Raw genomic sequence first — 71,515 nt, forward strand, 5'->3', positions numbered from 1 at the left:
GGCTTGCTCTCAGGGAGGCAGGCAACCTTGTCTTTTCTGGGCAGAAGACTGTAGGTGGATGATTTGAAGCAGATAGGACTTTAGGCTCGTGGACAGGGCGTGAGAGAAGATGGTAGAAAGTAACAGAAACAGAAAGGATTTCCTCTATCAGGCCTCACATTTGTCCCAGCCAAAAAGTGCACAGTGAGTGATGATGTTATAAAGCATGGACGTCTGACACAGTGGTTGTTAACCCAGGTACAGTAGAGGTTACTGAGGTTATCAACACTACACTTGGCACAATGATTTCTTGAAAGCTAGCTGGCTTTTGAAATGGCTTTCACAGAGGTCATATGTTATTTTCCACAATTTTTCATGTGTATTGTTTGACTTCTGGTGTGTTTGATTCAGAGGAGTGGTATACATTGTCATTGTCTATCTGATGGTGTTTAAGTTTCGCCAAACAAACCCACAATAGATATCGTGCCACTTGTCCATCTGCTGACTCTTTTATGACTGTACATCACCAGTTATATTGAACTTTGCAACATGGATGTTCAAAATTTCTCTGCACTAATGAGTACTTTGGCTCTGAGCGAACACTGTCCTATTGGATTTGTCCAAAAGCAAATGGGAACAGTGACAGATTCATGTGTCTGAGGGCTGAGATCCATGCTGGCCATTTTCAACATTACACTTCTTTCAGGTTCACTGGATTCACACCCGAGTTTAAAACAAGAGAAATACTCTGCTGAATTTCCTATTTCTTAAGTTGAAAGGACAAAATATTCCAGTTTTGATTTTTAGGCTGAATTTTAGATAATGCATGAACTTTACAGCGCATGACAGATTTTCTCTTTTGCAAACATAATTCTTCATATAGAGTACAGTAAATATTATGTCAGTATGACGCACTGCAAGAATGTGTACATTATCAACTGACGTGAAGTTAAGGAGGTACAAGTCTTTTTTTGCCAGAGCAAGTAACAGTTTGACAGTTTCTATTAACAGACATCAGTCATTTCTGAATTCGTGCCCAGAATTAGAATTGAGGGTTACTCACATAATAGAGAACGTGTCTTTGTAATGTGATTGCTGGTGGAGGGATTGAGAGTCACACTGATGTAGATTGATTGTAGCTTTCTTTCTTCAGACTGAGGACAAATGCCGCAGTGGGTGATTAAATCCAGGCCCTTTGCTTGGACGCTTCTGGGGCGGATTTTCCAAGAGCAAGGGACTTGGCGCCGGGGATCCTGTGTATTTTCCACCCTGATCTCTGCTTGGCAGAGGCCTAAATAATAAAGCTCTTTTTACTGAGCAGCCCGGGGATCCCTGTGTACAAACACAAGTCCTGCCCCCCCCCCCCCACCTCTGCTGTTTTAACATGACCCGCCGTGATGGGGGTTTACCTCACACCCCACTAAGCTCCCGTCCTGCAGTTGTCTGAAAGTCAGCCCCCACTCTGACACACTCATTCACTCATATACTGGTGTCAAGTCGATGTGGTCTTGAGGTAAGTGCACAATGCAAGACTTGATCAGTGAACACGGGACCGAGCAACTAACATCTAAACCAAATCTTATGGAGAAAAATCATGGAAAAAGCTGCAGATTTTAAGGAGTGAAGCTCATTTTCACTGTTATACACATGCACATTGTACCCATACCTACACTTCTCTGCCATACCACATATGTTTTTGTGTTTCGACTGTTTTTTTTAATTGCATCATGGAGTGCAGCAGGGTGTGAGTCCAGTACGATCACGGAAATGTGGCAAGCGGTGATGAAACGTCCATTCATGCGGCCACGCATGGATGTGTGTTTATTTAACTACTGTGCAGGTTAATCTGGGTCCTCAAAGCCTGGTGCTGTGTGCTGGTGCCAAGGCTCACAAACCTTCTGCACTCTGATCAGCCTGCCAGCTTTGAAACCTGAAGCGTGCAGAGAAACGTCCCCCAAAAGCTACGGCCCAGGCCTCTCCTGCTCAGAAGAAATATCTAAAGGTAAATCATGTTTTTTTTTCTGCAACCTATTGCATGAATAGGCTGTTTGTCATTAAGTGTGTGCTGTACTGTCCTGTATGTCCTACAGTGCTGTGGTCATTACAATGTGTTACTGACAGGATTTGGTGGCACCTTTACCTCCAAATGCCCATAAACCATTTAATGGAGATCCAGTCTCTGAGTGGCTGTGTAGGCGGAGGAGAGCACTCTAAAAGCCAAAACAGTAGCTCGGCGGTGGGGGAAAAATTAAGTGATTTTTCCATTTTTACCGGCTGAGCCATTTTTCCCATGAACAATAAAATGAAAACAACACATAGGCCTCGGGGGAACACTGGAAGAAATTAGTCCCCAACTGCAGTAGCTAATCAACACAGCCACAACACACACCGTGACGCCCTTTTTGTGTGACAGAATTGAAGGCGAATGCAAGCGTGGCACCCAAAGTTTTGGTGTTGTAATCATGGTAAACCACATGAAGCTCTCCATGACATAAAGTTATTTAAAATGTTAGATAATTAAAGAGGAGGGATGTTTAACGAGACTGAGAAAAAAAAACAGATTTAATGAGTGTCAAAGTAGTTTTGACGAGGGCGGTCTGCATAAAATCTAAATCATCTTTATGAGACTGACATGTAATATGACAATCTTTACAGGTCTGTACGCAAGAAGAAGAGATGTGGTTTCTTCCTGTTCTTTTTTTTTTCGGCCCCACCTGAAATCTTCTGCACGCTACAATCATCAGCAAAACACGACAACATTTGTTATTTGTACGTTCAGAATAGAAAACCAAACCTAATTTTTCTGTTTGGTATTTCAAGCATTCATTCTCTCACGACTAGAAGAAACCACACACACACACACACCCACACCCACACATGTACACACACAGAAAAAAAGAAGTGTGACTGCACTAATAAAATGAGAGAAGGCTTTATCTTCTGTGGAGTGAAGGAAGAAGGAAACGCTGGTACCAAGCACAGCTCCTCTGGCGCCGAGCCAGCGTTGAATATCAAGATTCAGTTTACAGTTTGAGTTCATAGCAGCGCCTCCCTTCTCTGCAGTCCATCTGTGAGTGAGTTATATTCCTCCAGAATGCGCGTGGATGAGGTGCTCGTTCAGCAGCCTCTCCAAAATACACCGAGTGGCCATCTGTGTATGACAAAGTCTTCACCTCACTTACTTGTATTTCACCTTCAGTCCTAGTAATGCTTTCATCTCCCCTCTCTGTTCTTTGCAGTTGTTTTGATACCCTCCTTGTCAGCTAGACCTCCTGTTTCTGTTTTTCTCATCTCTGTAAAAAAAAATAAAAAAGCCTTTATCTTTTTCTCCTTTTCCCGTCCGTGTGTGCACACAGCTCTCACTTTACTACTGTGTGCTGTACGTGGCCAGCACCATCAATCTCTTTGCTGTTTGAACAGTCAACACAAACAGGAGGCGATGCGTCATGCTGTGTTCACGTCAGCCTCCTCCCTCCACATTTCTCCCTCCAGTTCATGCCTTATGAGTCTGATGGCTATCTGCACTCCTGCAATAACTAGTAGTGTTATTGGCAAATTGATGGTTTACTTTGAGCCTCTAACCAGTTGTGAGAAGGCCTACAATCTAGTTGTCCTCCCATCTCTCTAGACAAACTTAATGTTGTAATTTTAGCTGTGTATTTTAGGTTTTGGGTTCGTGGGCGCAGGACGGATCACGGTGTGGATTGATGATAATATCTGTGGAGCGCCAGCGGGCAGATAGGATCAGCCACCCTCAGGGCGATGACGTGTGTGACCATGGTGCAGCAGCATTGCAGGATATATCATCAGACCGTGGATCCTCACAGAGGACTATTCAGTATTTGTGCTCACGGGCAGCGCGCCATGACAGTGAGGCACACCATCACCCATCCATGTGGTAATGCTGGTTGTACTTTTAGTCTGCCACATTACCATTCCTGCAAAGCACTGTGTACCCATGTGTAGGAGAGGGCGATGTGATGATATATAGTGTTAGATGATACACTACAAAATTAGCTATTCTTTAGAAGAATAGTCTGACATTACGGGAAATACTCCCAGTCGAGCCGAAGACTTAAATTAGAGGAATGATACCAGTCTCATGCCTGAGCTTTAACGATGGAGCTTGAGCCAGGAGGCGATTAGCTTAGCTTAGCATAAAGACTGGAAGGGGAGGCGTGTAGACAGGCTCTGAGTAAGGCTCAAAAATGCACCTACCAGTGCCTCTAAAGCTCGTTGCTTAAGACAATTGCTTAATACGCACACAAACAGAAATGTAAAAACGACACTTTGTGGTTTTGACTTCCCAGAGAGCAGAGACGCCGCACACAGCTCTGCAAACAGATAAACTATTGTTCACCAGGAAATAGTTACACTACATTACTCCCTCTAAAACCACTAATTAGTGTTAATTAGTGAGCTTTAGAGGTGTTGGTTGGCAGATTTTTTTTTTCACCTTTGGACACTTTCCCCATTTCCAGCTTTTTTGCTAAGCTAAGTTAGTCGTCTTCTGGGTTTAGCTCCATACTGCAGAAATGTCGAGTTTATTTAAAATGCACATATGCCCATTATATTAGGCCATTTCGGGCAATGCTGCAAATCCATCCGTACGATTTCTTAATAGCAAATGTTTTGCAAGTGTGATAAATTACATAGAAAATTACATTTTCCAGGGATTTCAGTCATTCTTTAATTCCCAACTAGTTATTTAATCTATAAATAGTTGCTCAGTTGGATTTCAAGAGTGTGACACAATATGTACCAGCATCATGATGTGAAATAATACCTGTGACAGCGAGAGACAGTGTATGTTTTCGTCTGTGCAATAACAAGACTAGCATTGAGCAAATGAAGACGTGCTGCCACCTAACAAAATCTATTTAATTAAATGTGAGGAAGTGAGAAAAATGTTTAATCCTCCTTCACACAATCATCTGCCTTTATCTGCATTAGGAGACAGACTTGTTTCAAAGCAGAGAAATCAAGGAGCCAAAGAAGCAAAAACTCTTAGAAAGAACCAAGTGACCTAACCTTTTTTCTTTTTTTTTTTTTTTTTTACATGTACAGTAAGTTCTTCCATGCAGCTCTGAAATGTCATATGTATACAAGGGGCCTTATTCAAACATCCATCTCTACGTGTGGGTGGGCAGGCCGTCAGCGAGCCTGAGGTCACACCCTGCTCGTCCTCATACTTTCGTGACCTTCCTGTCTCCAGTTCATATATTCCACATTAATAAAGGTCATAAAAAGAAGGAAACTCCGCTGTGTGGCATGCAGTATAAATAGTGTTGACACAACAAATGACTAAAAGGGGCAGTGTTGCTGGAGTATGATGTCAGCCTTGTACCTTCTCGATAAAATCAAGCAGAAATCTCTTCCTTCTCTTCAGAGCTAAAGTGTTTAAATAATAAAAGTATCATCTGATGACGGTGTAGTTAGATAAGAGTGAAGAGAGTGATACTTTTATGTCATCCTCTCAGCTGGATTTTGCATTATTGGATTGTATTTCCATGGGTCTATGTGCTAATGAACCTGTAGTAGCAGGAAAATCTCATGACAGAAACTTTAACAACCAATCTATGCCAAGGATCAGTCATTAGAGAACAATGAGATCATCAGGGAATCAGTCAAATGGGAGCTGCTCTCTGAGCACTGGCCTAAAGTCAGGATGATCTCATAACAGAGCTGCTTGGAGGCAACTTTATCTCTATTTATGCCAACAAGATGTTTAATGTGGTCATTTATTCAGACCGACACTTTAGATCAGCAGATATCAGCCTTATTCATTCTACTCTGTGTCCTTAAGTTGATTAAATCACAATATAAAGACTTACTGGGACACTCAGATCACAAACTCTATCAGGTTTTTACTTTAGTTCTGTCTTTTTTCTTTTTTCTTCTTTTTTAACTCCTGCGCTCCTTTCTTGAATCCTTCTGGGCCTTCTGGTTCTTTACAGGACATGTTTGTATGCAGCAATGCTACCACCATGTGGCCGACAGGGGTACATACAATCCTCTATTTAATTATATATTATTGAAATAAAATGGCTCACAGGTGGATTCAGATCCTTTAGTGAAGCAGGTGCCAACACGCCGATGTGAAAGTAATCAATTTCAAGTAAAAGTCCTTTACTTTTTATCCCAGTAATTCTGACTTAGGGGTCTGGCCCCTCCAAAGGGTCACAATAAATTCTAAGTGGACATGAGATTTTTTTTTGTGAAATATGGGATGCTCTTTGAACCTCAGACAATTATTTAAACAAGATCGTCTGAGAGACTCAGAGGGGAAATGAGCTGCCAACAACATCAACAACCCACGACGAGGGGCCCCAAGTAGATACTGCTCTTCTGAGAGTTTTTTTTTTTTTTTCTAAATTCTTTTAGGGTTGTTATATTTTTCAAATGTAAAATCTATATCTGTGAAATCAGCATAATATATAGATAAATATTGTGGGGGGAAAAGGACAGCATTTCTCTGTCAGATGCGATAGAAGTGCAAGTAGCTCAGAATTGTACTTAAATACAGGCCTTGGGTAAATATACTTGGCTACTTTTCACTGTATCTCAGTTTAGCATAATCAACACTATTAAAGGCTGAAATGACTGAAATGTGATCCACACCTGCTGGCCAGTTTATTTGTTCTTTATGGAACACGAGAAACAGACAGCTGAAGCTACAGCTACTCCTACAAAACCTGCATGTACCCTTATCCTGCGATCAGCATGTCTTGTTGTGATTAGTGAAGCGATAACTGCAGCGTGTGCAAAGATCTGACCTGCTGAAACACATTTATCATAAAACATGCCTGATATTGTAATCAGCGGCTATCAGTGTCGTGATAACAGAGTGATAAAAGTTCATATCACATTCAGTGTAGTATGTCAACGCACAATTTGTCTCTGATCCCAACTTGTCTTGGGTGTTGCGTAGCTTTCAGTCAGTCTCACCATGAGATGAATGTAAAGCATGACGCCAAAAGAAGAAAATAAACTTCATACAACCGTTTTATTTCATGTTAAATAAGTAAACATGAACAGTGTGCCATCAGTATTTTATATTTTAGAGTATTTTTTTTATTGTGGACTGCCATGCATTAGAGACCACTAATATGCTGCTGCTGCATAAATTATTTCAGTTTTAAAGATCTTCTATCAAAATCACTCTTAAAAACTTGGATCATGTATTTACATGGTTAGCTGTATGCAATGAGAACATTAGTGTTCATGGCTTTCATACATGATCAACTGTACACTTTTAAAATACTGACCACTAGACTTACTGAGGTACAAACATGTCACAGATTTGTCTCGCAGTTAGTGAGAGCTTTTAATTTAAACACTTCCAGACATAAAAAAATATTTCTCACCAGTGAAATTTTTAGGCTCAGAAGTGTGTATTAAATATCAGATTTAATTCAGCATTTTATCTTTTTACTTTTTTTTTTTTTTTTTTTCCCCCTGTATATATATATATAAATAGTTAACACATCACTGTACATCTAACTCTTCTTTGAAGGGAAGTGGGTCTAAAGACATCCAGGCTTCCTGTGTGGCTCTATCTCAGTTCAGGACGGGGGTCGTGGTCATTTTTATGTTAGTGTGTGTCTAAAACTTGGCTTCTCTGATGATAGAAGGTTCAGCCAGGCTCTCACTGGGGCTGTCAGAAGGTTCCTATTGATAAAAACAGGCATGTTAATTCAACAGTTTTATGAATTCAACACAGAAGTTGTGTTTGTCTCTGTGGAGTTTGGCTTCATCCTAAACAGTCTTCATCAAAAACCAGTGACCTAACACATATAAACCAAACACGTGTTCAGCTTCAGACATCACAGTACACTATTTCCTGTCATGTCTTGTGTAGCTACCGTACATGTATACATACTTTTGTTTCAGCTTAATGATTGACAAGCAAAATACTTTTAATTTGAAGGATGCTCTCTGTGATTGGACCAAAATGAACGACTGGAATACTGAGGCCACTTCTTTAGCTTTAGTAAGGAGATATGACCCAACATATTTACTGACTTCTTCAAACTCATTCAATTCCTCATGAAAAATGGGACATCACCAACTGCAAGCCACATCAACAGGCCTTTTCACTGACTTGTCATAGTATGAAGAGCACAGGTGTTACTAATAATATGAACCCTGGCAGTCATTTAATGACAGCGTGACAGTGAGCCAGCATGCACAGTTGATTGGCTTTCAGTTCACAGTCCATCAAGGATGAGTGTACAGTGTGGCGGGTAGAAAACACCTTATCGCAATGTCATGAGAGCTTAATTATGGACATTTTCTGTAGTTGTGAATCAAACAACTTGCTGGAAACAAGTAAAATGACAGTTTACAGATGAAATTGTCTGTGACTTGGATTTCCAAAACCAGTGGAAAATGGTGTCTAGTAGCAGTGATAATGCTACCAGACCGCAAAAAGTTAGCTCTTCAGGTTTGCAGAAAAGACCTGTAAGTGTCCCAAATCGTACAGCGTAGACAGACGCCACCCTCACATCAGTAACATTAGAATAAAAAAGTTATGTTATTGTGTTGTAGCTGCTCTAGATAAGATAATAGATGCACATGTAACTTCACCAAGTATGAAAATCCTGCTGTTTCCTCAAAATATAAGCCACAGGATACATAATCATCTTTCAAAAGCCTGTGGTGTACACAAGCAAAGCCTCACTCATAATAACACACGTCTAGACGGGATTTAATTTGTATTATTTAGCAGCCATGCAGGATCATTGAAAGAGGCTCTGTACACTTGTTTAAAACGTTTAAAAACAGTTTAACCACGCAACCATTTCCCATCCAAAGCCATCACACACACTAAGAGTGTGAGCTGTCTGACCTTCAAACAGGAATTTGTTACAAAACAACACGTAAACAAGACAAGTTTCAGCAATAAAACTGTAGTTTCCAGTGAGTCACCTATCCACACAGATAGCAGTAATCCAGGCACATCATCATTATATGGTTACTATCAAATACATATGAGGTGTATAATCTGTGATGTGGTTAATTATTACCTGAGCTCATTTAAACTATGTTCGGTAGCTGAGTTCAATTCAGTTGGAATTGCAAAAGATAGAGAAAATCACATTTTTTCATTTTTTGATTGGAAGAAACAGTGAGAGGTGGAAGGATGTGCAGCAGGTGTTGGTGATTATCGACAGTGTGTGATTGCTCTGTGCTCCTACCTTTATGCATCTGTGTGTTGAGCTAAGATTTGAGCAGATTTTTTTTTTTTTGTGGCAGCAAAAAGGTTTATTGATCAGGCTTGAGAGGGAGGATTCTGCGGCTCGGCGGGGATTAGCACCGTGGCTCCGTAGTCCTGTCTGGACATCTGCCTCTCCGCCTAAAACAACAGCTACTGATCACTTTTCATCCAGCGTTTCAGTCTCCAGTCTGGGATGAAGTGGCTGCAACAGAATCTGCTCTGACAGGCAGTTTTCCAATCCACCCAGTGATTTCTTGCTTGAGTTTTAGAAAGTGAATTTTGAACTCTCACTGTATGTTAGCAGTAGATGTGAGATAGTTTCCTGTCAGCATTCATCAGCAACTTCACCACAGAGCTTGGAGACCCACCCAAGCATCAATAAGGAAGATAATTGTCCATGGTCCTGTCAGCATTTGCTAATTTGTCTCTGTGCCTTTGTGGTCTTTTCATTCAAACAACCTGTGAAATGCAATCTGCTACGAAAGGATGGCAAGTTACACAGTGGTTAAATAGAAAAAATAAGACAGTATGGGTTAGGAACAGGGGGGAAATGAGAGCAATAAAGCAGTAAACATTGGTACTATCCAGACATATTTAACAAGTTCTAAGATATTTGGCAGTTAATACATTTCTTAACATGCAAGCATATGCAAGCGGATACAGCAGAGACGGTGAAGCTGTTAAATTCAACAAATTAGTACAGACATGGAGGCCAACTCAAGACAACAGCAAAAATAGACACAAAGGGAGCAGGGACGAAGTTATTTCAGGAGCAGCACAGGACACACATGTGACTTCGACTGCATGCCTTCCATGCAAACAAATAAAACTCAGGCCTTTTTCACAACACACACTTTGACTTGTCATAGTAGGAAAAGCTCCGTTCTATTCAAATGTCTCAGGCTACGTTTACATTTAGGGAAAACGCATATGTTTTCATGCAGTTTGGCCTCTCATTTACATGCAAACGGAGGTTTTTTCACAGAAAACAATCATTTTTAAAAACTCCAGCCAAATTTTTGGGGGATTTTTTTTTGGGAGATTTCTGAAAATGCCGGTTATGTGTTGGCGTGTAAACAGGGTTAAACAGTGTTTTAGCTTCCGAAACGTCATAACATGCGACTGAAAATAAAGTCATGTGAGCGACCCTGTTTACTCTTGCGCCCATATGTTTGGCATAGTTATGATGGCGCTTGATGGCATATTTATCTGGGTTCATGTAAATACATTTTTAAATCGATTTTGTGTGCACGATGTTATTTTTGAAAACGGAGGGGCTAAAATATCCATTTTCCAAAATGCCCTGCTATGTGTAAACGTAGCCTCAGTCAGCTGTGGCAGTGACAGTGCACCAGGACCTGTAAGTGAAGCAGCTGAATGGAAGTCAGCCATCATTAATTTAATTACTGACACCTGTGCCTTTCCTGCTGCGACGTGTCAAAATGTCCTGTGTGGAAAAGGCCTGTACCACATTATACTAGCACCACTACAGTGTATACAGCCTAACTTTATTTTCTGAAGCTTTAACACTTACTTCTGCTTTGGCCAACCGGTTTGCATTCTGTCTCCGCAGATCAGACCTTATTAAGCCTGCGGGGACATAAAGACACAGAACAGCTAAAGCATGCATGAAATGAGGCCACATGACTTGTTTCACAAAGCAACAAAAGAATGAAAATTATTTTAAGTCCATCCTCTGCTTTAAATACATCTTGATGGCATATATGCAGATTAATGTTAGGTTTAGAAGTGCAGGTGAACGACATGATGTAATAAAGGCGACTGTCCACTAGATGGCTCCTCTGTACAGACACTTTACAACCATGACCCTGGCTCTACTAAAGTATCGTTCACTTTGTATTTCACAAGACTGTGTTGCAACAAATGCAAGAAAATACAGTATCAAACTGGAGTCATGAATCCTCACTGACCCTCAAACTCAAATTATAAAAACAGCTTGACAGCGACTTAATCATTAACCCTCGATTTCCACTTAGGGAGAATGTTTCACAACAAGTTTGAACCTTTCTCACTCAATATATCACAGATTATTACATATTATATAATTTTATACAGTGCATTTTGATGGCAGCTTGACAAAAGACTCCAGAATATGACAAATCAAAGAAGTGGGAGCTCAGTTTATGTTTTTTTTTTCTTTTGCAAACTGGCATGATACCCACAACAAGATGTCCACTCATACGTCTTAATGCTGAGTAAGTTAGAAAAGACAGTGAGTCAGTCTGATCTTTATGAGCAGAAAAGTCTTACTAAATAATCTTGCGGTGTTTTCTGGCATGCATGAGTTTTGTGCTTCAGTGGGCAAAACATTCTTTAAAAGTTATTCATTGCTCATAAACCCCTCAATGGACCATGCAAATGGCTCTAAGTGGCTTCTCGCCTTTATCACCTGAAAACAAACTACTGTGTCAGAATGCAATGCATTTCTGACAGTCTGTTGATTACCTTCTGAGTGATGCAAAAGTTTCCATTACTCAGTCAATGAACAACAAAATGTTTACCGCTCCACCCTCCGCCTTGTTTTTCTAGAAACTTAGCGCTTAATGACAAACAGTCACTTTTGAGCGAGGAGGATGGAGCAGACATGCCTTTGTTTACGCGTTGTCTTTTCCCAAACTTGAAAAGAGTTTCCAAGAAGTCTAAACCCTTAGCAGGAAGCAATACCTTCATTTTTTTTAAGTATATGCTACAATAAAAACACATTTCATTGTGATGGATCATAACAACCCCAACAGAGTCCTCAAAGTTATAATGTAGCCATGGTATACATACTTGAAATTCAACATTTTCCCAGAGGAACGCGAATAAACTCATAACAGAAAGAGTGTCAGACAAAACCAATTCCACACTGCTGTATGTGAATTAAAACCAGTAGCTTGCTATGACTCTGTACAGGATGCGTTTCACAGTCACAAAGGTCTTACCTGTCATTATTGTGCCGATGAGAAGAAAGACGCAGAGGAAGATGTTTCCTGCCAGTGTGCCGAAACTGTCGATGATCTTCCCCTGGCAGATGGTGAATATAATGCCAAACACCTGTGCATGCGGAACATGCAATAATTAGGACAACACAACAACAACGACAACAAAAAGCAAACCATATGTGCTTATCCTCACTTTCATCTCAGCCCTGTAAGAAGCTAAGGCCTATCAGGAGTGGCATCAGCATCCCTGCAGCCTAAAATGCTGCATTCAAGGGACTCCTGCAGTATAGTGGTGCCAGTATCTGCATTTAGCTATCCATTCACAAAGCTCTTCTGCAGTCACTGCTTACACAAAGATTGTAAACAGGAGCACTGTCATATGGCTGCTCGGAAACGCAAAAATCAGTGCATTCTACAGGGCTCCTGCTGTAAATTGCAGATTGCATGTTGTAAATTTGGTGTAACAGGGCCCCAAGTGTACAAGGAACAAACAAGTTGGACAGAATGTGCACAACCAGTGTTTGTTGACATTTGTTGTCATGTTATCTCTTTGCTGACCCTACAGGTCACCGAGCTGTACCTGTGCTGAACAGTTGAGGAGTCCTGATGACGTTCCCTCTGACTCTGGGTACGTCAGTTCGACTGCAAACTCAAAGCCCAGCGGCAGGTAGCCTGTCATGAAGAACCTGGACACACACACATTCAACACTTTTAAGTCACGAACTTTCGAATTTGATCTACATTTCAATAATACAGCGTGGATTTAGCATGTGTGGGATTGGCTCTGTACAGCAACGTGTTTTATCACACAGACCTGGCCTCTCCCTCTTCATAATACCTCACAAGTGAATGAAAACTTTGAACCCACTAAACAGGAAAGTCCTCTCAGGGATTTAAGACTGACGCCCTCATCTATGGCTTAATGACTATCGTGATGATATGAAGGAAAAACAGGTTTCCAAAGCCAGACATTGACACCAAATGATTTTCTCACTCAATAGCAACAAGTCAACCTTCCACTGAGGTGACAACAAGTGAAACTCAATTCTTACATGGCAACAACAGCAAAGCACCTCAGCCTGACTCAGTCCACGCTGTATTTCCAGGCACTTTTCTCAGCTGCCAATAAATATGCTTCGATAACAAGAACACAGAGCAGAGCACATGATGCTTTGGTGTTGCTGCTTTCTCTTTGCATGGGATCCATAGCGTGTATCAATAGTTCATTCAGAGATCAGCTAATGATACATAGAAGAATAGAAATTATTATTAATAAGAGATTTTTTTAGATACTACAGTGGAGAGTGGTTGTACACACTGGGGGAAAAAAAGGAACTTTATCAGCTGAATACCAGGAATTCCAGCAGGAATGTGACAAGTGACGCTTTCTGGGAGTTTTCCTGATGGTTCAGCCTGAGTCACGTCAATGATGAACACTGTCCTGCGTGTATGTGCGCCCGTATGGTATATCATGTAGGTGTGCCCTCACAGAACCGGAGAGCACAATCTGGAAGACCAATCTGTGCTACTGAAGAGGTGTAATAATTCCACAACAGCCGCATAAAGGTTAAAACTGAATGTAAGATTTACTGCTGGATCTGGTAAAAGATCTGGTTTTAATTCCAAAGGAGAAGAGAAACATACGATATGTAGCCTTTTAGATCATTTCCACCTATAAAGTCAGCTGTTTTTCCTTTCCAGTCATTGGGATGCATTTATACTGTACTCCATATACCCTGAGTCCAAATGAGTCAGTGCGTACAAAGGTAAGGCCTTACCTTCTGCTGTGTGTAGGGTGTGTTTACAGTGAATGCTTATCAAGCCACTGTCTCAAGCTGAATAAACACGGCAGTAAATTATTATTGTAAATGTCAACAGAAGATTTGCACTTTGAAAAATTACCATAACAGAATTCAGTGGAGGAGATGTTTCAGTATAAGAAATGTGTTAAATAGTTAAAGCTTAAAATGTGATATTACTGAACTCACACCAGCTAATAGTCATACACTCAAGCAAAATGTATTTTATTTAAGATTTCAGTTATCTTGGAACTTTTATTAGCTGGCTGTAGCATTGCCTTTTGCTTGTTAGTGCATCTCTTGGTTGAGATCTTTTGTAATTGACTCGATGTTATTGTAATTGAGAGAAAGCCCTCAATGATCTCTCAAATATTAGTAAAGTTTTGAGTGAATGAATGAAAGAGTACCCAAGAGCTCCAGCGGTGATGAAGACAACCCAGAGGTGTCCCAGACTGAGTGTAGAAGCATAGATTATCATCCCCACCAGAGACATGAAGTAGACAGCCAGGGTCGTCTGCCTGGACGAGGAGAGAAAAATAAAGCACTGAACGTTACAGCGGTCATTATCGTGATATGGCCAGAGTATTGAATGCAAATGTAAAAAAAAAACACACAAAAAACAGCCTTTTCAGATGTTTTATAAGAAATGCATTCGACACATTTTTTAGACCTCAAGGAAACACTCAAAGCGTTTCGATGAGTAACACTGAATGCAAACACAACTTTTGTTTGTTTGCAGAAAAACTCTGCAGGGCGCTTTTAAAACTCACCACATATTTACTGACAGTTTCTTGCTGAACGATTACTGTGAAACAAGTTTGGCGAGAATACACAAAGGCGGAATTTCCTTTTTCCCTTTCGGCACTTTGCTGATTAAAAACAAATAAGAACCAATTAACCTAATGAGCATGTTTTTGGTCTGTGAGAGGAAGCCGGAGTACCCGGAGAGAACCCACGCATGCACGGGAAGAACATGCAAACTTCACACAGAAAGGCCTGACCCGGGAATCGAACCGGCGACCTTCTTGCTGTGAGGCACGCGCACTCAATTTAAATGTTATGGAATAGGATTTGTGACAATGAGAGTAATTCAAATGTGTGGATTCAGCAACAACAACAACAAAGCCAGGTGGGGCTGCATGTATGCCACAAACACACTCCCCCATTTGCAAAACAATGAGACGGCAAGGGGGGTTGAGCGAAGCCCCCCACAGGGGGGACACTGCTGTCACTACACAGCCAGAAGACCCCCGAAGCAGGAGCGAGAGGTCAGAAAGCTCACTGTTAGAGCAGCATGCTGCACCTGGATAAACAGACACAGAGCCCCAACAGCTAACACATAAACACCAAACAAGAGAAACAGAACAGAAATACAGATCAAACGAAAGCCAATCGCTCATATGATTCCATCTCTGCGCAGCTTTTTCACTTACTTGTAGGTTTTCGTTTTGTCCAGCCAGATGCCGCAGATCAGGGAGCCGACCATCCCCGCGATAACAATGGTGAGGCCGATCCTCCCGGCGTTCACCTCTTCTCCCTGAAGGGTCAAGCGAGACAGGACTTAGCTTAGTGACCTTAGTGACCTTGCATACCACAAAAGGCAGGGCAGATTCAGAGAAAGCAGGCATCAATCCAAACATCGATGCTTTCTGCACACCTGCGAGGGATGGACAGTAAAATGAAAAGCTTCAAAAAGCAACTCGCTCCTCCATAGCTTCAGTCTACTTGCATATGAGATTGTATTAGTTGTCCTACAGCAAACTGAAACTCAAGAGTAAAAAAAACCCCCAAACTAATGAATGAATGAATGAATGAATGCTGTGTTCAGTGAAAACTGGATTTACTGGTGTTAAATCTGTTACCATAGAGCAGTTTATTGATATGTTCTGGGTATTAAACCTGTGCTGAGTGTAGCTGCAATGAAAATACAACACCTGAAGCCGCTTTTAAGTCCTGTAATCTCAAGCTGTGGGAAGTGTAATAAAGGTTTATGGGTAACAGGTATAATTGGAGGTCAACACAGAGGAAGCAGTAAGCAAAACACTCTTTCATACAGCATGTGCATATATCCATATAGAGACACTGCAGGCAGAACTTACAGGGTAATGCTCGATGATCATGCGGTTCAGCAGGGTGCCAACAGCATAGAAACAACCCACGTTCAAACCTGTGAGGTGGGAAATATTGTCAAACAAAGTCTGCACACCGCAAAGGACAAAAATATCTTTCAGGAAACTTTTCACAATGTCAAGGAAGCACTGAGCAAACTTCCTTTAGCAAAACATGAAATATTGCAACGCGAGCCGTCAAAGGGTTTTAGTCTTCAGTTGTGTCAAATGAACCTAATCGGGCTGGTTTCCTAAACAGAGCTGTCCCAAACCAAGGATTTCTATAAAAGGATAAAAGATCTGCAATGACCAGACAAAGATTTTAGGTAAAGTCATAACTCAGACATAAACGCACTCCTTAAAACATTCCTGCGACTGTTAACAAATTGTGAAGAGAATAAATCTGAGGGTGCAAAATGTAAAAACGACAATTAATATATTGTTTTATTTTATACTATTTGCAAACATTGGTTTGCAAATAGTATAAAATAAAACTGAACAACTGGACATTCAGGACCAGCAGCTACGGCTAAACAGGCAGGAACAGGTGGAGGACGATCGCAGGTAAATCTGAAACCAAGTGGACTCTGCATAGTTATCTGACAAACCAAAGATCACCCGCAGGAAGACAGAAGGACCGAGGGACACGCGCTAATAATAGTTGCGTGAATTGTGCCACATAAAGTGAAATGGGGAGGTCAAGCGAGGTGAATGTGTTTCTTAAAATTGCTCACAGCTGTTTGACATAGTTGCTTTCTTTGAAAAATTGAGCAGATGCCATGGAAACTAACTCGATGTCCATGACTGCCCGCTCTCGAAACGCCACATCAATGACCTGTTAAACATTGTCAGAGCATAAATAAACTTTGAACTTCCCCAAGCCAAGCTGTCCCACATCTCTCTGAGCTTTTGAATAACTGATGACTTGTGTGCATTCAATGATAAGATGAACCTCTAAAGCTCATCTTATCATTGAATCTCAGACATTTTCCTCATAATAACATAACTATCATCCCGGAGAACATGCGCTGGACATTTTGATCTTAACTGTAACTGCGAGGATTCAAACATGACAATACAAATCAACCAAAGTAATTTCTTCACTTTCTCTAGCTGCTTTTATTAAAACAACCCCCCAAATCTGTTTTTTTGCATCCTTTCCCTGCTTTAAATGAATTTTAAAGCACTGTTTGACATAACCTGCAAAAGAGTTTAATACATAGTACTTTGTAGAATAGTGATGACCAACCATAAGTGATGATGAGGAGGATGAAGGGCCTGTTGCGGAGCAGCCTGAGGATGGAGGCGGTGTAGGAGTACTGCTCTGATGGAATGCTACGAGCCGTGGCCTGGGCCTGAGTTGGAGGAAGTTCAGGACGCTCCTGGAAGACTAACATACAGAGACCAAAAAAGAGTTTGACACAGTCTGGGATGTCTGCTCTTTGTTCCTTTCACTAAAGGGGAAATTTAAGGAGGGTCTATTTGGGTTTAATTGGCAAAAGCAACAGAAGCTACCAATTGAACATTATGTTTCTCCTCTTTACACTTTCCAAATGTCCACTGCATGCATGTCTGAGAGGTGCATTTCATGTAGTATTATCCTGAACAGCTGCAAGGTTTCATGTGGAATGGCGCATTCAGACAGGTCCGCACACGAACAGCATGCTTAACACACGTCCACACAGTGTAAGATGTAGATATCCTTAAATTCCCTGTTCTGGAGGACAGACAGCCAGACTCTGAGCCAGAGGACCTTCGGTTATCCTTTGGGGTGATAACTGTGATGTGACCTGTTTCAGTCGGTCTTTCTCCTGGGTGAGAGCGTGTGCCCTCAGGCCTCATGGGGAAACACAGATGTCTGTCTTTGTGGTTCTTGGAGAAGAGCCAGCCTTTGCTCCCACAAGCAAAGCTGACTTGAGGGTTTGTGTTCAGTAACCAGTTCTCACTAATCCTGTGAAACGAGCCCGAGATGGCTGCTCTGACAATGTATGAAGAAATGGAAATGGCCTCACTGCATTTTACACCGTTCATTGTGGCACAAAGGAAACGGCCAGTTGTATTTAAATCGTCTTTGAGGTGCTCATACAGGTAAAACAATTTGTGCATGCTAATTTTCCCTCAACACCCCCAGGGATTCCCCTTATTCATTCACTCAGATTCACTCACGTTGGGTCTTAATGCAGACTTTCTTTGTGGTAAACTTGGTTGTGGTTAACCGGCTGACGATTTGTTTAGAGGAAAGCTGCAGCCAAACTTTTTGCACACTTTATGCAAATCCTGGGACTTTGTCTGCCCTGCTGACTCACAGGCCTGTAGCAGGGCTACAGATGGCCCAGCCAGCAGGACAACCCTCACACATGGCATCTTGCATGTATGTGTGAGGGAGTGCTCTGTGTGTGAGTATATGTGTCATATCATGAAACTACTGTGGCCAACTGGTGTGAATTATCTTGCTCGAGTAACCGAGAGCAGCTACAGTGACATCCCTTTCCCACCATCCATCGCCTGACCGAAGGCGGGGGAGAGTCTGCATGCCCTCAGCAGGATAAGAGCCCTGATCAAATCTTAAGATTGCAAAACCTTTGAGTTATATGACATGGGCGCATTCAGATTCTTCCTTTATCTCTAGTATATCTACCTTTTAAGTACACGATATCGCTCAGAACAGGATGAAGAGTAATGAGTAGTTCAAAGGGTAAGAAATAAGAATTACTGTATAGTTTCACCTTTTCATGCATTTTAAATTATTAAAATGAAAAGGTCTGTGTGGGAAAATCCCCCTATGATTAAGGCCACAACTCATAGTCATGTACAATGGGATTAGCTTTGAGCTGAATAGTTTGACACTAAAAATATAATTATTAATTGGTTTCTTGACAAAAATTAGATGGGAAGATACTATAGATACCTCTCTCATGTCTGTAAAATGTAGCTACAGCCAGGAAGAACTTTGATTACCTCAGCATAAAGACTGGAAATTGGGGGGAGGGGGACAGCTCGCTTGGCTCTGTTAAAAGCTAAAAACAAGTCTGCCTCTTAGCATCTCTAAAGCTCACCAATTAACATGTTCGTTAGTACGAACAAAAACTGACATGAAGTCACTGCGTCTGGCCGATTGTAGTCGATCACATGATTCCTGAGTGAAACACAGGAGTAACTGTTTTGGAATTTCCCCTCGCGGGATCAGTAAGTAAGTGAGCTTGGAGGAGCTGGCAGGTTTGTTTTGTGACCTTTGGATAGCGTGAGGCTCGCTGCTACCTGTGTTCTCCAGTTTTTATGCTAAGCTAAGATAACCATCTCACAGCTGTAGCTTCAAAAAAAAAAAGGCAAAACCACTGAAATAAATTCGGAACTGGGCTCATTAACAAATGCACAAGGCATTCAACTAGTGGAACGAGCAGAATGAGCTGGAGTCTGCATTTAAAGGTGCTTTATTAACAGCAGGAGACTACAGTGAAACACTGACAGCTTGGTCAGTCTGAATGTTGTACTTGCTGCTACTATGGAATGCCTTCACAAGCATCCTTTTGTGTTTCTGAATGCAGAGCGCTTACGAGCGCCCCCGCCTTCCCCTGGCCTGCCGGACAAGAGCTTTTTCATCCAACTTGTTCCTCCTCTCTGACAACTGCCCTGCCTAGTGTTCTCTGCAGAGGTAGCACATACTTACCACATTGCTTGCTTTTGTATTCTGACTGACCATGTCTATTGCTGATGTTACCTCCCCTGTGTATGACATAGAGTATTTTTCTAGTTTCTCAATAAAAATAGAACAACTGATGTGATTTGCTACACAGGAGGTGCTAAATGTGCTATTCATGATGTCAACTCTGAGACCATATACATGGGAAAAGTAAGAAAAAGACAAAGACGGTCAAAATGTGTGAGTAGCAGATTTAAAGTAGCGACTAAGCATTTTTCCTGACCACTCATATCCTGTTTGTCATGTGAGGTAACGCCACTTCCTTCTACCAGACGGCTCATTTGAGATCACAGCTCTTCTATTCCTAATGAATCTAGATCTAACATTTGTGTTACAAAGCAGTATGCTGAAGCACCTTTGTGTCCATTCCCGTGACATTTCTCCTGACCTTACTTGTACCACAATAGTATCTTTTTGCCAATCTCCCATCCAGGGAAGGTTTTGTGTTGGTGCGAACATGCAGCTCAGCACTTTTCTTCTCCACTGAATGGTGCTTCTTGTCAGAGAGTAAGTCTGTGGTAAATTAAAACCATCGTCAACTGAAAAAGGAAATCCCATTGGCCTGAGTGAAAAAGGCTGCGACATGAAGAAGCCTGAGTGTTTCTGCGGGAAGGGAGTTTTAGTGACTGAGGTGATGACACACTTTGAAATCATCCATTTCTCTCACTTGACTGCATCACTGAACACTTGACCTCTTCATCCATTCACAAAAAAAGTCATTGGTTGCACGGTACAGTAAAATCAATTTTAAACTTGCATTTAAATGCACTTAATCTGCATTTTATGTAAATTCAAAAACTGCTGAAAATGCAAAACACATATTAGCCTCCATGGTGTGTGGTCATGCAGAAAGTTTCAGTTTTATCTGCAGAGGTTTTAAAACTTATTTTGAGCTGCACAAAGTATCAAGAAATTACATTTAAAAAAACTGCACAACAGCACCACATTACCCCAGAAACAACATCCCTTTTCATCGGCCACCATCATCGCTACGTGACAAATCTTACCAAAGACAACGAGGATGAAGAGTAAAGTAGCCACTCCTGCTGTGATGTAGAACATGACGCTGATGTGGTGAGCCAGCTCGTCCATGTCGTCCACGTTAGGCACCAGGATCGGAGGCACGAGGAACCCGATGGCGATGCCCAGCTGCAAGACAGTGAAGACATACAACACAAGTTAATGTAGAGATAAAGCTCAGATGTGAATACACTGAGCGCCACATTACTGCTTTCCGAGTCAAATCAAGGTGACTGAAAAACCAAAAAGTTTTGCTTTTAATGCTACTGTTTCTGGCTTTTTTCCTAAATCTCATTAATACTGACTAACTGGTACCACAACATGTGTATTTAGAAGCTGTCATTGCTTGTTTTAACACAATTTAGAGTATATATTATATTAATTTAATATTATCTATTGGTTAAAATGTAAATGTAATCACGTGTAAGACTCCTTAAAGGTAGATGGGAGCAGTGTTATCGATAGCACGTGATATGAAGTTGGCTCACATCTTGCTTGTTGAATCTAGACTATTAAATTAAATGATTTTAAACATCAACTGATTTTAATTTTCAACCAAACTCTACTACAACAACACTGAAATTTGAAAATGTAATTATTGTCAAATTGGGCTGCTATATGATGATGTTTTAAGAGCATCTGTGTCATCTGAATAACACAGAACTTTATTCCTGGGAAAGAGCATTTTTACGTTTAAACAGCTAAAACGGACAAAGTGTAACAAGGAGGTTTCAGCGAGCAGTTGCCATAGCTTTCTCAGGACTCGCACCAGGACACTAGAAGTCTTATGTGTCTCTGGCATCCAGTGCAGCCCTGCATAATATACAGACTGCTGTCAGACAGCCCGGCTATGCGGACCCTGCTGCAGGAGAAGAAATTAAATGCTGACCAATAAGACATTCAGACAAACCTGGTTCCCAAGAACTCCTATGGAACACGCAGTGGAAACCTCTTTATCTCCAAACCACACCGAGGCAAGGTAAGAAGGGATACCAAGGACAAACACGGTGGCCACTGAGCACACAAACTGGCCGAAAAAGGTGACTGGGAACATATTGGGACTGGCGCTACCAATTTTTATCCATGCACCAATGCAGTTAAAGGCTGACCCAACGAGGACAACGTCCCGGATTCCCCTGTTGTCCAGGAGCCACAGGACGGGCAGAATAAGTGGGATGTAAGTGAGCAGGTAGATCATGGACAACCAGTCAATGGCCAGAGAGTCAATGTTGTAGAAGCGCATGAATATGTTGCTAATAATGCTGTACTGAAGCCACATGAAGGAATTGCTGGCTGAGATGGCGCTGAAGAGAAACAGCATGAGCCAGCGACGGTGGTAAAGTTTGGTCCCAGCCTTGGGGGCCCGCTCTGCCTGGTCACCGTGTAAAGCCTCAGCGTCTAACCGTGAACCAATGGAGATGGCTCTGCCTAAAGGTCCTGGACTCCACTGAAGCGAAGCGAGGCCCGGAGCGCGATTCTTTGCAGCCTTGGACCACGGCCACTCCTCAGCACTGAGTTCAGAATTTTCATGGTTGCCTTTCAAGGTGTTGTTTTGTGGCATTATAACCGTCCCCCGGTGGGCCCCTGGAACGTGAGAGGTGAGAGGTCTTCAAATTTCAGAGCTTGTGTCCTGAACAGCTCGCTGTCCTGGGTACAAACTGCCTGTTGGAGAAAGATGCTTTTCTCAGAGACGCCAGAGAGCGAGCACAGCTGGAGTTGTCCATGCACAACTCGCTGCACATATCCTCAGCCCTGTCATGTGATGTTAATATAGGAAATCTTCCAATTCCACGTAAACCACTCCTACCAACTCAGACCTTGTATTACCTCTTTACTTAACTGTACAAATAAACCCAATAAACCCAGAAAACAATTAACAGACATATTTCCCTGTTGAACTTTAATTAAGTCTCTTGTGAAGGCTGACTCATTTGAATGTGGAGGGGCTTTTGGTACAACAGGTTAATATTTCCAAGTCTGTTATTGATCACCTACAGATGCCTGTACTCTTAAAGATAACACCTAGAACAGTACATTCCTGAAAAGAATGTGATTATATAATTTAGGCTTAAAATTTAGATTTTGCCACAGATTTTTTTTTTTTTTGCTTTATGTTTGAAAAATAGAACTTTTTTGTGCTGACCGTGCTTGAAATAGCTGCTATTCATGTCTTTGACAATAAGAGATAATAAAAGAACATCGACGTGGCAGTAACGTGCAATGTGATGTCATTGAAACATGACTTGTATTCCATTGAAAGCTGTGATATGATAAAACACGCTGATAAGAAGGCAGATTGGATGCAATAAAACAAACTATTACAACCAAATTGAGGCCTAATTTGCACAGACGAAGGAAGTCAAGACAAGTCATTTATCAGACGACAGAGAAAGGCTGCTGATGTGAAGAAAACTAACTTTTATACCTCCACTGGCTCCTGCAGGAGTCAGCAGGAATAGTGTAATGGAAGGTTTGAAGAGCAAAGCATCAAATACACAAAGATTGCAAGTTGAAATCAGGCGATTTGTCAGAAAGCTGACAAATGTTTGCTCTTACTTACTACAGCTCATTTTCCACTCAAGTGATGACTTTTCACTGACATTTACTTGGAGTTGATGCACTGAAAGTTGACTCAAGTGTTGTTTGTTCAGAATCTGAAAGTGTTAAATCGAAGTTGACCTGTACACTCTTGTGTGCTTATTTGGCTGCTTGTGGATTTTAAAGTGCCCTTCTGCTCCTAATTCAGATAAACAGAATGCAATAAGAGCACATTAACAGTGTTTTTTTTTATGTGTGTGTGCACTAAGGCTGTCAAAAGTCTTGTTTGAAACAACCCTGTTTAATCAAGGGTATCAAAGGTAACAGAGCTTAAAAAAAAGGTGGGATACTATTTATGTTATTACAAATGTGTTGGTATGTGTTCAGTGGCTTTCTCCAGACCAGCAATGTGTGCAGGTTTTTAATTAAAAAAAAAAAATAAAATAAATAAAAAAATCCTGTTTTGTCTGATGAGAACTTTTTTCTTCTTGTGGTATCAAGTATCGACTTCTTTATAATTATCTTGTATAAAAGATCAAAATAATGGTACCATGACATCATTACCGTGGACATGTGACCATCACTAGTCACAGACAGAGATAGAGAAAACAGTTTCATGGGAAATGTTCTCTAACTTCTCTAAAAGCTTTGCCAGAAGACCTGAGAGCATCCATACTCACATCTTATAGACTTACTTTAATCACTGAAGCACTGACATTATGGTAGAAGTTGATCAATTTTTGCTACTTTTATTATTTCCTATTTGTTTAGAACAGGCTCAAGTGCATTCAATTTAAATTCTTCCTTTGTTGATTTACACAGTTTTGGATCCTTCATTCGTTTGTGCCTTTTCATACAACTTATTAATACAGTTGTTTTCTTTTGTTACCCATTCTGTGGTTACTATTGTGACCATGGCTGAGGGCAAGCAGAGAAAGGCATGTTTGAAAGAGAGGATGTTTTCTGTAAATATGAGCCTTTTAGGGACACGGAGACTCATCCACGTGTTTCATGCTGATTAATAATAAGAAGCTTTGAGCTGACAACGTTTCGTCTGTGTATGGGATACAATACCTCCAAAAAAGGCCTTATATAAATCAGGCCACATTGAGGTTGTTATTATAGCTGTAGATGTAAATGTCTCTTCTTGCATGCCTTTTCACTGTATATTTGCTGCCATTCATTCTGACACATTCTCACCAGACAGTGTTGTGGCTTTAACGCACAGTAGGTGCACAGAACGCGCGTAATTACGCACACGTGCCAAAGAGATCAAGGGTGTTTTCTTTGTATTAACCAATTTAATTTAGGTTAAATAAGTAATCCAGTAGGTAAAGATCCACCATGACCTAATTACTGACTAGAGGAAAGTCGGCGCGTCACGGTCTACCTGATTCCCAAAGACTCCGATGGAGCAGGCGGTGGACACTTCCTCTGAACCGAACCACACAGACGCGATCCTCGACGGCATTCCGAGGATGAACACCTGCGCGCACGAGCAGGAGAACTGTCCCAGGAAGGTGACTCCGAACAGGTCGGGTCTGGCGCTGGCCACCTTGATCCATGTCCCTGCACAGTTGAGCGCAGTGGCCACCAGCGCGATGATCCGGAGTCCCTTCTTATCCAGCAACCAAGTCACCGGGAAGATGAAGGGAATGTATGTCAGCATGTAGATCATGGACATCCAGTCTATGGTGAAGGCGTCCACATTGTAGAACTTCATGAAAATGTTGCTGATGATGCCGTACTGTATCCATTGGTAGGAGTTACACAGTGAATACGAGCTGAACAGGAGGACAATCATCCAGCGCCGCTTGTACAGACGGGTGGGTCGCGGTGCTCCTTGACCGTCCAGCCGACACTGATCGTCGGCGCACTGCGCCACGTCAGCCGCGTCCAGCTTGACATGGTTCTCCAAGTCCGCCTTGGTCTGATCCTCGTTTAGTGACGCCTCTCCTAACGCTTGTTTCTCGCCCATATTAAACGAGTCTCCTCGGTATACTCATGGAGTTCAAAGTGTTCACTCTTCTGAGGCTTAAGATACTGCAAACTAAACTTAAAGTGGCAGAAAGTCTTGTTTCATGGGTGAACACTAAACATCCAGCGCGTCACGGTAACGACAGATAGGCCTATAACTTCATGTTTTCAGCTAAAAGGAGAAGTTCAGTCTAAACACATGTTTCAGTCTGATTAGTTCATAAGCAACAGTGGCGGCTCTGCAACTCTCGGGTCCATGAATTCATTTCCTTCCCCGGTTCAGCAGCCGAAATCACGCTCAAAGCTTGTTCGACTTCACTGAGCGACAGATAACTTCATGAATGAATATGATCCTTTCTTTCAGCTCGAGCTTCCCGACTGTTAACACGTGTGGGTGCGCCGGCGGTGACCCTCCACCCGGACCTAAAAACCGCTTTGGGATATTGAAACAAGTCGGTCAACGCAGGACACAGGGCGGAGTTTCATGCGCCGTTCTTTGTGTTCTTAGAACAGCCTGCAACGCTGAAATATCCCCATGTGAGAGTTCTTTATGTTCGGAATTATCTGAGATTTCTTGTCTGATAAGTCTGTTGTGGGATTTGCAGAATATTCTCTTTATAAATACGTTACTACAACTTTAATTCTTAGTCTAAAAACATTATATACAATAGATCATGTGTTTTGTCCTCTAGCATAAAAATAATTACATGGTTCCAAGAAGGTTTAATGACGTGGAAGCCTTTGTTGTGTTCAAGGACGACAGTCAAGCCATACCCAAACAGCACAGGCTAGGAATGATTATTTTTGTGCTTCATAGTGTAGTAATTTCATCTCTCATAGTGGTGAACAGTGCCATCTAGGGACTCTCTCATTGAAGAAATAAGACACGAAGGCGGTTTGTCTCGTGTGCCCTGTTAAAAGCACAAGGTCAGTCTTTACACTCTGCATGGAGGCATGAATAAGAACCCTCTGGAGGTCAGAAACGATCACCTAAAAGGCATCACATTTAATAAATATCTTTGCTGGGTCTTCTCACACACCAGCAGTATAACCCGTACACAAGTCAAGACCCCATTGAATGCCCACTCTTCACTGCCAGCCGATTCTTTTTGGTACATCGAGGCCTTTTTTGAGGATCTCGACTTTACATTCTTGTTTGTCCACAATCAAATCTGTCAAAAGCTCCTGAGCATTATCGATCCACATTTACACACTGAAACACACTGAAAAACACGAGAAACTCAAACATGACAGGATGACAGAGGTGCTCCACGTGACACTTAAAATAAGCAATTTACAAAAATACTGTATCGTCTGAGCCACCTGAACATACAGTAGTTGGGATTTTTTTCTGTTCTTCCAATGTAAACATAGACTGGTTGATAATTTTACTCATTGAGCCGTACATACAGATCACTGATATTGATCAGGTAAAAGCAAAGAGATGCAGCAGAAGCAAAATAAATAGTTTTGAACACTGCATGTTACAGTTTGGGTGTCGATGCTGGTCAGACATGTTGGCCTGTCATGTTACTCCTTGATCGGTTTGGAACGATGGTTAACATTTATAGACACATCTGCAGTCAGTCTTTCTCTCCTGTGAGGTCAGTCATCTGTTCTCAGCACGTCCTCTCAGTAGTCATACAGGTCAGTGCTGGTAGTGTGGTACAGCGATGTGCTGGTGGTGGTAGCTGCTGTGATGAGAAGGGTAGAGGAGGTCGGGGGTCTGAGGAGTCAGGCCGGTGCACAGAGGTTCATGGCTGCTCAGCACGGACGACAGGTACTTGGCCTCCTCGGTCAGCTGCTTCACCTCCTTCCTCAGGGCAGCGTTCTCCTTCTCCAGGTTCTCGCTCTCCTGGGAGGCACACAGACGGGAAGTGTGAGCAAACATGTCTCTTACTCGTAATGAAAGTGGTTTTAATGCCAAATTGGAAAGTGGTACTCTTCAAATGTTACTAATGAAAAGTCAAATCTGCAGCATTATATCCTGTTTCCACACAGGTAGGCCCATTTTTATGTATGTTTTAGTACCACAAACCAAAGTTTACAATATTTTGACACTGACAATTTTGCAAAGCATGATTGGTTTTTTTAATGTATTTGCGCAATGGGTGGCAAATGCTGTCTACTGGCCCACCTGTTTGGTCCGGGCTTATTTATTTTGCCATGAAATGTGGTATACGTCCCTGTTTGCACAATTTGTAATAACTATGGTGGCCCTCTGACTTTTCTTCTAGCACCTTCAAGAGGTCAAATCTGTCCAACATTACGGTTTATGACCACATACATGCAAAACAGTGCCATCAGCCTCAGCAGCACTATGTGTTTAGTGCTAATTAGCACATGTTAGCATGCTGCTAAACAAAGAGCGTGAATTTAATAATCTTACGCTTGATGAGCATTAGCATGTTAGCACTGCCACTGTAGGTATGTTAGCATGCTGGCATTAATATGGCTCAAAGCACCACTCTCCTGTGCAGCCCCACAGAGCTGCTGGCATGGCCGCAGACTCTCTAAACTCATAGCAGCCGTAGTTTCCAGTTCAGTAGGTGTGAGTGTCAACACGCAGACAGGCCATTACTTGAGTCTTCCTTCAGATAGGCTGGTGGCATCACGTCATGTCTGCTTTCGACTGCATTATCATTCAACAACTGCAAATCAGTTTTTATATTGTACACAAGCCAAATGAAGACCAGCCATGCTAGGAAAAAATTCTATATTTAAAAAATTAAAGTGTGGTATTCTGTGGAAAATTGTTGGCAGTAATGAAGGCTAAAATGTACTTTTGTTAAAACAGTGGCATACCAGATGAAATCATCAATTGCTGTTCACCAGAGAATAATATCATAACCTAAGTGTTAAAACTAGATTATTTTATTGTCTGATGTACATTTGGTTAGTTTATTCAACTTGTTTTTCATTCCATACTGACATGAATGAAGACCAAAGGTTGATTGCGAGTAAGTTAAAACATGAAAAAATGAAAAATCCACATATGTCTCAGCTTGCCTTAGCTGCTTTACTGTAACATAGATTTTAAAAAATGTTGTAAAAGCAGTACGCTGTCCTTTAACCTCGGCTGATTCACAATATATGAACTTAATAACATTTTGGATGATTAAAGTAGATTTTCCAAAACAAGCTCTTGTGTCTCGTGTCTGTCTTTCAGATCATCCACTTTTAGATAACCCAAGTAGAGCAAACTATACGTCATAATGTTTTTCTCTTTGGTGTGGTAATAGCAGGGGAGAAATATTCCACTTTAACAAAAAGGTCATCGCACCATGGCCGAAAGATCATAATACTGAGCTGTGGGTCCTTACTGTCACAGAACCTTTGGGCAAACCCCTTCACTTGCGTCACTTAGCCAAATACAGCCCACTGCTATCAGTGCTTTACAAGAAGTGACTGCCTTTTTCTCCCCTCCTGCCCACGACGTACAATTTCAAGCTCATTTACACAGAAGAAAAAAAAAATACTACTGAAGAAACAGGAAATCAGGCACTGTGTCACAGAGAGGGAAAATTCGCCTTCCTGTTTATCTAGTGACACGATGAAAGCAAAACCACAGAACAAACTGTGGTCCCCTGGTGTTCTCTGTGACTGTGGCGGGGTTTAAAGAGCTTGATAATATACACCAGAATTCATAGGAATGGCTCTCACGTAGCCTAGAGTGTGGCTTTTCTGAAGGTCAAAATCTCATCAGTTCATCTGATAAAGTTTAGAGAAGCAGCTGCTCTGGAAACATCACGGTGACAGAATACAGCATAAATCTTGGTCTGAATGAGGAAGTCACACAGAGAGTGGATACTGGGTCAGTATCTTGAAACGTGTGTTGGCGGAAGAGGTGACAGCATGTTGAATTATCGCAGCTTATAAAGGATTCATAAGATTATTACGCAATTACTGGAGAACCCATGTGTATATAGCCCCTGCTATATATACGTTTCAGCTAAATGAAGATTTGGAAACACGTTTAAAACGTGCAGCCTCTCACTGACAAATCCCTCAACCTGCAAATCCAGATGTTCAGAGGCAGAACGCAGGAAAAGCTCTTTGTGACATTTTAGCTAATTCATAGAATTTAGTGCCAAGTCAAACAAGTAAAAGCTGAAACAACAGAGTGACACTATCACATGAAATGAGCTGCATAAAAAGACACGGGGCCACTGAACAAAGCGAGTGGCCTGCATTGTGTTCAGCGCTGCTGTCTCTGGTGCTGGATTCAGCTGCAAAAGGGAGTGATTGCCCACACGTGCTAATTTATTCCTTAAGCCTCTGCAAACACACAGAGCAGTGTCCAAGTGTGCGGCCCAGCAGAAGCCATGACACATTCGCCACATGGTCAGGTAGCATTTTTGTAAATATAGTACGAGCAGGCTTGAAAGTGCTGCATGGGCACTCCACTGGAAATTGATCAGATGGCACAAACATCATTGCTCTTTTATCTCTATCCACAGCAAAATATTGGGATGACAAATCCTCTTTTTGAATGAAAATGTAAATTTCACTCCATTGCTCTATACAATATTTTGCAAAGGTACCCTAGCTAATACCTGCTAAACATGCTTCATATGATCTGATTTGCAAGCAGCATTGCAGTACAATAAAAACATTGGCTAGAAATTTGGCTTCTGTAAAGAGTAATCCTTCAACTGTCCCGCAAACTGCAGCACATCTACATTTAATACCATGTAATAGCTCCACATAACGTGTCTCAAGAAGCAGCAGTCAGTGTTAAGCTGCGTCGCTGCTGATGTATGCGTGTGAGTACAGTGTGTGCCACACAGAAAAGTCTCCTCACCAAGTGTAGGCTGTCAGCTTTCTGAGTTTGCCTCATCCTGCTCTTCTGAGCAGCGATCCGGTTCTTCTCCCGCCGCATCACCTTCTTTGCATCATCTGAGGAGCTCTGAGGAAAACACAGATGTCAACAGTTAACGTGTGACACGAAGATCATCTGGTAGACGGAGCACAGAGAGTATACTGTACCTGAAAAAGTGAAAAGATCAGACTGTGGTAGTTTGTGTTATCTGCTCCGGCTGGTGGCTTTATGTGTGAAATGGAGGTGCTGTCTGTTTTAATGACAGTTTGAAAGAAGACGGGCCAAACTTAACACCTAATGTGGAGGGCAGGGTCGGGGAGTGGCTGAGTCATCATTTAGGTACAACGCACACCCTGTTTCATGTCCTGAACACTCGATTTTCTTGGTATCGTAATAACTAATCTCATTTCAAAATGCTGAGTCAATTGTACATCAAAGAGATAGCAAATAAAATTTTCTAACGTCCGTTAACGCCTTGCTGAAAAACCCAAAACAACAGATGCTGCTGGAAACCGTCTCATGTGCTGATGAGAGGGTAAATGATCCACTTTACCAGCTTGTAACATGCATTCAAAAAGCAGCATCTGAATGTTTCATTTCCACGATGCTTCTGAGCAAGAGAAGGAGCAACAATGTGCTAGAGGACTGGCACACGTGAAAGTAGTCAGCACTGAGGATGATGAGTCTCACATGCACAGACTCAGTACAGTACGTACTGTATTCGCCACACTGTTTGTTCCTGACAGCTCTCCAATCATTCACAGTTCAAGGACTTGCAAAAACAAAGGATTCCCACTGCTTGGATAAGTGATACATTTTGCAATTCACAAAAGCCTACACTTGAAGCGAGTCATGCCTGCAGCCCATGTGTGCAAGTGAAACACTCTGAGAAACTGTGAAAAGAGCCAGCAAAGACAGAAGTAGTGAGCCTTTGATAGGCTGTGCTGCTGCCCACCCAACATGCATCAAGCACTGCATCCAATCAAAGATTTAGGAGAAATATGGAGCATTTAATTCAAAGGGTTCGTGTTTAAAATGTACGTCTGAATACATCTACAGACCCCCAGTGAAGATAGGAAGTAACCATGAAAACTATCAGAAGTATACATGGAAGTGCACACTTACCGGTCTGCTTCCAGGAGATGGGGACTTGTAACTTGTGTCATTGCTGTCAGAGCCCTGAGCCATAGCCAACCGCGGCGTCTGAAACCGTGTGTCTTTGTCCACTTCTGCTTTGTGTTTTTGACTGTGTGTGTGTGTGCGGTGTGTGTGAGAGAGAGAAAGAGAGAGAGAGAGAGAGAAAGAGAGAGTCTGTGTAGCAGAACGAGTGCTGAGAAGAATTTGGCTTAATGAGTCTCTTTCTTCCCTCTTTTCTTTCCCTTTCTGTCACTCCTCCTTCTCTTTGACTCTCTCGCTCGTGCTCTCTTCCTCTCTCTCTCTCTCTCTCTCTCTCTCTCTCTCTCTCTCTCTCTCTCTCTCTCTCTCTTTGACACACATACACTGTGAGACTAGCTGTCTGCCTAATTAGCTGTATCTGATGTGGCTTCTGGTAAGAATCTGGGTAAGTTGCATTAGACTGGAAGTCACATGTCTGATGGAAAGTTGAAACACCTAAAGCAATCGTGTAAACTCCAGAAAAATAACATATTGCGGGTTGAAGTTAAAATTTGAATGAATTTGGGAGGATACTGGCAGCCTCAGAAAACAAAGTTCCTACCAGAATACATGAGGAAAAATAAGAATGTTATGTCGAAACCAATGTTTGGTAGCCGCACAACTAAAATTAAAGACAAACATTCTGCTAAAAGACAAGATATTAACCTTGCTGCAACCTTTTTTTCTCACGTGTGAATGTGTGTCTGCGTGTGTGTGTGTGTGTGTGTGCGTGTGGGCGTATGTGGGTGTTAGTGTGTTAGAAGGGCATCACGGGCATTCCCTCTTCCTCTTTTTTTAGCTGCACCTATACTACGATGTTTCGACTCAGTCCTCAAGAGACGGCGCATCCTAAAAGTCCACATGGATGACTGGCTGTTGAAGATTTACACACGCTTCATGGTAATTTCCAGAAATGTACCACGCTCTCTTGCTTTGCGACACGCCAGCTGCAAGAAGGTGAAGAAATGTCAAAGGCTTTGAGCATTGAGAAATGTTCATGGGGCTCCCCAAAAACCCACCTAGAATTCCCTCATTGTCTTTCACTGTAAATGACTCTGTGACGATGTGGGGAATCTTCAAGAAAATGTACATTTTGAGGGGGTTAAATTCATTCAATGTACGCAGCGGTTTGGGGGCATCATGCTGGAAATTAATAAAAATTTTGTGCTTTCACACTATGACTTCAGAAAGTGCCGAAAAAAGAAGTATGAGCATGTGCCTGGCACTCATCACAGCATCAACGTCCAGTAAAAATCTGCGTTAATGTCAGGGGTGAAGCCGCATAATGTGAGCTCTTGTGTTATTTTCTTGTTTGCCCCCATCACGAGGTAGCATTTGGTGATGCAAGAACAAGATTTTCTTGTGAGAAAAAAAAAAAAAATCAGGACCAAAACAGCTTTGCTTGGCAGAACAGCCCTCCCACACAAAAACATGTTCTACCATCGCAGGAATTTTGAAGAGCTTGGGCAAGGGCAGACATTTCTAATGCGTGGCATTTAACGCTGTCCAAGAGTTGAGACTGTAAAGAGAAAAGAGAGAACGCAGAGGAAAGCTGATTAGTCAAATTCTGCTTTAACCAGGACACAGACACAATACAGTACAAATATAGAAAAACAAAATAAGTCCACAGCTTTGACTTAGTGTGGCCCAGCTTCTGGAATCACTTTATCTCTAATCCTTAAATGACCTAAAGGTGCTAAAGATACGACACGTCTTTTAAATGTTAAATGGACTGTGATCGTTTCAGCTATTTAATTTGGACTTTTTTCAGTGAACTGTGGGTGCGTTTGTGCTCAGTTCCAGCTTGTGATTATTACAACAAAGGCAATTTTTTTTGCCCTGTTCAGCGCTTTTTTAGCTCCGGTGCTCACTTGAGCCGAGGAACAGGCTTGATAGCAGTTTATCAAAGGAAATGGAGTTCAAGCTTGACACACTTGGTCACACAACACAAATCCTGAGCAACATTTAGCAGAAGTGACAGCTGTAGTACAGTTTAAATGAATTTTAAATGCTGCTGTCAACAGCCGTCCCTCCTCTTCTTCAGGCCTAGCTTTTACTTGGAAAAACCCCTAAAGGGCCATTGCTTTAGATAGCAAAGTGAGATGCCCTCATTTGTGGTCTCTCTTCCTTGGAAATGACTGTGGGAGGTTTCTAATAAGCACCGAATAATGGAGGGAAAGTGAAGAATCGTGTAGACGCTGATGACCGTAAACATAACACTGACACGCGTATTGTGGGTTTAATTACACCGAACTCAATAATATTCACTTCAAAACAAAGATCATTAATTAGTCATTGTTGAAAGGTGTGAAGTCCAGCGTATTATGCTCACATGAAGTTATTTTAACCCCTCAGACGCTGTTTGGTGTTTTATTATACACTCATCTTTAACCAATAATCAGACATTTGAACAGTAACTGTCCCTGAAATAATGTTTTTCTCACCGGTTTGTCATGAAAAAAAAAAGAAAAAAAAGAGCATGCCCGTCTGTTCATCTGGGAAACAACATGGTGGTAAATTCCCACCTTCACGCAGTTTCACATTAGGTTTAAAAATACACTATAGGTCGCTCTGAGTTTTCTATTTCTTTAAGACAGGCACATTTCTTCAAGTTATTCCAAAATGTTGTACTGTTTGCACGTTACATCAATGTGGATATAAGTCAACGCTTCCTCATCCACTGAGAACATCCCTGAGTTGGATCCACAGTAATCCATTTTGTGATCTGTAATTTTGTCACATCCGGATCGCCATGTTATGATCTGGTTTTATTTTGAAGTCTTCCCTCTTGTCAGATTTTACTTTACTTCCGGTGTTTTCCCACCCTTGTGATTGATTCATGTCTGCTGTCTCTGATTAATTCTCCTCCCCTGTCTATTTAAGTGAGTGTTTCCCTTGTCGGTTCATCCCTTGCATGTGGCCCATCAGTTCCCTGCCAGTTTGCTGAGTATTTCCTGTTAGTATGTTTCCTAGAGTACCTGTTTGTGGATCTGCAATTTGTTGCTCCCCAGGAAGTTGTTTTTTTTGTACAGAATATTTCAAGTTAAATTTACAGACCCTAACAGTCTCCACCTGCAGGATGCCATGAGAAGTGTTCAGAGAGGATGACGTAGTTGCAGGTGTCCTCCAGGTGGAGGTGCTGTAGATCAAGCAGGGCAGCGGGTTTGTGAAATTTTTTACGAGAATAAGAGGATGAAGATGCGATGATGAAGCTGCTGTGTGATGTAAAGCTCTCATGTTCAGGTGTGTGTGCTGTGCTATGGCTTCTATTCACAGGCGCCTCCCACTGCTGAGCAGCACGGGGGCTTTGATCTGCTTCAATACTGAATTTAGGCTTTGACCACATGTATGCAAATATTTTTTCAAGCGGATATTATTAAAACAAAAATCTGGCTGTCCGACCTTCGTTGTCCATAGACATCGGAACACAAATACGATTCCAAACGCTCATCAAGCATGCCGGGCCGGTAGGTGGCAATACAGGCTCCATCGGTGATAACATCAAACGCTGAAGAAGAACATTCTGCGCCTGTAGTGATCTTATTTTCCTTTAGTGGCGATGCCTTTAAAACAAAAACAACAGTAGCTAATTATTTATTTGTAGTTATTTAACACCTTTCTGGCATTTGTCTAGTTTTGAAAAATCTGTACTTTAGAAGGCATTTTGAAAAAATCTCCTTCTAATCACCTAAAACTCAAGGCCTGCAGACACCTGAGCTTGAACTAAGGTGATGTCATCATGGAGCACGCTGCAGCGGCTTCTAGAGGGGGGAAACAAAACTGCAGCTGCAGTGATGAAGGCTGATCCTGGATGAATTCTTCCTGCTAAAACTGTGTAATATCTGACCTGGTCTGGTAATAAATTTGCACTTCTTTCTGTTCGTGCTGAAGCTCTTCAGTGATGTAACTTTACATCAATCCTCTCTCACCAGAGCCAGTCAGCCAAGGTCACAAAGAGCCACAAATGAAGCTCTCGGTAAAGTTCAGTCAGGTGAACGATTCCTTTGCATGCCACCGGCCTTCACTGCCGGCCTATCGTCCTGCTGCTGTCTCTCTGAATATGATTCTCTCTCTGCCTCATGCTGATGTTATGCAGGCTCCTCCACCCCCCCATCACCGCCCAGTCTTTGCAGTGTCACCCGCCTCATCATCCTCATCAGAGTAGCAGTCAACAGCCACCAACGCCGCCACCACCGCTGCCTGGACTCCATGGGGGAATTCATCTAGCTGCTGCTCAGGGTGATGGCCGTCCACAACAGACTCTCCCTGTGGGGTCTAAACACCAAAGACTTCCTGATAAGACTTAATTATCACATACCATCCGTCATAATAAACAATTATCTTCATCCCTGTTTGAACAACAGGGGCAAATCAAGGTCATGTCCACTTCATTCATCAGATACTTGAGACTATTTTGTGACTGTGGACGTTATACAATATAAACCTTGATCATTACCACCCCTCACGTCCTCAGACCTCAGAGAGAGGAACATTTCACCTTGATAAAAAAATTCAGTTACACTTACTTAAAGTGTGAGAAGAAGCAACAATCAATGTGTGGGATTGTTCACACTGTGGTAGCAGGATGGGCCTCTGTGGGGTTTTTTTTTTTTTTTTTTTTTGCCAACAGACAAAAAGAGGAAAGTCTGCACAAGAAGGCAAGAAGGTTGAAGCACCTCTCTGTCACACACTTGATGGAAGCCCCCGTAAAGCCAGTTTAGCCACATTTTACATATTTTTCTCTCAGTCATTTTAAAGCGGTGTTTACTTGTCATGTCACATAACTCCAGAATACTCCACACGAGTGTGACCGAAATGTGACTGAACCTGAGTGAAAAATGTTTTACCCTTTTAAAAAGATCAGGCAGTCCCTGTGCTCAGTGTGGGAAGACGCGACAATCATCCTGTGTTTTGGCATTTTGGCGCCGCTGTGAACGTACAAGTCAAGTTAGCAGGCTGGGTCTTTGTGGTTTGTTGCCCTTTTGCAGTGAAAACTGACTGAAAGGAAACTCTGAAGGAAAGTAAAGACACAGAAGTTCCTTTTCTGCCATGCTCCAGGTCGTGCTTTTTTACACCTGAGACACTTTAAAGTTATAGTTGATGTGTTCATCTCTAAGCTAAATGAATAAAACAATGGATTTTTATGCAAACATGTACATCAGATAAACTGTTTTCACACCATAATCACACAGAGAAGAAATGTTCAACTCTGATTCAGCAGCATTAAAACTTGTAAAGATTGTAATTTGTGGAGGCCCTCTATGTTTCTGTGTTCACTTCATTCAAACAGTCGCTTCACTTTCACTAGAACGAAACTATGGCCACAAAAACACTGATAAAGCTGAATGGAAAGTGTGTTTATGAGTAACTCACCAGGAAGCCGTTTAATGTTTGTAGTTTTAGTTTGCCTCCACCTGCAGGACGCCATGAGAAGCGTTCAGAGAGGCTGGTGTGGTTGCAGGTGTCCTCCAGGTGGAGGCGCTGTAGATCAAGCTGTATAGCAGGTTTGTGAAGGGTTTTCACAGGAATAAGAGGATGAAGAAGCGGTGATGAAGCAGCTGCGTGATGTAAAGATGAAATGTATCGAGCTGTGTGTTATAACAGTAGTTTGTTGACGGTAGAAAAAGACTGGGTCCCGCTGTATTACTCAGGCTGCACTACAGCGTCTATTCACAGGCGCGATCCCACTACTGAGCGGCACGGGGGCTTTGACCTGCTCCGTTTCCGACCTGGGCCGGTGCACCCCTCCTTAGACGACCTGGTGGTCCCGAGCTCCCCCAGGAGCACCATATCGATACCGAACTTAGTGCGGACACCCGATCGGCATAGTCCACTGCAGCTCAGAGCTCCTGAGCTCAAACGATCCGCCAGCCTCAGCCTCCCGGTAGCTTGGATTACAGGCGCGCGCCACCGCACCCGGCGGTAGCTATCCACGCTCATAGTGCTTTTAGCTTGGTCAAACATGACGTCATCAAGGAGCGCGCTGCAGTGGCTTCTAGCGGCGGGAAATAAGACTGCAGCTGCGGTGATGAAGGCTGATAAAGCTTCAAAGTTACACCGCTTACTTGACGAAAATGTGCTTTCTTGTTCATAACTGTATGAATCACATTTCAACGATAGTCTCAGAACATTCTAGCTCAATTCACTGTATCTACTGCATGTACTCTGTTAATCTGCCTGTTTGAGCTGTTTACCTGTCTGTTCAGCGCCCTCGGTGCACAGAGCATGTCTATTAATTTACCACAATACACATACAGATGTTTTCATTTTAACATAAGTGTATGAAACAAAATTATATAAGAATGTCTTTTGCTTCTTCCGCTTTTCTTAAAAACACAAACTAGGCCTGGCTGACCTCTTCTTGTGCCCGGGAGTTTGTGAAAAATATATAGGAGTTTGAGTTTATTTTGGAAAACATTAAACTGTGTTAACATAGTTGTAATTCTGATTTTGGACAGATACATTTCAGATATTTTCTGCTTTAGAGAGCACATTATTATTCTTATTTTTGTCCATGTGAAGATTAGAAAAGTCATGGTGTCCATCTGCAGCGTTGAAGGCTTCTCTCCATCTCAAACAGCCAAAAACCTCACTGGATGGCATATATTCATACAAATGTTTCATCAGTGTGTGTCAGCATCTCATGGTTTATTAGTAGGATATAAACTGTGTTCTTTTTAATGTAACTGCAAATTTTATCGTTTGGTTCTACATTCTTGATCGTCTGCCTGATCTTACCCTCAAAATTTAAAAATGACCATCTTTCAGCGGCAAACATCTCCACGAACCAACATTGTTAAAGAACAAGAGACAAATGATGGGATCAAAGTAACGTGTGGAGTATTTTAATGGTCTGAGAGCATCAGCAAACGCCTGACTGTTCATCTTACAAAACACGTCTCTTAAAAATCAGTCCAAACTATACATTAAAATTAAATTAGAAAAACAGTCAATTGAGAAAATGAAAGTCCATGAACATCGATCGTGAACATCTTCCACAGCCTCATGTGTTAACCATCAGCAGACTTCTGTCAGAATCCCTGGACTTCATTAGCTGTGAGAGAGAAGGACAGACAGCATTCAGTAGATGCAAAGAAACAGGACGAGATTTCTTTATTAGGTGCATTTCAACCTTAATATATCTTTATAGTGCACTATAAGTGGGATTACAAATAAACAAATGACATCATTTAAATCAAGTCTTTTATTTAACATCAAACATGAGTTGGTGGAGACTCTATTATGACACTATTACGCAAGGAGACACTTTTATTGACAGCATAAAAATTTGAACCATACTGAGTTTCACATTATGGGACATTCACTTTGTGTGACCCCCTCTGTTCACCTGCTCTGTGTTTTTGTCCATCTCAGGGCGTGTCTTGGAGGCACAGATGTGGTCGGGTGGTAGAAGGTACATCCAGCTCGCTTACACTGCCCCGCAAAGCGACAAGGCTGCAGACAAGAGGGACCACGTTTAGAAAGTCAGGCTGCAGCTTTCTGACTGCAAGCATTAACGTAAATAACAGAGTGACTTCCAAATAACGAAGTTCCCATTTAACTTAAAGGGGAACATACATAGGCTGCAACTAACAACTACTTCAATTCTTAATTGGATCTGAATTCTATTATTTCCAGCATTTTATTCAAAAGAAACAAAATGTATTCCTCTTCTTGTCAATACTCTTTCAAACAAGTTGGCAAGGCAAGTACAGCATCTGTTACCTTGGGATGATAAAACGGACAGTCCATCTTCTTGCAGTCTGGGAAGAAGCGACAGACACTCGTGGTGGTTTGCACTGGCTGCACTGCTGCGAACACAAAGAGTCGAGTTGGAGACGCGTTTCTCAAAGCTGTGTTTTGGCAGAGCGAGGCTGAACAGAGTGTGCTCGTGAGAGAGTACCTGGCCTTTTCGGAGGAGCAGCTGTGCTTCTGCGGCTGACGTGAGTGAAGGGACAGTCTGGCTTGCTACACCGGGCGTCATACTTACAATTAGGATGGACAAAAAGGCATTTATCCCCAAACTTGCAGCTGGGAAAAGTCCTTCAGAAAACAAACAAACAAAAAAACTCATTTAGTGCATTCTGTGCGGTAAGAATCCCATTGATCTCCAATTTCTGAACAAGAATACTGACTTGCACTGTGTTGTCGGATGATGGTACAAACACTCATCTCCACTTTTACAGACGGGCCAGAACTTGCATCTCTCCATCACTCTCTGTTTCTTTAAAGGGCCAGCGTCCTCCTCCGCCATCTCAACGTCCATCACACCATCTGTCAGTAGAGTAAAAGGAATATGACCAAAAGCCTTAACTCAATAAAAACACAACCCTTCACTCAAATACTGTGTATATGTGTGCTGACAAGACCCCACACCTTCTAATGCTGTGACTGGTCCCTGTAGTCTGTGAAGGACGCTGACTTTGGGCTCCCTATTGACATGGATGCTGGCCTCTGTGACTTTTGCGGGTGCTCTCACACCATCCAGCTCCATCTCATAGTCTGCGAGGTTTCCCAGTGGGCTTGGTACCCCATCTAAAGTCACTATGAACTTGGGGCTGGCAGAGTCGCCCCTCTCCTTACTAGCATGAGAGAGAAAATCATGACAAATCAACACACTTAGACCATGCAGAAGGACAGATTTGAGTGCACCTCTTGTGTGTGTGTGTGTGTGTGTGTGTGTGTGTGTGTGTGTGTGTGTGTGTGTGTGTGTGTACCTGGCCTGGACAGTGCGTAGTAAGGCAGACTGGACGTCCTCTCTGACCTGAAGACGCTGCTGGTTTCTGGCTGAGGGTTCTTGAAGTTGCGGTGGACTCACTATGAAGGAGCGGGTGTCAAACGTCTTTGTCTCGCTGCCTGCAGCGATCTCAATGCCTAGATCACAAACGCAGACATGTCAGTGTAATGCATCGCTGAAGGCAATGAATTAAACATCCTCTGGGGAGTTTATTATCAGTTACTACTTTTAAATGATCTAAGTTGAGTAAATGTTTGTGAGGAAACACTTTTATTGCAGCACTTTGTTAAAGTAGCCACATGAAAGCATAACAAGCAAATAAAGTCTCACCATAGTCACTTTGCTCTCCCCCATCGCTGTTCTCTGTGAAGTCCAACTGCAGGCGTGAAGCTAAAGATCTCGCTGAAGCTGGGGAGGAAAATCATAACATCAAAAAAGAAACAAAACAACACAAAAAAGACTAAAATCTAAAAATCATATCCAGCACTCTTTGCAATGGGCATTAATTTAGTTGATTACTTACATTAAGACAATTACTTTTTTGTATTACAAGTTTTCTGAAATTGCATATATGCAAATGAGGTATCATCTATTAAACATGATCTAGTTTGCATAATTGTCCAGAAGAAGGATCGCAAATAAAATAAACAAATAAATGTGTATTTTGGAAGTTTTCTGTCATAATTCTACTCTGCACGCACCAGGTGTTCTGGAGGGAGGTAGTTCTGTGGAGGTGTAGGCCTGAACCCTGGGGGCCAGGCTGTGGAGGTGCTCCTGGACCAGCTGGATGGCCGCAGTCATCTCTTGACTGCTGGCCAAGCGAGTACGAGGTGCCACAGGAACAGTCTGCCTCTGTGGTACTGGGGGGGGGGGGGAGCTTGTGTAAGAAAGTGGACAACGACATGTGACACATTTATGATAACACCCTAAAACGTACTTGTTGGGTAGGCTGTGGTTTTGGTGATTGAGTCCTGAGCCTCAGATATGGCCTTCAGTATCAGATTCCTGTTGGCCTGCTTGGCTGGAGGGAGAGTAGGTCTGAAACAACAGAAACCAAAGTAATGTAAAGCCCGGCTACCGATGTCTGCTGTCTGATTTCAGAGAGAATATAGGATGAAGTCAGTGGCAGATTGTCTTTTGTAGCTTCTTTTTAGTGACAATGAAAGGTTCATGATTACTACTGCAGTGCAAAATAAGACAAATCACAAATGCTGCAAAATTTAACAGTGAATTTGATCTGGGTTTGTCCTCTAATTCAACAATGTATACCGCGTAATGTTCCCAAATATCATATGAGGTGCCATCACTGACTTGCGTTCTGGTTTGGAGGGTAGGGACACTCTACTGGACAGGCCTCTTCCTCCATAGCCCACATCCTCCTCTTCCACATCATCGCTGTCCTCGTCTGCCGTTCGGCTCACTCGCACCACCGAACTCGCCACTGGTGCCTTGCGTTTCCGTGAAAACTCCTCCTGCTGCACAAAGACGGCAGATCATTATTAGGGATGCTTACCTACACTTGCCTGACACTCTGCCAACAGAGAGACAGCATGTGAGCAAAAGACAGCTTGTGTATTTATGCACCTGTCTCCTCAAATCCTACCTTGCTGGATCCAGTTCTGGAGGTTCTGCTGCCTCTGCTGTGTGAGGATCCCTCTGTGGGTCGACACATGTCTGCAGAGCCCATTGATGTAAACTTGCTCTGACCTGGTCTATAGATTTCAGCTGTGGGCCGGCCAGCATTGCCGTGTGTTCGACCATGGTTGGTGCCTATTTCTACAGGGTCCTCAGCAATGAAGTCATCGTCCATTTCTGGTTTGATGTCAATAACAGCCTCTGAGGGGAGGGGTTCCATGAGGGGCTTAACAGTGGAGGTAAGTCGAGAGGAACTCTTCTCTATGGTGGCTCTCCTGATAACAAAGGTAAGAGTGGTTTTTACATTTGCAGGCTCTGGAATGTGTGCCGTTCAAGACAATGACATATAAAGAGTGAATGTCAGCACATGAGGACAATAAATGAATAAATGTTTGCACTTGGTACCTGCTCTCATGAGCGGAACTGGATACGCGTGCTTCAGTCCTGTCAGAGCGTGAGCTGGACACAGTCAGCACCTTTGACTCCTCTGCTTTGCCGTCTTCACTTACAGATGATCGGCTCCTCCCAGCCGGGGCACCGCCGTCAGCCTGGAGTGGATTTCTGAGGGATGCAGGCTCTGAAACAACCACGTAGACAAGGGAAGAGGAAAACATGAGTGATCCACAAGGAGCAGGAAGGAAGGGCCTGAAATTACAGCAGCAGCTGGTTAAAAAGTGGAGAAAATCTTTCATGCATTCAACATAGTCTGACTTACCAACTGCAACAGATCTTAACTTCTCCAGGACACCCTGTAGCCTGAAATCAATCAAGGAAACCAAAGTTATAGGATATAGAGAAGTGCAGAGAACATTTAATGGAACAGGAAATACATATTTCTGGGATGGTTTCGATCGTACCAAGCTGTGAATTTAATAGTGTTGTTTCCAAGGAAAAGGGAGAGATCATCAGCCATCTGCTGGGAGGTTTTCTTGTTTGCTACCATCACCATAATATAGTCAGGAAGCTCCTCGTCTGAATCAACAAAGAGAGGAAAAACATTCATATAAATATATAATATCTGACTGACACGCAAGCCGCAACAAAATGAGCACTGTATTCACTTACCAATGTATGCACCGAGCTCTTGAAGCTTGCCCTTGATAGCAGCCTAAAACAAACCGAAAACACAGTTCAGGTGATATTATCGCGCTAACAACAAATAACAGACGGCATGCTGGCTCGACTGATACCATTCATTTCAACAAAACTGGAGCTAGCAAAGAACAGCGTAGCACTAATGTACCGTGGGGCTAACTAAGTTACCTCAAAAGTCGAACAAAATGCTCCTAACAATTTTGTAAACATGCCTGTTGGATTCCTCGGCCTTGTAAATAAAAACCTGAATACCTCACTGTTCGACTGACAAATATAGCTAGGAAGCTAACGCTGGCTAGCAACATCAATGCTACACTACCCTTAAGTCCGCAGTAAATGACTAATATTCCGCCCATAATGTGACTTACTCTTATTTTCTTGCTGATCTCTGCCCCAATCTCCATGTTTGCCATTTAATTTAAATATAAAAGTTGTAAAAGAAGCAACCGTTTTTTCAGCTACACCGCTAACCACCGGGGACAAATATGACGTGAGACCATGTGATCCCGAACGTAGCACCGTAAGGACATCTTCTTCTGCGTTTCCGGCAAGCAAGAAGCAAAGTGCTGCCCCTCACAGGTCAGGATTAGATTGCAGTTTGAGGTGATTGAGCCTGTTTAGACTTGGAGTGTTCCAAACAGGTGTTTTGGAGCATTTCACAACTTTCCCAGTCTTTTGTCGCCTCTGTCCCAGCATGTTGCTGCATCAAATTCAGACTAAGCATATATTTTCAAAATGAAGTTCATGAGGTTCATCATTATGCATATTGTCTCTGTACTGTTTTTAACTGAGCATATATCAAAAAAGGATTAGCAAAGCATCACATGCAGTTTAATTAAGGATGTTTTACACAGCATCCCAACTTTTTTGGAATCGGGATTGATACATCTTTCTTCCTTTACACTGTCTTGTATAGGAAAGTAGCCCTGTGTACTGCACTGTGCAATGATAATATATTGAATCAGAATCTGGAGAGCCATGTTTCTTCATTAGCTGAAACAGAAGTTTTATATTTAATTTCAAATGTGCAGAAAGGAAAACAACCATGTCAGTATTACTAGGCCATTTCAGAAATGACTGCTGTATCCACCAGATGGTGCAAGAGACCATTAAGAACACACCAGCGCGAAAAAACAAATCCCACCACAGGACATGTCATAGTCCAGTAATGGATGACTCACTCAAATAAACAATGACCCAAACTGATTCAGAAACCCAAATCTGGAATCACTGACAGACCATTCAAACAATGAATTCAACCATTCAGTATTTTGACAAAGAGATACAGACCTGGTGTAATATTACAGCCTTAATTCTGTTAAACTTATATAATCATACTTGCTGTACCACTTCAGTTTTTAATGGGTCACAGAAGAGGCATTCAGGGGATGCAGGAAAAACACAGTAGTGAGCCAAGTTATAATGAAGAAAAGAAAAAGTGTTGGAACCAGCCCCGCTCATACTTTAAATCTAATGTTGCATTTTAAAGTATGCGTCTCTGGCTTTCTAATGTCCATCTCTGCATGTTTTCCCTCAGAGATTGTTTCCTGTTTTGCAGCCCCTCAATGCCAACCAACAATGACGGGAAGGATCTTGCTCGCCGTCTAGACAAGCGTCACACACACACACACACACACACACACACACACACACACACACACACTCCCTCTCTCTCTCTCTCTCTCTCTCAGCTGCCACCGTCTGCTCCGTTTCTCTGTCTGCTTTGTTCACACTATCAGTGTTGATGCGCAAATCGTTTCATTTTTAGTAACAACTTTGTCTTTTGTCACAAATGTTACGACACTTCTGAAGCTCCACAGTCCTTTCTTAATATTCCTCCTGTATACTGTGTCTATAAATTATCATTATTACCAGTAATACTATCACTGTTGTCACACCTTTTCTACCGAAACATGTATTTTTTTCAAATGTATGCGCTTATGGGCACTTGGTTCAACAAAGTGAGCTGCTGGGCAACTTTGCACCCATACCTGAGCCTAATGTTCACTTCAGTGAATTGTCATCCACTTACTGTAGTTTCCACTTATCTTCAAGGGAGAGCCAGAGTGGATTAGAGGGTGTGAAGAGGGCAGAATTTTCTACGTGTTTTCAATGCGAATGAAAGAGAATCTTGAACGACCCCAACAGAAACTCTGGGGAACGGCAGAATCAAAGTCAACTCAGGTCAGAAAGAAAGGTATTGTTTAATTGGCTCAAGGGGGAGGAAGGACCCCATTAACAATAGTACTGCAACAACATCCATTGGCAGAGTCAGAACACCCCTTGTATTGTACCATCACACATTCTGAGGCACGGTGGTGGTGCATGTTTCTCATGTAGAGTCTTGAATGTCACTTTTTTGTTCTGCCGAACTGTGCGATCTTAGTCTGGTGTGAACCAGGTGCATACTGTGTGTATGTGGAGCATCATACAGGCCACTTACATGTTATCATCCCACCTTATTTTCCTGCTGAAAAATTAGCAAGGTGCAGTGACTGCTGGCAGCCTCTCACGGTTATTCTTGCCATCACCATGATGTTGCTTTGTTTCCTACTGTCTTGCCTGAAGAGACCTCTACTTTACGGTCTACACAGGAAGTGTTTCAGTTGCATTTTTCACTCAACCTGTATTTTTACCCTCTAAGTCTATTTTCTTATGTTTTACACATGTAACTACAGTGATTATGTATTGGAAGCCTGAGCACTGCCAAACGTGGGTGACCTACACTCAGCACTGCGCCTGAACACATCCTGTGTAGACACTGACGTAGCACTGCAGCTGCTACTGCTCTGCTAACGTTCTGATTTCACGAGGTGGGCTGTGTAGACATTGTGTAAGCCTCAGCTCACCAATGGTATTTTGCAACCCACACTGGAGCTGAAGATGCTGCACAGAGCCTGGGCCTGGATAATCTGCAATTTGTCAAGAGATGGTTTGAGCACATCACTCCCAGTAAAACCACAAACTGTCATTTTCACATCACTTTGAGTACAGATTAAACCAACAAGATACAGCATGTTAATAAGTGTGCTTTAGAGGTGTTGGTAGGTGGATCTGAACTTTGGACACAGGCTAGCTGTTGCCTCCTGCTTGCAATCTTTATGCTAAGCAAGGCTAACCTCATCTGACATCTAGCTCTGCACGTAATGCAGAGACATGAAAGTGGTGTCAGTTTCCTCATCACATTTGAAAGATTAAACGTTTTGCAAAAATATTGAACTATTCCTTCAATAAGTGCCGGATCACTGAGGAGTGCTGTTTGTCTTTTCTACGTAACATCATATATGTGATGCTGCTACATCATAGTGGATGGGAAATGACAAATGTCTCATGACAACAAAATTAAAGGTGTGATGTGGAGTTTTTGACCACTGGTGGTGCTTTCGGGACACATATTGTGTGCATCTGTGCTTGTTATATGTGCAGCAAAGCAAGACAGAATGATGATGACAGTAAATTTAACCTGTATGCTCTGATATGTGACCACAGCAGACAAAATAAGACCATTTCTTCTTTTGCATGCTGCTTTGTCTGACTTCTCTCTGTACTTAAGGAGTTTTTGCTGTCACACTATGTGAAATATTCCAAGTAACAAGCATTTGCATGGACATTTTGCCAACATACCAGTAGTCTAACACCAGATAAGAGTGCGGCATAGAAAAACACTTCTGAGAAATTTGATGTAAAGCCAAACTGCAACTGCAGTTGCCATCTGCACTGTGTGTATGTGACCACAAATCCGCTATCCTGCGGCAGGCGTCGGTCTCCCCCACACCTACACAGAGGGCTGTGGTAATTCTACTTCCCTTTTCTGTGAAATTTTGTCATAAACTAAGAGACTTCAGTTGTGAATCAGCTGATAAACTTCCGTGAATTCTTCAACCGCATGTGCCGCGATGACGATAGTGCTGCCCGAGTCCCCTGACACAGAGACAGGGTGAAGCGCTGCTGTCTCCTGTCTCTGAAACCAGTCCACCATTAAGGAAAGTAATCGTCCTTTAGAGTCACATTACACTTTGGATAAGTCAAGATCCTGCCTTGAGGCTGGAAGCAGGGAAAAGAAAGGATGCAAAGGTAGAAGATTACAGAAAAAAAGGGTTTAACAAAGACGTGCACAGGAAGATAATTCACTGCACCTGCTCTGACAATGACCAGAAACCCAATACAGGCTTTCTTGGACGACAGGACACCTGTATGCATGAAGCCGCTGCAGCTGGGTGTCGACACACAATCACATTTTCACATAGCATAGAGAGAAAGACTGAAATGCATACGGAGTCACACATGGCTGCTCAGATTTTGTGCACAAACACTTAAATAGTAAGACAGAGGTGATGTCAGAAAAACTCCAGTGGAATTATTAGTTTGCTGCAAAGACAAATGCATGTCACCAGCTACAAGAGCAATTAAAGCTTGTGTGCATCAGCCGAGTGTGCAACAATATCTGCTTTCCCTTGAAGTGTCTTGTTTTGTGCAGTAAGTCAGGAAATCCTGAAATATTGACCGAGGACAAGATTTGACTAGAACCAGGTGCTGAAGGGTTAACCAAGTTGTGATTCACAGTTTTGAGAGGTGAAGCTTTCACTTATTAGTCTGGCAAGGAAGTGAAAGCCCACTAAGATTTACAGCTGCTCTAATCACTGATGCTGAACCCGCTGGAGGTTCAGTGGAGGGACTCGGTGGGTCACTGCAGGCTCTCCAGCACCAGGTCTCGATGAATCCGGGTTACACAGCTGGAAATGTGTTCAAATATCAGCCTCTGTGCTGTGTAGGAGTGCAGGTCAGGGTGCGATGTTGTATTTAACAGCACATTCATATAATTATACAACCGACTAAGTGTTAACTTTATGAACTCTGAATTGCAGTCTGTAATATGTGAACTTTGTGACATGTGAAATGTGTTATTAATTGGATCTCAGGAGAGCAGCATTGTTTGTGAGGCCTGAATGTTTTTGTTTCTGTCTGTATGAACCTTCTTCCTTTTTTTTCTTTTTCTTTTTACACACCACCCACCCACACAGATTGGGTATGTTTTAGTAGCTTCTTCAAGAGATATAGCAGCTGGTTCTTTAGAACAAATCCTCATAGTCTCTTTTTTAATATGATTATGGTGTGAGTGCAGAGAAGAAGGGGATTTACTGAGAGCATCAGTGTAATGCAGCAATGGGTTTTCACTTATTTAAAGGAATAGTTTGACATTTGGGGAAATACATGTGTTTGCTTCATTGCTGAGAAATGATGAGTGGCTACCACTCTCATGTCTGGATGCTAAATATGAAGCTTAAGTGTGCAGCTGATTAGCTTAGCTTAGCATAAAAGCTGGAAACAAGGGGAAACAGCTAGCCTGGCTCTGCCCAAAGGTAACAAAATGTCTATAAAACACACATATTGTTGGCTTTAATGCGGAACAAGAAAGTGATTTGACACATTTCCCTGAAAGTTGAACCATTCCTTTAACATTAAAGCAAACTAGATGTTTACAGAGCAAGCAAACGTAGCCTTCTGATTTTCAGATTTTTCCTTCCACACAAAAGATCTGTGGTTTTCTTTTTATTGCTTGGTTTGTGTTGACGCTGCAGGCCCAGTAAAATGTGTTACACCACCACTTCTGGAGAGATTATATGTAATGGATCAACACTTATTTGCAGAGAAAGATGCAAGTGCATATCCCTACCCAATGCAACGTCCATCTGACAGACGGCTGTTAGAAAACATAGCTAACCATGCAACAGCACTTGCATGGTCAGCATGCAACGTCAGGCAGCACAAAACTACAGAGAGTGAAAATGATTTGCACTGACAAATAGAAATCTCGTGGTTACAGACACAACCCACATCAAGTCTCGTGAAAGGAAACATCAGGTGCATCTGTTATGTTTATGTGGAAAAGCTTTGTGTGAAAATTCTGGTAATTTTAAGAACAGATGTTAATGAGACCTGACGGGAAACTAGACACTGACTATACCACATATTTACATATCATACACATCTTGTACACACTCAGTTGTTTTTTCTTTCCACTAGCTGCTCCCGCTAAAAGAAGATAATTAGGTTGCGATCAGACGTGAACCTTGGTGGTGCGATCAAAGCAGTTGGTCAAAAGTATTGAAATGTAGCCAAAGTAGGCTACAAGATCCTTTCTGACCTACATGTGTGGGAATGGAGAAGGAGCCCTGCAGGTCAAAGCTCAGCATGTGGCTTTCTCAGTTTTTATTGCTTCTCTAAACATATAAAACAGTTGTTGAAATTTCCTTGGAGTGAAGGCCCTTCTCTCAGTTAATGCTTCAAGTTGTATTTGTCAAGAACTTTGTGACCTTGTTATTTTATGTTTGAGGTCCAGAAAAGACATTGCAAACGATATACTGCAGCATTTAAAGTGTATTAATTTTCCACATCTCTTTAGGACATGCAGTGAACCCGGTCTCTACACAACAAGCCTGACTTATGCACAGTTACTTGAGCATTATGTTATAGTCTGAATCAATGGGAAAGACAGGTTTAGTTTGCAGCTACTCAAGACACTTTTCAGCTGAAGCCTGTTAAAAATCTTGGCATGCCTCACCAAGTCGTGTAACAACCTCCGCTGATTGCATTTGCAGCTGGTTGGCTTCAACAAGTGCATTTTCCCATTTGAATAGACAACATATGTGGAGTCTCTTTGTTTGCAAAGAGGTTCAACCACTCATTTTTCTCTATACTGTAGCTTTCAAAAACACTCTTATTCATCTCAGGGCCTGACATTTGGTCCCACAGTTCCTAATATTTTATAAAATTACACAAAATAAGAGTCTGAAATTACACATCAGAAATAATTCCAATAATATCATCATCTAGTGTAGCAACAAGATTGTTTTTAAAGAACTACTTTTTTTCAGCAAATGTGAAGCCAAAGGTTTTCTTTGACCTTCTTGAACAAAGCCCCCCCCCCCCCCCCCCCCCCCCCCCCCACACACACACACACATTACAAAGCACATCACGCTCAGGCTATTTTAACTAATCTTCTTATAAAGACAGAATAAGGGAGATAATGCATGCCATTGTGAAAATGAATCTTGGAGAAGGAGCTGACTGATTATGTGGTGGAGCAAGCTGTGTGGCTGTTTGGCTTTAATTAGATTATTAGCAGGATGCCGAGCCGTGCTTTTGATCAGAGGACCAAAGGAAGGAGAAGTTTGACAATGAGATACCCTGCAGAGCTAGTTTATCACCGATGTTGATAAGACTAATCTCCTCCATGAATGTTGAGATATGATATTCAATGAAAATCTAATAATTAACATGTTACTTTGGAATATATTAGGAGACATTATTAAGCTCTAAGATAATTATATTTCAGTTCTTGGTTAAAGGTATGGGGTCTGATTATTCTTGGCTGCTGTCAAAGTTCAACATGACCCTTGTTTCCGGTGTGGTAAAAGATTCACTATTATTATTATTGCAGTTTTTCAGTTGATGGGCTTAGCATCTTCTGACAGGTTTATTATGTCCTGTAATGTGTGTTTTCTTTGCAGCTGATCTTGATCGTGCTGACCTGTAACACTTTGAATACTAACTCACATGGAGATGCACTTACACCCACATGAAGGACTTTTCCCTGCAACAGGAAATATTCATTTAGACAAGTCGTGGGCGTGAAGTTTCTCACTGTGAGTGACTCACTGTGAAACACACACAGACATTTCTGCAAACTTCCAGAACCACTGAGCAAGAAGCCGTCCTTACGAGCATTCAGGCGTTACATGCACACTGAGCAGCACATGGCACAATTTTTGGAGAAAAGGCTGCAAACAACCGGATATTGAGCTATCTTTCTCTCTTCATAAACGTCTCAAAATCCAAAGGTTTGGCTGATAACCGCCTTTTCTACCTGTTTTATGTCAAGTACATTATATTTTAACAACTACTGAAGGTTATAACCCATCCATCCATAAAGCCTAATGAACTATTCTGCTCTCCAGTAAAACAGTTATAGTCATGTTTGTATTTCAGAATGCAGCAATCATGTTTTCACATGTCTTCTGGGGCTGGGTGGATCTGAACCTGACACATCAGGCTCCATCTCATCTTAGATTATGTTTTTAGGCACTTAAACACACTTCTTAATGCATGCACTCTCTGCTGCTCTGAAGCAGCTATTTATACTCTCCATGTTAGTTCCAATAAAAAATATACAGCATAAGCATGATTATTTACGATTATAAACAGGGTTTTTAAAGACCTACTCCAATGAAAATCAAGTTCTTAACCTTGTTAACGTGTCTGTATGGTGTTTTTATATGCTACAAGATATATCAGCTAAAAAAGCAACGGCATGCATGAGCATTTCCACCTTGTTTACAGGCTCACAAACACAGATTCAGACAGCCAGGATTTCATATAGCACACTCCTAAGGAACCAATCCTGTCTACTTGAGGGGTAGGGCTGCAGTGAAATGAGGGGTTTCGAAGCCCGACGCTTGTCTGTCCATTTATCCCAGCGACACAGCGAGTATGAGCCAACATGTTGGTCAACCTGTAAGTGAATTTTTCCTTTGCCTTATCCACTCACTGTGTTCAAACAGTTCTGCAATGCGCTAGATAATGTTAGCCAGTGTTAGCCTGCCATTATGTCATGTCAAACACTGACATTTTCTATGGCTTCTATGGAGGTGTCTACGAAGAAAGTCAAGGCAAGCGTAACTCAAAGCAGGTCGTCAGATAAACCCCTGAATTCGATGATCTGACAGAAAACTTCACACAACTTTGGGGTTGTTCCTCACATATGGTTTCCAGTTCCAGCATGTGTGGCTGAATTACTCCTGTATTGTTATATTACCATTGTGCGGGGTACAGTAGCTAGAAAACCTGAAAAGAAGCAGAGGTTTGTGTGTTTGTGCCACACATACTAAATGAAGGCAATTGTGTGGAGCTACATCTAAGCCATTTTAAGAGAGGAAGGGATTTTTTTTTTTTCATGGAAAAACTTCTAAATATGTCATTTGGATGAACACAGATGAGTTTTTAGTGGTTTAATCAGTGCCAGGAGAGGAACCTTAAACACGCATGTGATCAAGTCATTAAAAGAGAATGTGAAAAGAAAAGTTGAATGGAACAAATGGATTTAGAAGTAGCCTATAAATTATGCATTGACATAAATTAAGACACGTTATTCTCCCCTACATTACAGCACATTAGCCACTTGTAATAATAGAAAGCTTTTACCATACTGGTCACAAGACTGTGGAGGGAAAACCCACATGATGCAGTTAAATCAATATTTTCTCACCTTCTTGTGAAACTCAGACAAGCGTTTGATGAGCTTTAAGTATTCATGTATTCGTTCATAGCTAATAGAGCCTTACAGTAGTAGTTTAAGCATGACTGTCTCTGTCAGGCCTCATCATAAGTCTGTGGGCATTCCACACAGGCTGACACTGATGGAAGATGCTGTGAAGGCTGCGATGGCTGGATGTCAATAATACAAACCTCGCTTCTATATTCTGTTGGAGAAACGGTTGTGATGACAGGAGAGTCATTTCAGTAATTACCTGAACAGCCATTAGAGGAGGTCTGGACTTTTCAGATGGATTTGAACTGATCTGGAATCACACAGACGTCATGGACGGCCCAAACAACACATTCGCTGAAATGGTCGTTTTGCCGTCATGGCCTCCAGGTTTGAACTATGACCTTGTCCTCTCAGCCCATCTGTCCGCACCATGACTCACACAGCTCCCCACCTGAACCACCACAAACCTCCTGCCATGCCTCCCTCTTGGTAAAGAGAGGAGGGGGGACATGGTGATTAGCTTCTTTGTAATGATTTTCGAGTTCATGTTGTGTTTTGAAAAAAGTACATTTTGTGCTTTTGCGCTTGTTGCATTCTGTTCTCACAGTATGATTACCCCCCTCCCCAAAAAAAAAGAAAAGAAAGAAAGAAAAGAAAAAAAAAACTTTGAATCTAACTTTTCACTCTCTCATTTAAGCCTGTCTTTCAGCACTTCCATTGCCCTTGTACCCCCAAAGGCCTGTAGCTATAATTATCTAGCGAGTGCGCTGTGAATGGGGAGCAGCCTTAGGTTTCCAGATTAATTACCTTTGCGTGAACTTCACTGCTGGTGTTGCTGCATGAATAAAGCTGTTGGACACACTACACCTGACGGCTGGGAGAAGGGAGGCTAACACCGAGGAGCTGGACTTATCTCAGAGGGTTAAACAAGCCGTGGGAGATTACGGGTGCTAAATGATGAGGAACAGAGTCTGATGACATAGAAGGTTTTTTTCTTTTCCCCACATGGTGCATCAACACAAAGAAAACACAGGGATGGGCGAATTAATAAGTCGCTGTTGTGCTGGATTTCTAATCAAATTTGAAGTTGACTCCCAAAATGAAGGTCATGCTTTTAAAAAGTGAGTGAAATGATCACTACAAATAGCGGAAATGACAGTTTGACAGGAAAGACGTATTTCTATTTATGCAGCCAAATTAACAGACACAACCTCAATTCTGTCCGGAATTTGGATGTTAATCACAGAATAACTCTGAAACTGTGCTGTGGCGCTCTTCTATTCCTCATGACATATTTTAAAAATAGTTCATTAGCTTGCAGCATGACATCCTCAAACTACACACACCCTTTGCAGATGCAACTTTGGTGATTTTTCCTGTCCTGTTTTCCATATGCTCTGATATTCTCTATAATCTTGTTACAAAAGACCACATACACATAAACAACACATAAAGCCACGAGTACGGTCTCCAATGTCCCCCTTACTCCTTTTTCCTGTTCTCATGTTCTGAAAGAAATTCCCCCAGGGACAGTCCCAGAAGCCTTCTTTAGCTTAATCAGTTTGAAGGGACTTGAGTGGGGAATTCCTTCATTAACTTATCACAAGAAGCCCATGAGTCTTAAAGACTGTCTGCAATAAAAAGCATGTTTTTAATCTTGTTAACATGTCCATATGGTGTTGTGAGAAATACCATGAGCGAAATAAGTAGTCAACGGTCAAGCATCTCTGCTTTGGAACTGCAGTGGACCTATGGCAACAGATTCAGAAAGCCATACATCACACACCTAAGGAACTAATCCATTTGTGGGATGGGGCTACGGTGAAATGAGGAGAAGGCAGGTTGGTAGGTATCAGTATCTTGCAAGTCAAGATTCGTTATAAGATTCATTCATAAGTCTCCTCTTTTTGGTTGCATAGTTGCAAAAGGAGAAGACATCAATTAATCAATCAATCAATCCTTTGTGTGTCACCAAAGGATCTAAAAGTCTGAGAGCCAACCTGAAGCCTGCAGCAGCCTTTTCTAAAGCACTTTGTTCGCCACAAAAGCCTGATGATGCTCTATGCATTTATGCTGGGGACACAGCAAGTGCAAGCCAACATGGTGAACAGGTCAGCAAACACATCCGCATCCACATCAAATGTGGACATTTTATATGGCTCGGGGTTATTGACGAGGAATGCTACAGCACATGTTTGTCAGATAGCTGAGCTGCTGATGAGGTTTGTGTGTTTGACAAGCAGAGTCGAAGCTACAGGCGAGTGGTGGAAGGTTGGGTGGAGATAGAAATATGAACTACTATCTATGTAATTCTGATGAACAGAGATGAGTTTTAGAGGCTTAATCAAAGCCTGGAGAGGAACTTCAAAATGGGAAATCTTCCAGCCGGCAGGTCTGAAAAGAAAAAGGAGTAAACAAACACATTAAGCACCGTGAAATCCTTTTTGTCTGTGATTCGCGTGTTCACATGCTGCATGATGTTGATATTCAAGGTGTCTCACAAATAGGCTAAGCTAATTCTGCCGTCGACTGCACATTTTGTCCAACACTGAAAGGGACTTTCAGACGTTCTCACTCCCAGAGCATTAAATACCAACGTTTTGTCACGCCCGGCATCTCATAGAGATGCTCAAGGTACCCTTCAGTGTTTGTATGAGATGCACCAGACTTTCAACTAAAGTAAACCCCCTTCATGGCAATTTTAGATGCTCAGAATAAGGTGAAATCAGCAGGAGGAGGTTGGGGTAGTTGATGGATGAAAGACAAGACAGGTTCATGTCCTGTTTGGAACCAAAAGTTGGCTTATTTTTAACTTAAGTACATAAGTGAACTTACATAACGTACCTAACTTATGCTAGATACATAACAAAATGTCTGTGACTACGTATGTAGATGTGCAACTCTTAAACCTTAAGACACACTCTTACATTACATTCACCAGGTCACCAGGTGACCACAAACATGACATGGTGTTGCTCTGTAACTGATGAATAAATAAACAACTGTTTGCCATGTCAATGTTGCTGCCACCTCCCAAAGGCAAGTTACTGCCAGTTATTGTCAATAACAGTTATTATTATTATTGTCATTGTTTTTGTGTGCATGTAATTGTGAGTCTTTGTCAATGCTGTTACATGCAGAGTACCAATGTGTATATGTGTGTGTGTGTGTGTGTGTGTGTTGGGGGGGGGGTATGCTTGTGTGTGTGGCCATTATCCTTTGTGTCACGATGTGAGTTGAAGGTTCAACATGAATGCAGTGTGAGAACGCCTCGGGCTGTTCTCTGGGGAATCTAACAACCATCAGGGGTCACCGCTCTGTCGAATCCTGTGACACATTAGCAGGTAATTACAGGCCTCATACTCTGCAGCTGTATGAAACATGCCTGTGCATGTAGGCAAAAACACACAATTAAAAGTGAATTTATCATACTGGCCATGAATAGTGTTGGTAGTCACGTGTGTTGCCTGTGCACAATCTGATCCACAAATTGCACTATATCGCTCAAAATGGACATGTCCCTTGTTTAACTGACATAGATCCTTGAGTGGTGTACATGTAATTTGTGTTCTTTGGTAAGAGAGTTAAGAGGAGAAGTGTTGTTTGATAATGCCTTCAAGTTGCACATTCAGTTCTTGTCATGTTTGGCTTTGTTTGCCAAGCCAGCGTGGGATTACTCACTTCACCATATGACCATATTTTGTGTGTTGTGTTGGTTTTCTCTGCCTTTGTCTTCAGTCTATTTTGAAAGCGGCCTCGACTTAAGGGGAAAAATGAATTCATTTTTCAATTCATATAGTCTTTGAATTTATATTAAACATTTGCAATAAAGACAGCAGTTGCCTCTTTTCACATCAAGCATTCCTGCAGTGTTGAAAATACAAAACAGGGTGAGAACTCTTCTTCTCACCTCATCCACCCTCTGTTATTTGTGACAGACACATGGGATCTGGATCAACATACTGGGGGGATCCACGATGCAGACAAAAGTGAGTCAGAGGAGTCATAGGAAGTCATCACCTCAATCTGGACTCAGTCTGAGAACAACACCATCAGAGAAGTCATTGTACGTCTTCTTCCTATGGAGGAAACAACTGTCAGAAGTTATTCACTGTATTCTAACCTCATCTATCAACACCTGGCCACAGGGCAATAACAAACGAGGGTAGGATGACTAACAATGCCAATGAAAGCAGATTCACATCTGCACCGCTTCCTACCTGAACTTTAGTGGAAGAATCAAAGACAGCATTGTGATGGACTGATGGTGCAGTGCATGCTGGGATTGACACCGACACTCTCCGTGACCCTGAGCAGGTTCCACAGATATGAAAAATGGATGGATGGGAACTAAAGACTCATGCTGTTATTTTTTTTTATACTGGAACATAAAACTGTAGAGGCTCCTGCAGCATTGGACACCATTTATCACAATGTTATTCCATCAATCACTCCAGACTGCTATTGCTGTCAGCACTGTGAGTTACATGAAAAGGTCAGACATCGCTGACATCTAGAAGGTACCAGCATACCCGTGTCTTCATTCATGAGGTCTTGTTATCTCAGAGATACTTAACATCCTCAGCCGAGTCCAAAGTTACCAAGACACCATGACATAGCAAAGGTTGGCTAAAAAAAAAGTTCAACTGATAACCAGCCTCAGAATGGTTGTGGTGTCTCTTTGTAGTCTGCTTGCAGTGCAAATATCAACCAATCACCTTTCAATGCACTGTGGAGAGCAAAAGAGGTGGAACACACTGGTTGAAACGCCCCCCCCTCCCCCAGAGGGTAAATCATCATCAGATAATAGCCGATGGGCTCTGAGATTACTTGTAGGTGTGTAAATAAGCACCTGTTTGCTAACATGTTCAATGTATCAACTTTATAACAGGATAATATGTCAGTGTTGTGTTTACAGCTTGTTCCATGACTGAATACTGTTTAAAGTTTTTCACATCAGTTGATTAAATATATCATAATTTAAAAGCTGTTCTTCTAGAAGCTGACTTACAGCAACATGACAGCATAGAGATTTTCATGGCAACTGGGTTTTCTTCCTGGAAATGGCACAGAAAGACGCCCCCATTTATAATCCCACCTAAGAAGCTCAGATGGGGTCGACTGTATTTCCAAATGGCGAAACAGCCATCAAATAGCACAACACCAAAAATCTGAGATATGAAGCAGCTAAAAAGGACTTAAAAGCTTGCGTTCAATGCTAATGTTGAGACAACATGTGTGATTATTTAATTGTGTCTGTGTGTGTGTGTGATGACTGCTTAATGCGACTGACTCTTGTGTTATCTTGTGTATCTGTGATGTGGCGTCTCAAAAGTTACATTTCATTAAGTGCATTAAGGTGCAGGAGTGCGTGAACTGCATGTGCAAGGCTGACTATTTCACTTGTGTCACAACACATCACTTTTTAGGGATGTCTAATTTGTCCCTAGAAAAAGATTTCTGTCAATAAGCAGTCAATAAGTCAGCAGATCTTTTGTCCCTGTGACTGAAATCAATATGAACTGTTGTACTGAGGTTTCCTCTTATCCAGCCACAAAATGTGTCACAGGAGTGAAAGAATCAGCTTTGAGCCCGCCGTGTAAATCCGCCCTGACAGGACTGCTGAGATGGCTCTGCGTCCACAGCAACGCTCAGAGAACTGCCTGCCTCGCCGTCCACACAGCAACAAAGCTCACACAGCAGGCCTCGACCAATCAGGACGCTCCAAAGGTGACAGGCCCAGGCCAGGTCTTCCTTTGCTCTCTGTCGCTATGGCTGCCGCATTTTTTTTTTTTTTGTTTTCCTGAGAGCAAAACCTGGGGATAGAGGGAGTGAAGAGTGACAGAGAGATGGAGAGAGAGAGAGAGAGAGAGAGAGAGAGAGAGAGAGAGAGAGAGAGAGAAAGTCCAGTACAGCTTGCATAGGCTAAATATTCACTATGATACACGCACACCCAAAATATACACATGCACAGCTAAATCTGAATTATAGCAGGTCCTGTGTTTGCTTGCATGAATGTGAAAGTTCCATTTGATGATGACGTGTGGATCAATGTGTGATTTTCTGTGGGTGGAGTTTGCACCTCTCTTATTTTGCGGTTTGCAGATGCGTATTCTTTCATATATTTGCATGTATATGTCTGTTTGCCTGTCTGCGTTTGTCTAGACATTAGTACCACAAGTAGATATTGTGGGATATGATAATTTGACTGTGTTATTATCACGTTAGTCTGTTAATGTGTTGACATACACATGTCATCTGAGTAAACAGCAACCATGTTAAGAGTTTGCACGCTGTCCTAATTGCATAGATACACATCAGAGGCAGCAAAGTTTCCAGTTACCACCCATTGTTGACTTTATACCTGCAGCAATTACAAAGTAATTAACTAATACTAATATTACAGTTTGCAGTAGTGACAGTCAGATCTGCATTAAACTGGCTCACATCATTGAACTCAGACAAATATGGGTGGCTATACATGGATTTTCAGTCCTGTTTTTACTAAGTCTTTAATGCACAAGTTCCTTTAATAGTGCATAGAAATATCTTTCAAGTTCAAAAACTGTAGTGCTGCTGTACTTACATAATGAATTTTAGTGAGAGGCACTAAAGTGGATGTATAACAAGAGCCTAGCAATGACTGTATCTCAATAATGCTTCCACAAAGTAAAAGAAGGCTGTAGATTTCCTAAATGCAGAGCTTACTGTGGGCTTGTACTGCATGTTTAAGAGAGTTCAGACCAGTCAGAGCTCTGCACATTGATGCATCCAGCACACGATACACTTCAAAACCTCCACTTGTGCTGTTTTCGAGTGCCTGGCTGCTGTTTAGACCTAAAACTAATTGTTCTCCAAGTAGTTCTCCTCGGTGTGCTGAGGTAGATAAGGTCTGAGAGTAGTGAAATACCTTTGAAAAGAGACAGCCAGTCACAATGGATTTATTGTGTGTGTATCCTGAGGTGACCTCTATTCTCTCTCGGTGTGTGTATTATTGCTGGAGCCTGTTAGAGTCCATCTGGGTGCTTGGATTTGGTCGCTCCGATCCATGCCAAGAACAATACTCCTTCCTCCTGTGGCCTGGCTATTCTGCTGGCATTGCTTCACTTCTTCACTCTCACATTGAGATTTGGCAGCACGCCCTGACCAATTAAGAGACACTGTCAAAAAAAATAAATCTTAAGCCACGTCAGAGTGATAACCTTTGGCTCTGATGATTAAACTTCTTCAGTCGGATCCGTGGAGAGAACTGGTGTTAATGAAGCCATTTAGATACTTACTCACATTGTCACCTTTTTCCTGCCAGAACTGACTTGTTGATGCGTTGTGATTTGTGAATAGACCTGACGTAATAGAAGGTGAGAGAAATACATTTTCCCGCTACGAAAAAGTGATCAAAGGTGTCAGGATTGAAAACAGGAAGGAGTGTGACACTTGAAGCACACGTCAGGTGGTGGATGAAAGCACGCATCTCAAAGGCTGCAAGACCTGCCTTAACCTCAACCTTCACCTTCCTACGTCTTAGTTCACATTTTCATTTTACAAACCCACAACTGGATGTCCAATTCACTGTTTGCTTAGGGGGTGGTGTACCTTTTTCGCCTTGCAAAGGTAAAAACACAAGAGTCTTAGTGTAAGGGATGGATTAGAAGGTGTGTTTATTTATTTTAACATTATCTGCACACATCCGTCTAGTTTACTACCTACAGCAGTAACAGAGCGTTACTTCAAGGACCAAGGACCACAGCTTTGACTACTTTAGCTTGTGAGGTTACAGATGAATGTAAAGCACATCCATTGTGTGTCATTTCCTCAGTCAGTCCTGGATGCTCAAGTCTTCGTCCTCGAAGTACAGTATGTTTCTTTATGTCCTGTGCATTTATCATCAACTTGTGCGGACGCAACTTGACTTGGGACATGCAGCTTTGGCCTTAGCCTTTTAGCATATGTTGTCATCAAGTCATGTTTAAGAGCTCTATCACAGGATTCTTTTAAAACGAGCCAGCTGGAAAAACTAAAAACCCAGAAGGACACAGTGTTTTCAACCACTTTATGGAGCTAAGTTAACTTAATTAGCTCGTTAGCTGCAGCTGATAAAATCTGCCAGCAGTTGTCATTTCAGCAGACAAAATCAATGGTCGCTGGTTAAAACTGAGAGGCTGCTTTTGTCAGCCTCTAAGTCACAAATTAAGGAGCCACTGTCTAAAAAATGTTTTGAATTTCAATGGTATCTCTGCCACCGTTAAGCCACATATGCAAGACTGAAAGCTTGGGGTCTGGGTCTGGTCTTTGAGGATGGTCAGTTCACACTTTAGTACCATAATCATTCATGGTGGAGGAATGTATAGAAAGTAATTTTCTCTGTAATGTGAGAGTGAGAATGCAGAGCCCAGTAAGTTAAAACAACCATGCGTGACCACACAACCACACAATAGACTACTTCCCTTCAAAAACACACAATATTGCACATCATCATGTGCACGCGAGTGTTGCTTAATATTAAAGCCTTAAAATTTTCTAGAGTTCCTCAAACCATGTCACTGCTGAGATGTAAGCAGTTCACTTGAAAAGTGTGGTGGATCACATGCAGCCAAACTCAGTCTGGTCTTGAGAACGACACTTTTCCTGTGCTGCCCAAGTTCAGACAGTGTGGGTGACGTGTGAGACATGGTGTGCCAAACCATGTCAGCTGTCCTCTGCTGAACCACAGCAAGGACAGCACTCAGTATCAAACAGAAGCTGCACAGTTGGTAGTTTCTGCAAAGCATACGTTTAAATAAAATATTTAATTATTATTCTCATCATTTCTTATATCATTTCTTATAAATTCTCATCAAAAATGACAAAATGCCAGGGTGCCCTGGTAGCTCACCTGGTAGAGAGTGTACCATGTACGAAGGGCTGCGTCCTGACTGCAGCGGCCCTGGTTCCACTCCAGCTCAGGTCCTTTGCTGCATGTCATCCCCTCTCCAGCGGTCATTTTCTAAAGAAACACTTTAAAATAGCATAACCTTGTAAAACTACACAATTACTTACAGACATTAAAAAGTTCAGAAAACCGTTTCCCCAACATAGTAACAACCATTTCCATTGTTTCTGTTACATGTTAAAACAAAATAATACTTATTCTACCAGAGTAAAGTGCATGAGAGCAGTCAAGGCGAGGAAGGATAAAAGCACGTATACACTTATGTAAGTTGGATGGAGATGAAAAGATCTGATTTTAGAGATGAAAGGAGTATGACTGAACAACATTCTTCACTTGGGCATCAAAACAGAGATCTGCATCGAACATTATGCCAAGATTTCTTTCTTTGTCAGATCCTTATAAACAAAAGTGCAAAAAGACAGTGCTTATTGGTGAGGCTAAATCGATGCTCTTCTTTGAGTAAATTAGTTCTAAAAATACTCCCTGCAGATTAGAATATAATTCTTGCTATGGCACATTTGGCAAGTCAAGTGCTCCACCGGGCTGTAAATTTAGCTCATGTCCCTAAGCTGGCAAATCGTCTTTTCACTCAGCTGAGACAGCCTAACAAAACATCGCAGCGCAGCGTGCTTTCTGTTTTCCCACGGCCGTCTGTCCTCAACAGTTGGCCCTGACAGTTAGCGAGACAGGTGCACATCTTTCACTATGCTGTGCATTCAGTGTCAGCGTTGCTCCACCATAATGACCTTGACTCATGCACAGGGCGGACCTCTCTGTTTGCATTTAAAGGCCCGAACATCAAATTGACTTATATTTACATTGGAAAATTACAGGAGTCAGCGCGAGCCTATGGTTACACCAGTCTGTTTGGACAGAGTCTGCGTGTGGAGGCGTTCACTCACTGTCACTGTGTGTTTTGTCTGGATCTTCAGTTCTGCTCTAAAGGATAAATATAACAAGGATTATTGAGCCTGTTCCTGTGTGCACTATAACTCCATAGATTAATGAGGTTAGGTGTCACTCTATGTTCAGACATTTGCAGCTGAAACACATTACAGAGCACAAATCAAATTACCATCCGCCATTGACCGCTATTTGAAATTTTGAAAAAACAAAACACATGCTAGGAGGGCAGCTGTGCCTAGCAAAGCTCAGCTGCTGTGGCTTGGTGCTTCTGGCTGGAAAATAAAATCATGTCCTATTTTTTTTTTTTCTCCTGTTGTGTTGCAGTGATGCAAGCTGCCCATCAGGGCCCAAACCTGAAGCAAAACAAAGCATTTTTGAAATTCAAGTGATACTTGGACACTTTGACTTGCGTTTTGTGGTGTGTTTCCACTGCAAATGTCTGCATGTAGGGTTAGAGGACACTGTGTATACGCACACTGGAAACAATCCAATTTGGCATTGGCGGGTCTACAAGTCCAGAGGGCAGATTTTGCAACAGCACAAATAGAAAATGTACCATGAGCCAAATGGAGCTAACACCATCCTCTACTGTCCCACCAGAACAAACTTTACAACAAACTCACAAACACATCTTCACCTTGGCAGCGCGCACACTGTTTAGGAAAGTGAGGCTCCTCCACTGGGAAGGAATGAAGCCGTAGCACCATCCCATCCCAAACTCCCTGCCCAACCTGCCCTCCAACTGCAGGTTTTAACCTTTGGTGTTCACATTGCTGACTTTTCAACCTCTGCTGAAGTTTGCCTTGACCCCTGCACAAGTGCACAATGCCCCTGGCTTGGGCCGGATCGCATGCCGCGAATACCTGGAGCGTGGGTTTGCTTATGGAGTAAGGTGCGCCGGCCGAGCAGCAGCTGCTGCGTAAAGCTGCTTGTTATGAGCCTGTGATACTTTCACATACCAAACTATCAGTGAGTATGGATATGAGAAGTGGCACGCTCAGGGGAGTGACACAGATATGGGTGTAACTGATGTGTGAATGTGTCCCGTGTGTGTGTGCGTGTTTATGATACACAAAACATAGCTGAGTGTAAGCAATCTGCAGTGCATATAGATGCATGAGATTCTTAATAAGATATGCACTGCATGTGCACAAGGGGCATGTTAGTTCATGTATCGCTATGCTATTTACTTATAGCTCCTGAAACATTGCTGACACAACTCCAGTCCAATGGTTGTCAAATGTTTACATGTTGTGTAACCATAGCAGATATTGGCGGTCGCAGGCCACTGTACCAGTAACAGCGGGAGACGAGATTATGTTAGAAGTGTGTGTCCGTACATGTTTGTACAATACACCCTCCTCCACATGCTGCGGCAACTTAAGATAAGGCTGGGGGCGGGGTCTGTGTAGCATTAGTCGAAAACACTGATGGAGATATGATGTCTTAATGAGGCAGGCGGTGCAGGAGGAGAACGACGGTGATAGCATTACGCCACGGCCCTCTCAGCCACTTCAACCCCTCGTCTGAAAGGAAGCCTGAGAGAAAACAATAAGGGATGTTTCCTTGCCACATAGAGCAGTGTAATGCAGGCGGTGATAAGAGCGATAACAACCTCCCTGCCATGCTGTGCTATTCTGGGAGGAGTGGGCTCTGGAAAAACAGGATATCTCCCTTTGTTTTGGTTTGGTGTTAGCTGTTTTGTGTGCGTGCAGAACACATTTTTAATCTTTTTCATCTGTCGCACCGACAATTTTTTCCCCCTTTTTTTGTATTAGTGATAGTGATGGGCTGTGTCATACAGTCATAATTCTTAGCGGACATTTTTCACCCTGTCTGCAGATTGGGATGTGGGTCAGAGGGTCATAGGGGTCAAGCGTGGGGTTACAGCTGGTGCTCTCTATGTCTACACAGTGAAACTCCACTCCTCACAGTCTCGTAAGTGCGATGCAGAAAACACGGACAGAATCAGAATGTGGATGCAGTGCCTAAGACGAATGAAAATGAGTTGGGTTTATACAAAGCCTTGTTGGAAATTAAAGGAATAGTTTAGGACATTATACGCTGAGGTATTTGCTGCCTTACCAAGACTTAACTGAAGATCTATACCACTCACGTGACTGTGTGTTAAGGTTGGAGCTACAGCCAGGGGATGATTAGCTTAGCTTAGCATAAACAGCTAGTCTAAAAATCTGCCAACCTACACCTCTAAAGGTCAGTTATTAACATCTCATCTGTTTAATCCTTACACAAACAAAAATGTAAACGTGTCAACGACTAAATTGTGCCTGGACTTATTGGACATAGACACATTTTCTTTAAAGAAACAGTCTCATGTGGTAGTTGTTTGTCAGTTGCTTTATTACCTGTACATAAACCTAAAGAATGGTGTCGAGTTGAGCAACAAAATGAGTTTGGTTCCAGTGTTTCAAACTTGAAGTCCTCAGCATACTTCTTTCATAACACAGATGGACCACACATTCGTGGCACGACGATGTTCCCTGACATTATCACAAATCACATCAGTTATTTGGTTTCAGCCCATTTTGAGGTTTCATTTCTGTAATGTGTTATTATGTGTTTTTATCATCACGGCATATTTCTTCTCTTCTTTTTGCACCTCCTTCTTTGTGTTGCTCTCTCTCTCTCTCTCTCTCTCTCTCTCTGTGGAGTTATCCGTCAAGCAGGGGGAGGGATGCTCCACCACCCCGCCCTGGACTAATCCATCCCTCTTGCTCTTTAACACACACACTGGCAGCATTGAAAGGATTTGTTTTTGTACGTTCCCTCCATCGCACTCCCTCCATCTCTCATCTCAGGTTACGGTGACTCTATGTTTTCCTGTCAGCTTTGTAAAAGAGAAAAGAATCCCAGCTGAGACTTTAGCGTGGATGGGGAGACACAGCTGGTGCCCCCAAACCCCAAAGCGTTTCTCTCAGCTGACAATGAACTTATAACCTGCCACAGCCTTTTTATTTGAGCTGCAGAATTAAAGTTTAAGTGCTTTTTAAATGTGACTCATGAATACAGTCTGGTGACAGTCTTATAAGAAGGTTGTTTATACGTTTAGCACAATAGCTTTGCAGAATTTGACAGCTGCTGCCACCTGATTCCCATATTTTCTGACTGTATAGATTGCGGAGATCATGTTATCTAAACAAGACCCAATGCTGCACATACTAAGTGGCTGTAGTTTTATATGGTTACACTGTAAATACTTCAAGAAAGCAGAGCACAAGGACAGTCAAATAATGAAGCATGATGGCTTTGGCCTAGTCGCTGGCACTTAAAGCTGATATACGCCCAAGAAGATGATGTGTCCTGTGATGAACTGCTGCCTTCGCCGAGGGCTTTTCTCGTCTGTCAGCAAATGCGCGCTGGGATAGATTCCTGCCTGCAACACTTAAGCGAAACTCAGTAATTTGCTGAGTCTCTCTCACCAGCTCTGTTGTGGAGATTAGAGAAAAGCAGACTGACAAGAATTAGCTTTCCAAAAAACTTGTATTTAACAGAAACAATCTTGAAGACCTGTCTTTGAGGAGAAAGTAGTCCCCTGGAAGTCACCGTAGCTGTTCAGAAAACAGGAACAGGAGGTGCCTTGCCAGTTGAAGCACGTTATAATTCTGGATGTCAGATGTTCTTCAGCCTTTTGCATTTTGTGGCCCAAACACCATGCACATTAAAGTGTCAATATGCACCAACCAAAGCATAGAAAAGTGCACGAAAGCCCTCCGCCCTTCGTTTTTTCCAATGTTGGAATTGGATGAGCTGCATCCAACAATCTCTGCAGGCAAACCAACTTCACTCAGTGATTGGCCAGGTGGAGCCATGAAGCTAAGTCGTGGTTTGAACTTCTCTTTTTTTTTTTTTTTTTGGTCTTTACACAACTACTTCTTTCACTTCTCTATGGTGGCCGATAAGGATCAATGTGCGGCAAAAGCCCAAAACATTTCCATTGGGAGAAACGTGCTGCATCTTCAGAAACGATGCCGATTCAAAAACCAATGCAAATACAACAACGGAAACGTGCTGCAAATGAAAAAAACGTGCTGCAGAACCAAAACAAATACATTAAAAGCAACCACGCTGCAAATACAGAAACAAAATGCTGTAGTTCCAGACAACACAAGAGCTTCAGGCCTGTCTTTGATGCAGGGAGAAAAGAGGAGTAAAGAAGTAACAAGACGAAAAGGTACATACTCTTTTTCACATTTGGCCTTACATTTACAATTTTATAACAAAACAACAGCAAGCAGCCTCTTTCCTCCACTTTTCTTGCCGCATCAAAAACAAACAGTCTCTCGTCTGGTCTCTCCTGAGTCGAAAATCAAGCTGTTCCACTTAGTGCTCCCCTTAGAGGCCTGGAGCACTTGTGTTGTATTGTCTGAAAATGCAGCATTTTGTGCAACACTCAGGTAGACTTTGGGGTAGCGAAGCAATGTCATCCCCACTTTGAACGATTATCACAAATATATTCAAGCTTGGAAGTGTATGGGTAAAACTTTTTTTTTTGAGGGGGTAATGTGACTTGATGTGGCCGTAAGCTAACATTGTCTCACGTCCCAGTGCTGTTCCTTTGGTTTCTTATTTGTTATTATTTCTGTAGGATGCACACAAGCTGCATTAAAAGCCACACAGTAACATAATCAAACCTGCAGGCGTGCAGGATACTGCACATGTTGTGCAGCTTTCTACAATAGCTACAGGGATTTCCAGGGGACTGCTCTCTGTGTTTGCTCTCAGACTCAAAGAAAAGTGCTGACAGAGGGATTTTGTTTTGTTGTCAGTTTTTTATAAGCTGTAGAAGGCTCACACTACTTGCCCCTATCAACTCTAACACTGTTCCACCAGGATGTCCCTTTAACAAGAATAGGCAGATTAATATATGAAGGAGCTTTTTTACATTTCATTTCACAGTCCTTACGACTGTGGCAGGCTCATAACAAGCGCTGACACTCTTAAGATGTTATGCCGTGCCATAAGCGTCTCTGTGTTAGGACAGTCTCCAAGGACAGTGATGTCACCTCTCCAAGTGTTAGATAAGAGCCAGGAAAGTCCCCTGTGCGTGACTGTCCGAGCTCATTTAAGAAACTAGTTAAGTGAGGTCTCTTATCAGGAAAAGTCATCCTGCTCCTGTTTGTGGTCATCTTTTGAATGTATGCAAACACGCACACATATGATCACGCCGCTTGCCGCTTCCTTGCACAGAAATTTGCTCACATATTACTTTTTAGAGCCCCACCTCTTTCTAAACCACTGTGTGTAAACAATAGAAACCTGAGTCACTATGGCTTCATGTCCCTCATATCTGTGTATTTTCAATGCAGAGATGAGTGTGATCATTAGCAACCACAGCATGGGCCCAACAAGGCGTTCCACATGAAAACCTCACCACCCACAACTTTCAACCAGATGAGGAGGCTGTGGCATTTGCATTTGCAAATATCCTTTTATACATGAAGTCTGTGTGGGGAAAAAGAGGTTAAAAAGCTGAGAGTTGGGTATGTGACTGTCTCTTGTCTAGTCCATGAGGTCAAGCAAAACATCAGTGTCGTCACACAGAAGAAAATACCTGCTTTTAATCTTTGAAGTCTTCTGAGTTGTATGTATGTGTGTGTGTGTGTGTGTGTGTGTGTGTGTGTGTGTGTGTGTGTGTGTGTGTGCCAGCAGCTGGATGTCATTGCTCATGTCAGCATGTGCTCCGCTCAGCTCCCCTTCTGGCCTTTGGAAAGCGTCTGTGGAGCCAAAGGCTGTTTCCGTGCGCACGGCTGAGCAACCAGAGGTTTTAATGTTCTCCACACAAAATTAAGCCTCGGCCAAAATGGACAAGCTCCCCATCACTCAATGTCGTGACAGTCAGGGCAATTTTTTAATAAGGCCTGCTCACCCTGGGAAAAGTTGGCTATGGCCGTATTTTAGATTGGAAATGAAATCCTTCAAATCAGGAGCTCCGTGTTGAGCCTGGTCTCATTCCCAAGTAGTCAAATGCTGATGTTTTTCAAGCTCCTTGGCAAGATACAAGGTACCATTTAGGATCTGTGTGAGATGGACCAGACTTCAAACTAAATCCACTGTAAACCCATCCCCTGGAATATCACACACTCAGAGCAAGGTGATGTAGTATAAAGAACAATGTGTTTCGTTTCCAAAAAAATCCACTGCATACTTTTAAGACATTTACGCTGCAATTAGACTGAAAACCAAAAAAAACATTTAAAAAGTAATGATAATCTGGATGATTTTGGATGAATTCATGTGAGATCTCTCAAAGGAGTACAGCCAAGTGTGATGACGTACTGCTCATTGTCAAAAAGCAATATTCTGTCAGGAGGACGAACCAAAGAACTTAGAGAACTGAAATCTTGACCTGATGATGGCCCCAGAGGAAGAGCGGTGGAACCCTCGAAGCTCACAACGACAATGAATGTCGGCCCCAACAGTCATGGTAATCCATCCCGACAGCAGTGGAGACATTTCACTCTAAACCATGAATGAAAAGACAACAAAACAAAAAAAATGTAGTTTAAAAGAGAAGGCGATTACATTATAGTAATTTTTCGGTGCAGCAGTTCCATTTCCTGTGCTGCATGCACATCAGGAATACGCCGACACAGTGCAGTCAATGTGAGCACGTGTGTCAGTGAGCACAAGTGTTGGTTATACGCTGGAGTGTGTGTCTGTGTGTGTGTGGGGGGGATGCAGACATGAAGCTGTAGCAAGGCAAACTGTATGGGAACGCTGATGTTTCAGCCAGATTTCAGGATTATTTAAAGCATCGGACGGAGCCTCAGTCTAAAACCAGTGACCTAATGAGCATTACGCAGCTTTACGCATTGCAATGATAAACAGCCTACTACACGCCTGACACCTGAGCAGCTACCTCACTAACATTACCATCACAATGAATGTGGTTTGCCGTCAAACTGACTCTGCATCTATTTCTTAAATTGATACCATCATCATGGTCTTGTGGTCTGATGCTTATCTAATGACAAATGTGCCAGTTTACACTCTGATGCTGTGTCATGCATATTAACTTAACCCTGAAGGTGTGAAAGAAAAACACCTCTTAAACAAACAGTTTTAATTTTACATCACACCCTTTCACGTAGTTTACTCTTTCTGCAACAGTGTGCTCACACTGGATTCGATGATGCAATGATACAGACCCAACCAGGGAACATTCGCTAAAGGAAAGATCGTCCTTTAAAGAGAGGAGCTAATGAAAGCAATGCCTGTGGTGTTTGTTTTCTTTATCACTGTGTGTAAAAGATCAGAACAGCATGTTCAGGAACACGTGCAGAGCGTGTGGGTATATTTCAACCATATCCGTGCATATCTCCTTAATGTCTAAACCACAATATTATCAGCAGCGATCAGTGTCTGACACCAAGTTGCTGTGTCTGTCAAGCTGTGGGAAAGCGTCTGTTGGGAACAGCGTTTCACACTCTAATTATGACAACACAGCCTCAGTGTGAAAGACAGCGTATCTCACAGATCGTGACACTTGTAGATCATATTGATGAGAACAACATCTCATCTGTTGACATTTTCTGCTCATGGTAAAGAAAAGGCCAATAGATACAGGAGTTAATTTGATTAGGCTAATCTGTGATTTACAGTTGTTAATTAAACAACAACTATTAAGTCCTCTGAGTGTTTATATAAAGGTTCACGTGTGAACCGTTTAAATTCTTAGTGTGGAACCAAAAAGATATGATTATTGCAGTTCTGTTAGCTGAAGCATTTCCCATGAGGAGAACATTGCATCCTGGGAATTTCATGAGAATTTCTCATGTTTTTCTGAATTAAGTAATGAGCTATGTATTGGTCATGATGGTCATGTTAGTCAGGAATTGTTCAAAGACTGAAAGACTGGCTCAGTTAAACCGTTTTGAAATGCTAATGGTCTAATTATTTTTGCCACTTAGGGGACGAGCTGCAAACACATTGTCACATTATCACTTATAAAGCTGTTATAGTCGACGTGTTTGCTAACAATATTAAATTAACTTTTAGCTCTGTGTTTGGTCTTCACCAACTCCTGAAGGAAATATCTGGCTCTTTAGCTGCTAAATGCTCCACCAGCCAGTTGCAAACTGAAGGTGCTAAAAAAAACGCTGCTGTGAGTTCATCACCTTGACATTGCACATAGTAATTTGATTCATTGTTAACATATAAATATTGATTCTTTGTCTGCACGCAGTGAAATTCAACACAATCATATAATGGCTTTTGCCTCCACAGCTGCTCTGTTTCTGATAACTGCAACTAGAAATTAATTTGCATGCTTCATTATACAGAGCTCAAGACTATGTTATGTAGGGCAAAGTCTTTTCAGTAAACCATATTCTTCAAAGATCAGGCTGCACCACAGAAATTATAGGCAAATTAAATTATATGCAAATGGTGCCCAGTGATGGACTGTTTCCTTATTTCACTATAAAAGCAATTTTACCATTAGCCTGTTTGATACTACTACGTTTTCTTCCTTATTTCTGCTGCCGGTTTTCCTCTTGACTGCAGTGGTTTGCTGCTCAGTGTGGTTGTACAGAAAGACCCAAGTTCCTATTCGGTGTTATTTACAGCATTGGTGACATATTCACGTCACAAACCTAAGTGGAATAATTTGAAAAACACTGATAGAGCTCACTCTTCATTCAGACAAATTCATTTCCAAAATGTGTTTGAACATTTTCAGAGTGTTTTATTACTGCGTATAAAGCTTTGTAACACTTCACAGCTGATGTCCACTGGATGGAGATTTAGGCTTTCAAGGAGACTCAGTCCATCACACTTGGTGCTTTTAACAGTGAGAAAAGCCCGTTAAGAGTAAAAATCCAGATGTTGTTTCCTCTGGACGCGGGCCAAACTACCGCGTCTCTTCTGAAACAATCCAGAGCCTGTGATTTGCTGTGTGACTGTCAGCACCACAGCCAGTGGTTGGACCATTCTGAATTCGTCTGGTAGCTTACAGCAAATGGCTCTAACTTGTTGAGATCATAACAAGGATATATTCCCAGCAATGTGACCCCTTTCAGAAAAGTCTCACATGGAGCGACGCTTCAGTTGTGGCCAATGGAAACAGAATGAATTTAATATTAATGTGTCCCATTTAAGGCAGCAGTTGGGCAGCCTAAATCATTATCTAGCAGTATTGTCAACATGCTCATCAAAGGTAGTGTTACTTCAAGACCGCCTGATGACACTTCCTCAGCGGTGCTTGTATTTAGGGCCAATCAGCAAATTTTAGCATGCTAACACACTAAACTGATGGTGAACACCACCTGCTGAACACTGCCACGGTGTGCCTGTGAGCATGTTAGCATGCTGGCATTAGCATTTAGCCTCAGAGTGCAGCCTCAAAGAGCTGCTGGCATGACTGTAGACTCTTAGCTTTGTTTTATTACCACCTCTCGCGCCTCATGACGTTGATGGTCCGAAGTCCAGTTGTAAAATTCAATCAAAATCATCTTAACGAGAACAACGGGCAGTGAACGGATCAGAAGGCAAACAATTAGAACCATTAATCTCCACACATTGTTTGATTTTATCTCCCATTCGTCAACACCACCTGACCAACACAGACTCAGTTGAACTTGATCCCATCAGCACTGAAGCCCAAATCACTTCTTATGCACAACAACTAAAAAGTTATATTTTCAGGATTATTTCAACTTC

The 71,515-nt window shown here is 42.1% G+C and overlaps 3 protein-coding genes across 6 annotated transcripts; all 3 read right to left on the reverse strand.

Annotated features, from left to right (window-relative positions):
• Positions 1-7,450: 7,450 nt before the first annotated feature.
• On the reverse strand, positions 7,451-25,731 carry flvcr2b (FLVCR choline and putative heme transporter 2b). Of its 3 annotated transcripts, none has more exons than XM_070988132.1 (11): positions 24,700-25,731; positions 20,759-20,900; positions 17,301-17,441; positions 16,043-16,110; positions 15,377-15,480; positions 14,351-14,461; positions 12,725-12,830; positions 12,145-12,256; positions 10,734-10,789; positions 9,180-9,337; positions 7,451-7,650 (listed from the first exon to the last, which is right to left on the reverse strand). In XM_070988132.1, the coding sequence occupies exons 1-10, from the start codon at positions 25,285-25,287 to the stop codon at positions 9,254-9,256; spliced, it is 1,512 nt and encodes a 503-aa protein (XP_070844233.1). In that variant the 5' UTR covers positions 25,288-25,731; the 3' UTR covers positions 7,451-7,650; positions 9,180-9,253. The 3 variants fall into 3 exon arrangements, with proteins under 3 accessions (XP_070844233.1, XP_070844231.1, XP_070844232.1); XM_070988130.1 differs by lacking the exon at positions 24,700-25,731 and adding an exon at positions 21,682-22,413; XM_070988131.1 differs by lacking the exons at positions 9,180-9,337; positions 24,700-25,731 and adding an exon at positions 21,682-22,413.
• Positions 25,732-26,272: 541 nt separating this feature from the next.
• batf (basic leucine zipper transcription factor, ATF-like) lies at positions 26,273-31,649 on the reverse strand. The gene is made up of 3 exons (XM_070987395.1): positions 31,234-31,649; positions 30,091-30,195; positions 26,273-27,141 (listed from the first exon to the last, which is right to left on the reverse strand). The coding sequence occupies exons 1-3, from the start codon at positions 31,294-31,296 to the stop codon at positions 26,935-26,937; spliced, it is 375 nt and encodes a 124-aa protein (XP_070843496.1). The 5' UTR covers positions 31,297-31,649; the 3' UTR covers positions 26,273-26,934.
• Positions 31,650-38,079: 6,430 nt separating this feature from the next.
• zc3h14 (zinc finger CCCH-type containing 14) lies at positions 38,080-43,232 on the reverse strand. Of its 2 annotated transcripts, none has more exons than XM_070987922.1 (17): positions 43,099-43,232; positions 42,701-42,743; positions 42,493-42,607; positions 42,351-42,391; positions 42,041-42,212; positions 41,604-41,910; positions 41,312-41,475; positions 40,938-41,038; positions 40,702-40,860; positions 40,331-40,408; positions 39,981-40,137; positions 39,640-39,845; positions 39,399-39,537; positions 39,167-39,306; positions 38,989-39,074; positions 38,612-38,718; positions 38,080-38,317 (listed from the first exon to the last, which is right to left on the reverse strand). In XM_070987922.1, exons 1-17 carry the CDS (start codon positions 43,141-43,143, stop codon positions 38,314-38,316), a joined length of 2,064 nt encoding a protein of 687 aa, XP_070844023.1. In that variant the 5' UTR covers positions 43,144-43,232; the 3' UTR covers positions 38,080-38,313. The 2 variants fall into 2 exon arrangements, with proteins under 2 accessions (XP_070844023.1, XP_070844022.1); XM_070987921.1 differs by having other exon boundaries at positions 38,083-38,317; positions 38,989-39,071; positions 43,099-43,230.
• Between the last annotated feature and the right edge of the window lie 28,283 nt (positions 43,233-71,515).

The sequence above is a fragment of the Chaetodon trifascialis genome, chromosome 19 (assembly GCF_039877785.1).
Source record: "Chaetodon trifascialis isolate fChaTrf1 chromosome 19, fChaTrf1.hap1, whole genome shotgun sequence".
Lineage (NCBI taxonomy): Eukaryota > Metazoa > Chordata > Actinopteri > Chaetodontiformes > Chaetodontidae > Chaetodon > Chaetodon trifascialis.

Coding starts and splice junctions, on each gene's coding strand:
- flvcr2b (XM_070988130.1), bottom strand. CDS start 22,332: ATGCCACAAAACAACACCTTGAAAGGCAACCATGAAAATTCTGAACTC. Junction 16,111..17,300: donor CCTCCTCATCATCACTTATG/GTTGGTCATCAC, acceptor CCCACCTCACAG/GTTTGAACGTGGGTTGTTTC. Junction 10,790..12,144: donor CATCGGCACAATAATGACAG/GTAAGACCTTTG, acceptor ATGTCCCCGCAG/GCTTAATAAGGTCTGATCTG.
- zc3h14 (XM_070987922.1), bottom strand. CDS start 43,143: ATGGCAAACATGGAGATTGGGGCAGAGATCAGCAAGAAAATAAGA. Junction 42,213..42,350: donor GTTAAGATCTGTTGCAGTTG/GTAAGTCAGACT, acceptor TGGTTGTTTCAG/AGCCTGCATCCCTCAGAAAT. Junction 40,409..40,701: donor ACCTCCCTCCAGAACACCTG/GTGCGTGCAGAG, acceptor TTTCCTCCCCAG/CTTCAGCGAGATCTTTAGCT.
- batf (XM_070987395.1), bottom strand. CDS start 31,296: ATGGCTCAGGGCTCTGACAGCAATGACACAAGTTACAAGTCCCCATCT. Junction 30,196..31,233: donor CATCTCCTGGAAGCAGACCG/GTAAGTGTGCAC, acceptor TGTTTTCCTCAG/AGCTCCTCAGATGATGCAAA. Junction 27,142..30,090: donor AAGCTGACAGCCTACACTTG/GTGAGGAGACTT, acceptor TGTGCCTCCCAG/GAGAGCGAGAACCTGGAGAA.